Source organism: Benincasa hispida, chromosome 5, assembly GCF_009727055.1.
Source record: "Benincasa hispida cultivar B227 chromosome 5, ASM972705v1, whole genome shotgun sequence".
Taxonomy (NCBI): domain Eukaryota; kingdom Viridiplantae; phylum Streptophyta; class Magnoliopsida; order Cucurbitales; family Cucurbitaceae; genus Benincasa; species Benincasa hispida.
In genome coordinates this window covers 38,245,771-38,317,859 of record NC_052353.1, presented here as the reverse complement: position 1 = coordinate 38,317,859, position 72,089 = coordinate 38,245,771, and the positions used below count along the sequence as shown (strand labels likewise).

General features: G+C 29.6%; 1 protein-coding gene across 1 annotated transcript; it reads left to right on the top strand.

Moving 5' to 3' along the window:
• The first annotated feature begins 41,410 nt into the window (after window positions 1–41,410).
• On the top strand, window positions 41,411–46,233 carry LOC120077498 (abscisic acid 8'-hydroxylase 4). The gene is made up of 9 exons (XM_039031405.1): window positions 41,411–41,824; window positions 41,946–42,270; window positions 42,954–43,103; window positions 43,209–43,457; window positions 43,782–43,871; window positions 44,584–44,662; window positions 44,818–44,924; window positions 45,070–45,188; window positions 45,779–46,233. Exons 1-9 carry the CDS (start codon window positions 41,601–41,603, stop codon window positions 45,882–45,884), a joined length of 1,449 nt encoding a protein of 482 aa, XP_038887333.1. The 5' UTR covers window positions 41,411–41,600; the 3' UTR covers window positions 45,885–46,233.
• Window positions 46,234–72,089: the final 25,856 nt, after the last annotated feature.

Genomic DNA, 72,089 nt, shown 5'->3' with positions numbered 1-72,089 from the left:
CTAAAATATCATATATTTCATAGACAAAGTGAATAAAATATCATATATTATAAATCACTTACAAGTTTTTTCGTATAAGGTTTACAAACTATAGAACCTTACGAGATTTAGGGTATCAACCCCAACACACTACACCAAGACCAACTCATCCTCTGGCTTAAAGAAAATGCCTAAACACCAAACTAACGTTCGCAACTACTGACGTCTAACAAACCAACCAACAGAGCAAGCAAGAAAAACAACTGAATAAACATTAGACCAAGATCAGCTCACCCTCTAGCTTAAAGAAAATATCAAGAAGAAGGCCCAACTTGATTAGGATCATTAGCAACCTGTCTCATCACGGCCAACAACATAGTAAGCTCATGCTTCCGGTCGTGCCTGAGAACCGACGTGCTTCTGTAGCTAGCAAATGACAAAAGCCCCATAGTCAAAAGTAGCACCTTTTCCAATTTGATATAAGAAAGTAGCTAGAGCAGTAGATAGACCAGAGTGGTGAGAAGAAGGGCAACAATTTGCAATCCTAATGCAAAATAACACAGCATATTTAGCACTTAGCTTAGTAGAAAAAGTTGCCCAGTCTTAGGCCAAACATTCTTCATACCTCTAGTCAATTTAGAAACCAAATCTTTCATAGAAAGACATTGTTCACGAGTGTTAGGAGAAATATTTCTATCAAGAAAAGAATTAATCACACCAGTAGTAAAAACAAAGTTGTGGCATCTGACATGAACCTTTCGAAAGTTAGGAGAATTGATATCATTAAAAGAAAACGAAAAATTCACAATAAATTCTCCGACAAGTTTGAGATAATAAGGATTAAGGTTCAAAATAGTCTTCATCATATCAGGTTTAACAATCAGTTCCATAATATCAAGTCATTCTTGTGCCTTTTTTGACAACTATTTTTCAGCAAAAATCTTCCTCTTGATCACAAAGTTCTGAAAGAAGACACTTTCCTCATAGTGAAAGAAGACACCATCAAAAGGCACATGAGGAACAGAGGAAGGTTTTGTCCTTTTCTTTTGACCTCGTGTACATGCACAAGCGACTAACCTATGGACCTTTTCAGACTCATCATCAGAACTCCTGATCACCTTCAGTCTCTAGAAGACTTAGATACGTCTTCAACATTTTCTTCGTCATATTTTTCTTTTGAAGACTCAGAACAAATCTTTGCATCTTCTGTAACTTTTGCCTAAGATGAATATCATCTTACCTGAGGGTTTTGTAGAACTCTCCCCTTTTTTTAAATTGGTCACGATCAATATTAACTCATTCAAGATTAACACTCCTATCTTGCACTTTGTCAACATTATCACTCGTAGACAACAAATTAACAGACTCATCACGCACTTGATTATATAAAACTTCAATTTTATCAAACCCACCATCAACAACATGAACAAAAACGAATTCAATAGACTTTTCAACAACACTTTGATTCTCACACACATGCAATACCACAACGGGCTCATTAGGAGCAGAACCAGAAACATTACCACTAAAAATCAACTTAGACTCATGCACAACCTGATCAATCAATTCAGTTGGACTAACAACAACCGAAGAACGTCAGAGCTAGTTGTAGAGACATGAACATTCTCGGTAACAGGACTAATTTCAATTGTAGAGGGAACATTCGATCTATAAAAAATAGACGGTTCAGAAACCCTAATTTCTTTACTATAAGGTTCACCATGATTAAAAGAACATTTTGCTCAGAAATACAACTCACAACTCGGTAATCTTGTTCAGATTTAGAGGAACTACTAAAAGATGATTTGTTAGAGTCAGCTAAAAGTGTCTTACCCGATCCCATAAGATCAGTCATAGTCAAGGTGGTTATGGTCAACAAGTTAAACTTCCTTTTAATAGAGACTAGAGAACCAACATTCGATCTCTTCTTCTTGATGGAACGAGAAGCAACAAGATTATTATTTGAAGAAGAGTGTAACCCTTGCATTCGAACACCATAAGTGTTGGTAGTAGTCGTAGGGGCATTTACTTCAGCAATCTTCTTTCGATTAGCTTTCTCTTTGTAACGAACTATATTTTTCTTAGGAACATAAGTCTTCTTCCTAGTATTCACCATCATGTAAGTACACTACACAAATCAGAGCACTCGAGCAGTTGGAGCAACATAGGGAAGAAGATGTACAACCACATTGGAATGGATTAGCGCCTTAATTAATAACTACCATCTACTTAAATTCAAATTTAAACTAATCACATCATTAAGTTGAGCATGGGTCATCAATAGAGTACAATTAATAGGCTTGCTTACAATAAAGGCCAAAACCTGCCAAAAACAACACCTATTAATTAATTGTTATAAAATAATTTTGCAAAGGCCCAAACTTGCCTTTAAGGCTTCAAACTGAGTTGCATCCAAGGCTTTAGTAAATGTATTGACTAGTTGATCTTTAGTACAAACGTGTTCAACAAAAATTTACTTATTTTCAACAAGATCATGAAAGAAGTGATGTTGTATATCAATGTGTTTGGTTCGATTGTGTTGAACAAGATTTTTTAATATATTGATAGCACTAAGGTTGTCACGGTAAAAAGTCATGGCTTCCTGTGGAACATCATATTCCTTCAGCATCTGTTTCATCCACATCAGTTGAGTACAACTATTGTCTGCAGCAATGTATACAGCTTCTGCAGTAGATAGAAAAACATAAATTTGTTTCTTGCTAAACCATGATATAAGATTGCTTCCAAGGAAGAAACAACCTTCTGAACTACTCTTTCTTTACGCAGAACACCCTGCCCAGTCAGCATCACAATAGCCTACAGGAGAGCTATTTGTGTCAAAGGTATAAAATAAACCATAGTCACATATCCCATTGATATACTTTGTTTTTCTCTTGGCACGAAAGTGATGATCAAATTTCGGGCAAGATTGATATCTAGTACAGACTCCACAAAAACAATGTTTGATCTACTAGCAGTGAGATATAACAATCTACCAATGATGCTTCTATATAAGTTTTCATCAACACACTCTCCATTTACACCTTTAGTAAGCTTAGAGTGTGTGGGTGCAAGCCCAAATTTCTTCATAATGCTTTTAGCATACTTACTTTGTGAAATAAATATGCCCTCTCTAGTTGTTTGATTTGGAACCCAAGCAAGTAGGTCAGTTCACCTACCACACTCATTTCAAACTCTTTCTTCATTTGTTTCACAAAAAGATCAACTATCTTCTGAGGCATCCCATAAAAAACGATATCACCGACATAGATTTGAACAACAATAAAATTTTTATTAGATTTTTTTTCACAAATATAGTTTTATCAATTTGTCCTTTACAATAACCATTCTCAACAAGAAACTGGGTCAACTATTCGTACCGGGCTCTATGAGCTTGCTTAAGGCCATAAAGAGCCTTTTTTAGATTATACACATGATTAGGGTGAGAGGGATCAATAAACCCTTTAGGTTGCTCAACATACACTTCTTTAATCAAGTACCCATTAAGAAGACACTTTTCACATCCATCTGAAACAATTTAAATTTCAGTAAGTACGAGATACCTAAAAGTAATCTTATAGCTATGAGTCGAGCCACGGGAGCAAAAGTTTTATCAAAGTATACTCCTTCAATCTGAGTATACTCTTGAGCAACTAAGCAAGCTTTATTCCTAGTCATATTTCCACTTTCATCAGATATTTTTTTAAAGATCCATTTTGTCCTTATAGCATTCACATTATCACCAAGGATTTCCTTGACATTCTTTGACATTTTAAAGATCCATTTTCATCATATATTTTTTAAAAAAGTCTAGACATCATTCCTCACAAACTGACCGAGTTCCTTCTGCATTGCATTCACCCAACATTCATTAACAAGGGCTTTCTTGACATTCTTTGGCTCAAATGATGAGGTAAAGCATATGTCACTTATCATCTCAAGATAGTTAACTTTTTGTTTTCTTTTAGTGGAGACACCTTCTTCTAAGCTTTCGATTATGTTAGAAACATGACAATTTTTACAAACCTTACTCGAGGGTTATTTCTCACTAACTTCACATTCTTGAGTCATATCCTTGCTATTCTCATTCTAGCTTTCAGGACACTTGCTAGATAACCTGTCCTAGACATTGGAGCTAACAACAGGCAACATGCTACTTTCTTCTTCCCTAGAGACAATATTTGAACCATTCACAACATCATCAATTACAACATTTATAGATTCCATAACACATCATGTACGTTTGTTATACACATGTATGCCTATTATTTTTGGAATAACCCAAAAATAAATACCTTCGTCAGATTTGGAATCCCATTTTCTTCTAATGATTTTGTCTACTAAGATATAACACTTGCTACCGAATATATGAAAATATTTGACACTAGGTTTCCTCCTGATCCATATTTCATAATTCTTGTTGGAAGAACCTGGACATAGAGCAACACAGTTGTGGATGTGACATGTAATATTCAAAGCTTCAACCAGAAGTGGAAAGACAAATTTTTGGCATGGAGCATGGCTCGGACCATCTCTTTGAGAGTCTGATTCTTTCGTTCAACAACCCTGTTTTGTTGAGGAGTAAGAGAGGCAGAGTAATCATGATGGATACTAGCAAAAGAGAAAAATTCATGAAGCTAAGAATTGTCAAATTCATGACCATGATCACTGCTAATATGAATGACAAACAGTTTCTTTTCTCTTTGAACTTGTAGACATAAAACTTGAAAAGTAATAACCACTTCTGATTTATTGTGAAGAAAATGCACCCAATTGTATATGGAGTAATCATCAGCACATATAAGAACATACCTTTCTCTTTCAAGACTTTCTGTTTGCATAGGACTCATAAGGTCCAAATAAAGAAATTCCATAATGTGATTTGAAATAGTATGAGGTACCTATTTATGAGGTATATGAATCTGTTTACCAGCTTGGCAGTCACCATACATAGTTCCATTGACAACTTGCAAAGGGAGAAGGGCAACAATAGCTTTTTTAGATACAACATTCTAAATAGACTTCATACTTATGTGACAAAGCGTTTATGCCACAAATTTGTCTCTTCTTGGTAGGATAAGTGATAAACTCGAGAAGAATCATTAGGAGACCATAGTAATAGTTATCAGGAGAATGTGTACTTGTCATGACAAGTGCTTTGAGTAAAACCGACATTCAGCGCTTGGTCACGTAATTGACTGATACTAATAAGATTAGCAGTAAACCCTTCAACCAACATCACATCACTGAAAGAAGGAAGACCAAGAAAGTTCAATTTGCCCTTTCCAACAATTTCTCCTATAGCTCCATCCCCAAAGGTAACACGACTAAAACTCACAGACTTTAGATTAGAAATATAGCACATTTCTCCTGTCATGTGTCTGGAGCTGCTATTGTCAAAGAACCAGTCTTCCTTGATAGGTGACCTGAGGGAAGTTGAGACAACATTATATTTATGTCGTACATCTTTCACTCTTCACATCCGTTTCATTCAAGGAGACTTATTTCTGGTAGGAGGAGACATGTGAGGCATGTTTAAAGACCTATATGGTGTTTCAAACAGCTGAAAACAAAAAGGCCTTTTATGACCCTTTTTTCCTCAATGGTGCCATATCCATGTTTGCTTGAACTAACGATGTTGTCTTTTATTTATATCTCTTGAAGATGTCTTTGGCAACCTTATGATTTAGGGAGTTGAGCTCTTACAATCTCAATATTCTATTTTTCTTTTGAGTTTGGATGACTGATTATCCCTAATTCCCCCTTTTGAGAACCTTAACACTGCATTGTTACTAGCAGCTTTTTTTTTTTTTTTGACAAAATTTTGTCTAAAGTTCCAAACCTTGAGTTTAGCATTCTCACTGACTTGCATAGGGTGTCTTTCTCTCCCTTGAGAAGATTTAGTTCACGTTTTAAATATACAATTGTAGAAATAAGTCTATGATTATCGGCCATTAAAGATTCAATCCTTTATTTTTTAACATAAAGAACCTTCAAGTCGTCTTATCATTTGTTGAATAGTGCTCTATGGGAGGGGTTAAAAGACACAAAATTATTCTCGCTACTTTCAGTCAGCAAATACATAAAATTTAGGATTTATCATAGGAAAAAGTATCTGGAGAGATGTTACTACCAAGAGCTTTGACATCAATGATAGCTGGTAGAAATACAAGCTATTGTAGCATTTTATTTAGAATTATGAGGGCTAACAAGCAGAATATGTGTTGATAATACTAAGAATTCATGTAAAAAGTGAGCTTGCGTCGATCAGTACTGAAAATCTTTGCTAACCCAATATTATGCGTTATTCTACGTCAAAATATCTATTTTTGTAGCTATCGCAGGAATCGATCGCATGTGTTGAATCCCAGACCATCGAAAAGTTGATCGCATGGAAGTTGCGACTACAGAGTAATAACCATGATAGAAGGGGGGGTCGCAAGGTGGGTGGAATACGTTGGTGATTCGGGAAAGAAAGCATGAGCGCATACCCTGGGAGTATTAAAAGGATAAGACGATGTTGACATTTCACCTACTGCGTCAGAAGTGGCAGTGATTCAGAGCGGGACCACAACTGCTGTCGGCATTTGAGCTCTATAAATAGGGCCTTAGAGCCCAAATTCGAGGAATCCGAGCTTCTGTCTTAAGGCAGATCCTTGTGATCACAGAGAAGAGCATGAGCAGACACTCTTTGAGGATTCTTCACCTCCACAGCCCATTCCGAGTGACGACCGGAGTTTCGCCAGAGATAGAGCTAGAGAGAGACTACTCCATGACCTACCCATGGCACCACCGGCAACCTTGACGGACATCTGAAGGAAGCAAGAGATTGCCTACATCTAGCCCTCCATCTTTCTTTTTATCTCTGTATTGTATTATATTTTGGCTTAAGACATTAATACATTTTGTAATCAACACATTTCTTTAGTTTCTTCAATACCATATTCATCATCTTCTTCTTCTTTATCATCTTTTACTTTCATTGCAGTGAGTTAAGTATGGATTGCGATAGTTATCGCATACTCAATCATGCGACATAGAGATATGACGCATGTAGCAATCCACCGAGAGGTGTACGTTGTGTAAGTATAGTGAGTCAATTCTCTTTTCTTAGTGCGAGGCTATCGCAATGCTTGTCTATGAGCTGGTAGCTATAACTACTGCCTGAGGAGGTAAGTAGTGGAACTCACTAAGCAAAGTAAGCAGTGTTCCTAGAGATAAGAATAATCTTATGCTCAACACAACTATGCGTTATAGAGATATAAGCATGAGGCAGACCACTGAAAGGTTTGCGATGCGTTAGTGTGGCGAGCTGGGATTACCCTTGCAACCAAACTAAATGCTGCGGTGAATTTATCCCCTCGAAAATTGTATTTTTTCATGCATCTTGTTATGCGTTAACGATTGTCATATCTCTACCAATTCTCATAGTTAAACTTCCATTGCTCAATCTGTTTAGTTAGGAGTAGGAGTAGTGCATTATCCATTAACTTCTGTCTTTTTATTTTTATTCACTGCCTCAAATGCATCACTTCACAAATTTTATTGAGTTACATGTCCCTGTGTTCGACCCCGGATCACCCCGAGAAACTTGCATTCTCGTTATACTTGGCGAAAAAGCGAAAAAAGTTGTAACAGGAGTGCATGGTCAATGCATACATGCTTAAACGCATATTGTACATTTTCTTCAAATTCATGACCATCGACGCATGGAGATCAACACATACATAAGATGCATACTTATTTTCCTCTCCTTTGCCTAACGCATCAATCAACTTCAAAGTCACGGCTCCTGTCAGAGTCATCATCAGACAATGTCAATACATAGCTTTTATTTTCCCTTTTTAAAAAATTTGGACATTTAGCTTGAAAGTGACCAAAACCTTTACATTCTCTACATTTGAACGATTTCTCCTTGTTTTGGTAGCTGGTAAAGCCAACTTGTTAGGTTCCCTTCGAAAATTTTGGGATTTAGACTGTCTAGGAGAAAGATTTCCTTCTGATCTAATACTTAGGGTGCTTGGATTTCCTGACTTCTTTTCAAATTGTTTGAGAACACGATTGAATTGTTTAGACATGAATGAAATAGAGTCAGCAAGAGGCTCATCATTCTCCTTATTCAAATCATCGTGCTTCTTTTTAATTGAGGACTGTAAAGTCACTTCTTTATTTCGTTTCTCCGATTTTCCTTCCATAGACATTTCAAAGGTTAAAAGAGAGTCAAATAGTTCATCAATTTTCATTTTGGAGATGTTATGCCGCTTCCTCAATGGTTATTACTTCCATATCAAATTTCTTAGGTAAAAACCTAAGCACTTTCTAACCAGCTTTTCTTTATAAATTTTCTCTCTTGGGACAAATGACTTAATGGCAATGTCTAGTAACTAAACATTAAATTTGGTAATCGATTCATTATCCTGCATTTTGAGATTTTCAAACTTTGAAGTTAGAAGTTGCAGTCTGGTCAACTTGACTTTCAAAGTTCCCTCATGAACAACTGACAAGATGCCCAAAGCTTCTTTAGCTGACATGCAAGTAATGATTAGACGAAATATGTTGTGATTCACTCCATTAAATATAGCATTTAAGGCTCCAGAATTTCTGAATGAGGCTTCGTCTTCAGCTTTAGACCATTGGATCTTGGATTTCAAAACTTCTTTGTCATCAGCATTCTTCATAGTGGGAGAAGACCATCCTATCACAATAGCCTTATAGGTTTTGTTGTCAATCGACCGATTTAGCCATTCTATGCTTCGTGCTTCGATCGTTTCTCGTGCTCTGTTCGACCGGTCTAACCACTCTTTGCTTCGTGCTTTGATCGCGCCGTCTGGTAAGCCTTATTTTATTTTAATTGCATCTGCAATTTATTTTCATGTACCTTGTTTCAAGTTTATCTGTTCATTTTTGTAATTATTATCGTTCTTTGACTACAAATTAGACATCATTTAGAATTGTCTTCTCACATGTTTGGCCGTTATATTGAAAACAATGTATAAAGAAAAGTGTCCTTCAACCATAAATTAGCACATCATTTAGAATTTGAAAGCATTTGATTCCATTTGAAATCATCGGTCTCTACTTTAGTATAATACAAAAGTGGTTGTAGTTGCTCTTTACACCATTTAATTTTTAAGATTTTGAATTTAGTAAACCATCTATTCATTACAACATCAGCACACATTTGAAATTTTTGAGAGGTCAAGTTCTTAAGTTCTCTATAAATATCAATTTCATACAAATTTTATAAGTTGTATGAGTTATCTAATTTGAATTATTGTAATATTTTTTTGTAGTTCCAAGATTAGCTTATTATAAGTATGGATAAATCATGGATGACAAAGGGTAGATTATCTAAAGAATTTGAGTTGGGTATGGAAAACTTCATCAAATTTAGATTTTTCAATACAAATAATACTACTATATGTTGTCCTTGTTTGAAATATGGAAATTGTCAAAGACATAATAGCAATGATATTAGAGATCATTTATATTTTAATGGGATTGATGAAAGTTATAAGATTTGGTTTTGGCATGGTGAGGAACTTCCTAGTTCATCCTTGCATGGAAAATCCCCTAAGTGTAGGTATGAAGAGAATGATGTTGGAAATATAAAAGAAATGGTTGAAATTGCTCATGAGCAATATTCAAAAGATCCCAATGGATTCGAAAAGTTGTTTAATGATGCTGAGAAACCATTGTATGAAGGATGCAAAAAGTTCAACAAGTTGTCTACATTAGTGAAATTGTATAACTTAAAAGTTAGACATGGATGGAGTGACATTAGTTTCTCAGAACTACTAAAAGCATTAAAGGATATCTTACCTTCTACTAATGACCTCTGTACATCAATGTATGAAGCAAAGAAAATATTAGGTGCACTAGGAATGAAATATGAAAAGATTCATGCATGCCATAATGATTGTTGCTTGTATCGAAAGGAATATGTCAATGCAATTGTGTGTCTTGAATGCGGTGAGTCAAGGTCGAAATATGGTAAAGCCACAAATAAAAAGAAGAAAATCCAAGTATTTTATGTTAGTTGACTTAAATAGAATAGGCCACAAGAATGATTTTTTCATACTGGCATCCCAAGCAAGACAAGTATTTTATATTGAGGATCTAAACTCTATTCTATTTTTCAGGATAATTCTTACACCATGGAGATAGCAAGTGATGAGGACTTGCAACTTGGTTTGGATAATGTCAATAAAAATATGAAACTGAAGCAAGATGAAATACCAAACAAAAAGAAAAGGCAAACGCGAGGACCGACTATTATGCATGAGGTAACAAAAATTAGGAGTGTAAGGGAGAAAAAGTTGATTGAATATAATGATGATGGAGTACCGATTGGAAACAATGGATATAAGTTAAAATCTTTCATTGGATCTACTGTGCATTTCATATCCCGATTACATATACATCTTGGAAGTGTGTACCGACTGACTTCAAGAAAAAATTGTTTAATATTGTTGAGGTATGTATATTTTCCTTTGTTGATGTATTATATTAATATTATACTTGAAAAGTAATAATCAAGTTTTTTAAATGTTTAGGGTGTTTTCATAATTGATGGTAGAAGTAAGAAGGCTATTCTCAGAACTGCAGGCATTGCATTTTGTCAATTCAAGTCTTGGTTAACGACACAATATATTATCCCTTTTTAGGATGAACCCCAACTTTTGTTACATCCACCTTCGATGTACTCCCACATAATTGAAACACATCATTGGCAAGAGTTTGTCAAATTGAGATTATCTACAGAGTTCGAGGTATTAAACTTTTCATTAAGAACATCAATATTTGTCACTTTCTTGTCATTTTTATTTTGAACTATTAAACTTAAATAGAATGTGGGAAATCAACAACAAGCACGAAGAAAGAAGAACAAGTATAATCATCGAATGTCCAGAAGAGGTTATGTGAATCTTGTCGAGGAAATGGTAAGAATATTCTTAAGTTTAACTATTTTCTTATATTTAACAATATGTTTATTATGCAGAAAAAATTACCTTCGTTCAGAAAATGTGATTTTGGACGAGCTAATATGTGGAAAAAAGCTCGAACAAACAAAAAAGGAGAGTATGACAATGGGGATGTCCAACAAGTCTCCAACCGAATAGTAAGATTACCAATGTTACGTTTGCATGAAATCATTATAATATTTTAAATGTGTTATTGAATATATATAATTTCCATTTAGGATGAGATCATAAAGAATGAAAATCCACTTTCCAAAAGAATGATTCACCGAATGACGTTTTGACTCAAGCCTTGGGTACTCCGGAATATGGTGGACGCGTATGTGGGATGGGTGGTTTCATTACACATACCGTTTACTTCCATACAGCGAAAAGAAAGGATACACACAAAAAAATTGTTGATGAAAATGAAGCACTTCATAAGCACATTAAGGAGTTGGAAGATCAAATTCAAAACATGCCAAAATCTGAGCATGGTAGTTTCTCCAAGAATAAAATCCGAAAGAAGAAAAATTCAAATGTTGGGGTCACAGTTAGTCTCATGTTCTATCTTATTCAATTTATGCATTAAGGTTACAACTATTAGTTATGATAATTTTTAATTTGTTTAATTTGTACTATTATATTTATATCATAAGAGAAGGAAGTTGTTAGTGTATCAACTACACATGAAGAAGGGAAGAAGGTGAAGGAGATGGAAGCTATTAGTGTTCAACCGATCTTGAAGGTGAATTGTATTATGAGGTAAATTTACTATTAGTTAATTATAAAATTATAACGTTGTGGTTTTAGGAGAAAGTTTTAGAGAATGCGGGAAAGGATGAGAAAGTGATTGCTATTAGTGTACCACCGATCTTGAAGATGAATTGTATAAGTCTCATGTTATTCTATCTTATTTAGGAATGAATATTTTACTCATGTTCTATCTTCATTGTGTTAGGAAAAAGCTTCAAAGACGATGTCAAAAGAGAATGAAGTTACTAGTGCACCATCCAATTTATCAACATCCTTGAAGTCTATTCTTAGGTATGCTAAAAAGGTAATGGTTGAGGGACTAGTATTTCCTTCCAACTACCTGTTGAGCTCTTTGGTTTTGGCCGAAAGAGTTATGTTCTGCGAGAAAATGTGATCGAGTTTTGAAGCATGCAAAAAGTGAAGACTTTATTAATGGTGGCTTATATCACGTAAGTAAATGTTATTTATTTATGATATATTATCATTTTATTAATTAGTAGTAAGTTAATGTGTTTGATCTATTATTATAGGTACCTACACTCGTTCATTGTCAATTCAAATAAAGGGTCGAAGTGTATTTTTGTAGATCCATCTCTTATATCCACGGGCCAAAATACTCGAGAAGTTAGAGCTCGAAACCTTTGTAGTAGATTAATAGCTTCTGAACATGGTCAATTAGTTATTGCTCCTTATAATCTCGGGTAAGTATAATTAGTTATACTCATGTTCAGAACCTTATACTCATGTTCTACCTTTTCCTATTTTGTTCCAATGTAGAATTTTGTTGGGATCATTGTACTTGAAAGCTCCTTGTACTCATGTTCTACCTTTTCCTATTTTTTTCCAATGTAGAATTGTGTTGGGATCATTGTACTTGAAAGCTCCTTATCCTCATATTCTACCTTAATGTGATGAGCTACCTTCATGTTCCATACTAATTAGTTGTGTATTTTATTTAGTGATCATTGGTCATTAATTGTTATCAATATGTATGATGATGTGGTGTACTATCTTGACTCATTGAGAACAATTTCATGAGAAGATATCAAATACATAACAAATATGTAAGCTAACTTTGCTTGATTTTTTTTTTTTTTTGGTGTAAAGTTTATTTCATTCTAAATATTATACTATACTCTTTGACGAATGTAGGGCAATGACCATTTTTCAGTCTAAAAAAAATTGCAAAAGACGCGAAAAACCACATTCTGGAAAACAGTAAAGGTAAGTATAAGAGCATTGAAAAAAATTAATAGAATGATGTTTATTTAATGCATCTGTATGATATGTATTAATTATTGGTTTTGTATTGTAGTGTTCTTTACAAGTGGGAACTGTCGAATGTGGGTACTATGTTATGAGATATATGAGAGAAATCATGACTAAAGAGAAGAATATTATCACATATATCTTTAAACTACTTATATATATTATAACATTATAGATAGTATAAATAGTAAATAAATATATATATTTCACTTTCTATATTTTATAGATTAATACGAGGATCTCGTACTTGCAACTTGAATTGGATGAAGTATGCGTGGAATAGGCTGAATATTTAGGTCGCTATATCTGATAGACTTCCTATAAATTTTGTGTATGTAGCTACATGGGAATGCCCAAAACTTTTTTTTTTGTGTGTGTAAATGTTTTGTTAAGTCATTATAGGTTATATACTTTAAATAAATGTGTGGTGGAGGATTGAATTTTAGTCTTGTGATATTTGGAATACATAGCACATATAGATTGGTCTTACAATTTTGGAATTATCATATATTGGTGTGGGTTGATAGAGTATATACTGTTGTATGATTGGTCTTGTAAATTTTGGAATCGTTTACATACATGGAAGGTAATAGAAGAATAGAATTTTTTATTTTAGTATTCTGAGTTGTTAGGTTGGATATATTGGGCTGATATGTAGACCTGAAATATGTGCAATTGTTTATTGTAGTTGATGAAATTGTCTTATTGGAACAAATGTAATGCAGAAAATGAGAAATGGAAATTAAATTCGAATATTTAATTTGGAAAAAAAAAAGCATAGATGACATTGGAAATGTGTCAAGAATTAGATTACTTGACCATTATTCTATGTCGAGATAAAAATATATTTGACAAATAAAAAATGTCAAGAGTAATCACAATAAAAACTATCAAGAATTAATACACTTGACATGTCATCAACATCAAGTGTATTATATTTATTGACACGGAAATTATATCAAGAAATATTTCTCTTGCCATTTTTACAGTATCAAGTTATGACTTTATACTTCACAGTCGAATACTCAACACTTTTATTAGCGTCAAGTATACCCTCTACTTGACATTGGAAAAACGTTAAGTAATCCAATTTCTATAGTAGTGCTAGCATGAGAACTTCTTAAGCTTAAATAGCATAGCGGAATGATGGAAAATATTCCCACACAAAATCGTCAGCACACCAGAAAGGAAAATATTCCAAATAAAATATTTTGTAGAATATGATAAATAAGGAAAGAAATATTTTGATGATTTGGCAACTGAAAATGCAACCTCTGAGACAAGAGCAGAGACAACTCCAGAAAGCCTAAAAAAATAATGCCAGAAATTCTGAACAAATATACTTAGTCAATATCATTATTTCTAAAAAAAAAGTTTAGAATGTCATTAGATATAATTTTTAAAATTATATTTAATTAGGTTATTTATTTTTCAAAGTTTTTAAATCTATAAGGAAAATTATACAAATTAAAAGTTTAGCGACCTTTTAGATATGAAATTAAAAGTTTAACTACGTACTAAACAAAGATTTAGAGATGAAATAAAATACATACTTTAAAGTTGAGGACTAAACTATTAGCTTCCCATATCTTTTAGCTCCCAAAATCCTTTGATCTGATTAAAAGAGAAAACAGATAAAACGGAGAAAAAAGGCAAATCCTCTATAGCTTAGCTCATCACATGGGAGTAGCTAATGATTATGTAGCTAAGATTAGAATGACAAATAAATAAGAACTTCATTTTTGTTGGGTTTATATTATTATATGATTAGTTCTTTACACATCATCCCAAGTTGTGTGGCAAACACATAAATATAGGGTCTGAATCTAAAGGGGCACAAATTTTAATGAGTACATAAGATAAGAATCCATTCCCATAAAAGAAAAATAAAAGTTGAGAGGCAAATTGGTTTTTTCTTTTTCCATTCTCTCAAACAAAAATGTTGCTTTCAAGCATGTTAAATTTCCCACTTAGCACTAATAATAATGAGAAGAAGAGGATAGGCATAAATATATATATATATATATATATATATATATATATATAGCTTATTGGAGATAAACAATGAAGCACTATATCCTATCATGCATGCCTTCACTTCAGCTGTTTTCTGAAAGGGAAATTTTGAAAAATCACAAGAGGGATCTTAACATACACAAAGTTCAAATGGAATATTACTTAGAAAAGTTTATAAAAAGGAAAAAAAAAAACAAAACATTAGAATCTATTCTCCTCAAATAGTATTGAATATGGGGATGAAATGATCTCCACATCTTATTCAACCATATGCTTTTTTTTCCATCAAATGAATGATTGTTGTAAGGACAATAGTATTATTTTTAGTACATTTGACGATATTTGATTGGATTTGATTTTATAGTCTCAATCTTCCTCTCTCCTCTTTTCTTCTTTAAGATGAATTGAATCCATATCTAAAGATGTGAATATTCAAGATTCGTGATAAACACTTTATAAACAATTTTGTTTTTTTTTATTTTTTGTAGTAAGAGAATGAATGGTTAGTTATTTATAAATAGTGACAAATAGTGTATATATTTTAATTAAAATAAGAAATAAGAAACATCATGATTTATAAAATCATCCAATGCTTTGTGAATTTTTAAAGGAACATATACAAAATTCCATTTGATTTTTTTTCCTTAAATTGTACTTGTTTTGGTACAAACTTTTGTACCATGATTTTCATCTATCTTAACTAAATAATTATATTTTTAATTAAATTTCAAAAATATAAATTTTTAAAATTATATATATAATTTTTAAATTTGGTTTAATTTTCTAAAACGTTCTTCAAAAATAGACAATAAGAAAATAAAGAAATCAATAGGTATAAGAAGTATTTATAAAATTAATGTTTAAAAAACTACTAAAAACAAATAAATAAGACTTAACTCTTTCATTCTTAAAACTTTGCCTTGAATTATGTCTTAAAAAATAATAACGAAACAAAAGAATTCAACAAAAAAATAGGTAGTAATGGAGTCTAAACAGGTCATATATACTATTAAATGGCATGTATTGTCTCTTGATTTTAGTCAAACACCTTTTTGACATTTTTTTTATCACTTTATTTTTTAATTGAGTATTTAATCTCGCTCTCTTCTTTTAATCATTTTTTAATGACTTGTAAAATCTATAATACTTGCACCAAAAAAAAAAAAAAAAAAAAATCTAACTCAACCTAAGTATGCATGTTTTTAAATAAAAAAAATCATTTTGTTTAATAGCCATTAACCATCATAGAGTTGGAGGAATACCTATGAAGCACAGATACTTCATGTGAAGCAAAGAATCAGTATCAGACACGTATCAGATATCAATACTTTCAGATACTTTCTAGATATGTATCTGACAGCTATTTGACGTATCTATTTCTACGTGTACTTTTTTTTTAGAAAAAAGACAAGCAACTCATTTAATCTTTCCCAATATAAAATGAAGCAACCTATTTAAAAAGCTCACTATTGGAGTCCAAAACTAAAAGAAAAAAATAAATAACGGACCAAACCCTAGACTAAAATCATTAATCTTCATCTTCATATTTGAGTCCCTACAAAGTCCTCCAAAATATAAACCATTTGGATATCTTCAACAATTCAATGAAGAATTTTGTTTGTTTATCTTCATACTTCTCCCTCTAGTCTTCTTCTTGTTTGCAACATGAGTCATTTTTTTACTGCATTTTATTAACTATTGTACGTCAACATCTTAGATGTTGCTGTTTTTATATTCTATTTTAGTGTTTGTATTCTATTTTGTGCTATTGTTATTGACTTGTATGCTAAATTTATCTATATCCTAGATTTTTTTTTAAAGAAAAAGAAAATGTATTTTCAATGTATCAATATTCTCATTTTATATATATATATATATATTAAAAATATATATAAAAAAAATGACGCATCCTTAGACGTATCCGTCTCTTAGTTGTTTAGAAATTGACGAATCGCCGTATCCGATCGTATTCGTATCGTGTAGTCGTATCTGTGTCTGTGCTTCATAGAGGAATACTAAATAAATAGTGCGAGAGAAAAATACTTTTTATTTTATATTATTCAACCGAAGGATTGATAATTCTAAGGAGGAAATATGAATATGGAAAAAAAAAAATGAAAAATGAAAAATGAAAAGGTTTCATATACGTAAATTAACCATTTTGGTCATTGAGTTGGTGTAATTATATAAATTGTTAAAATAAATATCATCTTAAAAATAAAAAAAATAATTTAAATTTAAAAATGTAGGTTTTTACCATGAAAGAGTGGGAATAAAGTGATTGGCTATTGTGAGATGAAGGTGAATGTCACTTTAGTTGATTAAGAGAATCTTGCATCCAGTGTGATGCTCAAGAGTCTCAGACAAGCTCGAGATACTATTGAAGTGAACTATACAAAGTATAATGAAGGGTATATGTTTTCCCTTTTACAGGGGACATGCCTAAGAATTTCTCTTCTATACCTGGTGGTCAATAATTCTTCATCGATGTTGTCTCCAAATTAAAATCGACTTGTTTGTTGAACATGTATGTCTAATTAAAATTATTCTTCACATGCTTCAAATTCAGCCATACAAGGCAATTAAAATTGAAGAAAATAATATGACTACAAACAAAACACTTTGTGGGTTTCATTTGTAACTAATTAATTATTTCTATTATTAAAGCAACACAAAGTAGTTGCATGAACGATGGCTATTTCCATACAAAACCAAACATATACCAATTTTTCCTATTAATCTTTGGTGTGTTGAGAATAGTGCACTTAAAAGCTCATATACTAATAATCTTGATAATAGGATAACTATTTTAAATAATAAAATTGTTGAAAGTATTTTCAAATATAGCAAAATATCACTGTCTATCAGTAATAAATCACGATAGACCATAATAGACATCTATCACTGGCATCGATAGTTAACTATTATAGTATATCGTGGTTTATCACTGATAGATAGTGATATTTTGCTATATTTGTAAATAAGTTTGCTCATTTTCCTTTATTTAAAAATAATCCTATAAAAAAACTCTTTTAATCATTAATTTATATTTATTTTATATGGATTCATCCCCTCATTAATATTACCTTACACACCACATGCAATATATGAAGGCCCCATTACACAATTCATTACATATATGATAGGACATAGGCTTAAAAAGATATTTCTTCATTCAACACAACATAACACAAGACACACATTAAATTATCCTATAATTATTGCATACAAAATCTCTCTCAAATTAAAGCCACTTAAGAAAAACATAGAATAAAAGGAAAACTGAGCTAGGGGGAGAAAAAAAAAACTAACTTGAAGAGGAAATAACAAAAATAATATGCATCATAATGTTGGGGGAATTGAAAAAGGGAATAAAAAAAGCAATCTTTGATTCCAAAGATTTTGAAAATTATTGGTGTTTGACATCCTCTTGGCCCTACCAAAATCTCTTATTGTTCCAAATATTATTGTTGGTTATAATAGTAATTCTTCAAATCAGCAATGATGGGTAAAGTGATTGTGGTTTGGTATCTTATTTTATGGGCAGTCTACACCCAACCCTACCCTTAGACCTTAAGGCTACACCTTTAAACTCCCAATTAGGGGATCATTCAAATCGTAAAAACTGAATCGTTTCTAAAAATTGAACCGAACCGAATCGAAAATTCAGTGAAATCGAAATAATCGACTTCAAGCTCTGATCACTTTGTTCGAAATTTTCAAATTTGAAACCGAATCGAACCATTTTTTAAACTACAATATATATATATTAATATATGATATATATCCTATATATATATATATTATATATTATATATATTTATATATTTTTAAAACGAGGTAAACGCACGAATTTAAAACTGAACCCGAACCGAACCGAACCGTTTTAATTAAAAAAGAATATAATTTGCATGATTTTTTAAAAAATGTCAAACCGAATTTGTGTTAAATCGTCATCGCATTATTGTTGGTTCGGTTTTGAACCAATAAACGGTTCGGTTCGGTTTGACCACCAAACCGAACCGTTTCCACCCTTCTCCCAACAACTTCTTTTAGAACTTGTTTTTTTACTTTAAAAATGTTTTTCATATGAGACTTCTCATTCAAAAAACAACATTTTGTCCAAATTAAATTGTAATCATATGGGCTCATTTGATAATTATTTAATTTTTTGGTTTTATATTTTTTTTTAAATCTTAAACTCTACTCCACATTTTTTACCTCTAAATTCCGTTCTTTCGTCATCAATTTTTTTTTTTTCAATGATTTAATAAAGACCACAACTAATTATTGAAAACTTAAAAAAACGTTGCTTTTTCACAAACTTATTTTTATTTGATATTGACTAAGATATACATAATTACTCCTCTTAAGAAAGAATGCAATAAATCATTGTAAGAAATGAATAGAAAATTAATAGGTTAATTTCAAAACTTAAAAACAAAACAAAATGATTATTAAACAAGGCCTCAATTCTTAAGTTTTAATTGTATAACAATTAGTTTAGATTTTAAACTTGTGTATTCTAATCTTTACTATTGATTAAATCTGATGAAATTAAGTAAACACACATAGAAATTTAGCTCTAATGTTTAAAAAGTTTAGTCTCTTACATTTTCTTATTTTCAATTAAATTCTCAATGTTAGAAAGACGTGTTAAAATTAGTACATAATAGTCTATATGACATGATATTCTTAATGAATCGACTGAAATATAAATGATGAATTGGTCACCTAATAAAGGAAAATGTTATATATATATATATATACTATATTATATATATATATTAATATATATCTTTAAAAATTTACTATATATAAAAAGGGTTACGAGGGCAAAGTGTATTAATACGGAATGACTTGATCCCAAAAATAAATGAAAACTAACCTTCTAAAGATGTTACAAAGTACTCTACAGCCTGGAACTCCTTCTCGCAACAAGAACACCTCACCCCATCACGAAATAGTCAAAGTCTTAACGAGATTTCGTGTTAAGTGCAATATTTTAATTTTTTTTAACATTATATGTATTTATGTTTTTCAAGACTTCTATAAAAAATGTTTTTTTTTTCAAAATTGGGACAGCACTCCTGCCATAAGAATGTGGTGGGAGAGCACTCCCGATCTTGATTGGATGATTGCTGTTAAAAAAAAATCATTGTGGTTGAAATGGATATCATGTTAGGGTTTTGACTACTTCGTGATAAGAAGGAAGTCATGCTAGAATGCTATGTGACGTTGATAAAAGGTTAGTTTTCATTGGTTTTCTTAGAATTGGGTCATTTAGCATTAGCGCCTCAAGGATTGTATCACTTGTACAAAATTTCTTTCTTTTTTGTACTACTTTATTAGTAAATGTCTATTTTGTCTTTTGTTGATGGATCACAACTATTTGAATTTAAGTGTTTTTTTAATCTATATTACCCTTCATAGATAGGACACAACATTTCAAATGTAAGTATCTTTTAAGTCTAATAGGTATAACTAATGACGGGATGTGATGTTTAAAGAGAGATAATTATACATGCCCAACTTCATGGTGCATCCATGTGCATATGGGTATGATTATAGAAGGAAAAAAAAAATTAAAATGTGTCAATACATACCCGATTCCAACTAAAAAAATTGTAAGAGTTATATGGAAATTGAAAATGTCATAAAATTTGAAAACGCAACTGAAAAGTGCCTACATATAAAGAATTTAAGAAAAATGCATATTAAATCACTTAGAATGATTGATTCAATTGATGCATTAATTTTTGTATTTTTTTTCTCGACCTTTATATTTTTGATGTCTAACTTCATTTTTGCCTAATTATTTGTTGTGTAAGAATTATAATACATGCTCTCGAATTTTTTTATGGTATTATATATGATTCATTTCGATAGCATTTTCTAAAATGGTTCGAGGTTCTACATAATTATGATGGATTTTAACATATCATCAAAATATTTAAAGAGAAAGCATTTAAGAAAAATGTCAAGAGAGTAAAAAAAAAAAAAAAAAGAAGATAAAAAATATAAGTAAATTTTATAGAGAGAAAAGTTAGAGACGTGAGTAGATATAGACTCATAAGATCCACTATATTTTAAAAGTTATTTAACTACTTTTAAATGTTTATGATGATAAAAATTAAGTTTAAATATTATTTATTGATTACATACATAAATTTTATATAAAATTAAATATTATGTTTAAACTTTAAATTAAAATTTCAACGCCCCACACGTATACATTTCTAGTTATAAGAAATGGGCAGAAACATTGAATAGCACCCGAACATTATTGACAAAAATATATTTTTTTCGTCCAACTAAGTTTAGTTCATTAATGATAATTGGTCTGACTTTCTTCTTTACCTCATCCTAACAGTTATTATACTACGATTTAGTCGCAACATTTTTACGTTAGATGTGTAATTGACTTTAAAAGCTCAGTCCCCAACTTTTTAATTTTATACCAATAAATTCCTAATATATTTCTAATTTTAAAAATTGATTGACCTATTTAATATATATAGTTAAATTTTGTGTTTAGTATGACGTTGAGTCTCCAACCTTCAATTTTGTGTTTGATAAATTCTAACATTTTTCTAATTTCAAAAAATTAATTGATTTATTCGATAGATAATTGAATTCTAGGTTATGACTCTAAACTTTCAATTTTTGTCTAGTAGGTCTATTAGTTTTTCTAAAAGAAATACCCAATAGGTTAAGGATCTATATTAAACACAAAATTATAAACTCAATGATCTATTTGACACAAAATTGAAAATTTAAGAAACTATTAGATACTTTTATAGTTGAAGGGATGTAGTAGGCACTATTTAAATTGAAAGTTTGAAGACTAAATTTGTAATTTCGAGATGTAAATTAGTGGAAAAAAAAAAGATTTTAAGGGGAAAAAAGAGAAAATATCTTTTTAATTCTTAGATTTTGGGTCTAACTTCTATTTGGTCTTTAGATTTCAAAATATTACACTTTAATTTTAGTCTTTTAAGTTTTATGTTTGATTTCAATTTAGTTTCTAAGTTTCAAAATGTTATAATTTTATCTTTGAGGTTTGAGTTTTGTTTCAATTTAATTCCTAAGTTTCAAAATTTACACTTTTAAACTCAATTTTTTTTTTAAATACTCACTTTCAATCTTTTATGTTGATATCTATTAATTAATTTAAAAGAATTATAATGAATTAAATTTCAATTATTTTTATTATTAGTTAAAATTAATTTAATTTTATTTTATAATATAAATTAATAAAAGAATTAACGCACAAGACTAAAAAAATGCATATTTAGTTAAAATTTGAGGTGAATGTTAAATTTCTTGAAATCTAGGAAACTTGAATTGATACAAAATTCAAAACTCACGGATAAAATTATAAGAACCGAAAATACCTATTTTTTATTTTTATTTTTATTTTTATTTTTTGAAAAATAAAAGTTTGAAATGGAACAGAAAAAGAGATTGGGAAGTTTGAGAAGGGAAAGCCAGCCCAACCCATCCATCTCATTTCATTCATTTTGAAAAATGCTTTTTTTTTTTTTTTTTTTTTTTTTTGCTATTATTGTGTGTGTGGGGAATGGGCTCAAAACATCTCCATGTGCCACCCCCTTGGCCGACCTTTTTGGGTTTTCTATCTGTATTTTACATAATTAAAAAGAAAAAAAAATTAAATAAGGGTTTTTAGGTCAATTCACGTGGTGAGGTTCGAACTTCTGAATCTTAGTTTTAGAGCTTTGAACTTTCATAATAGTCTATTTAGTTTATATACTTTTAAATCATTTATTGACCTAAATGCTTAAGCTCATCATTGATAGTAAATTTCATAGTATATCATGTAATACTCTTTTTCACTTATGGGTTTGAGACATATAGAAGACCCAACAAGTGAAAATCAATTTTAATCGGAGAGGGAATAACATTGCAGGAGTTTAAATATATGAACCTCCTCTTTACTTTGATACCATCTTCAATTGTCGATTAATCCAAAAGTTTAAGCTGATAAATGAAGGTAAATTCAATATTATATTATGTAACCTATACTTCAAAAGTATTATAATAAACTTGTGCATTTTGATCTTGTGTATAATAATTTTCAATTGTTTATTTTATAATTTTCACATTTTGTGCCACCAAAGGTTAAAAAGAATTGTTGAAAACACTTTTTAAAAGTAAAAAAACTAGATAGATTTTTACTTTTGAAATTATTTTGAGTTATTATCAAACACTTCATTCTTTGTTTAAAAAATAACTTATTTTTAAAATTAAATATTTAGAAAGTTAATCCAAATACATGATTAATTGAGGCTTCGGGGGATGCAACTTTGTTCTTTTTGGTGACCAACAAAAAGAAGGGTGGTAGTTGTTGATATACGACGCCGTTTTCAAGGTAGATTAAGCTCACAAAGCTACAAAAATGGAAGCCATATTTCAGTTCTTAGAATGTGCGAGTTGTTGGGATTTGCAGATTACTCCTTCAACTTGAGTTGGACGGTTTGTCTTCTAGATGACAACAATCAACAACCAAAAAAAAAAAAACAAAAACAAAAACAAACAAAAAAGAACATCCATATTTTGTTAACAAACAACAATCCAAGTGTCCAATTTGTATAATTGCAAGTTGAAGGTCGAGCCACGTTTAAATTAGGGTAAATATCAATTTATATCTTTGAACTTTAGAGGTTGTATCAAACTTTGGGATTGTATCTATTTAAATTCCAAACTAATAACTGTATTAATTTAAATCTCAAACTAATAATTATATCAATTTAAATCCTGAACTTTCATAATTGTATCAACTTAAACCCTCTAATATATTTTATCTGAATACACTTATGAATGTTCAGGGTTTAAATTGATACACTTATGGAAGTTCAAGGTTTAAATTGATACACTTATAGAAGTTCAAGATTTAAATTAGTATAATTATTAGTTTGGGGTTTAAATTAATACAAATCCCAAAGTTCATGGATTAAATTGATACACCCCTAAAGTTTAAGGTTTAAATTGATCCAATTATTAGTTTAAAGTCAATCCCTAAAGTTTAGGAGTATAAATTGATATTTGCCCTTTAAATTATAATTATAGTCTTTAAAGTTTAAAATGTATCGAATAAGTAGATAAACTTTCAATTTCATATTTAATTGAACTAAGAAATTGTTTAGTAAATTTATATATTAAAGTTTATTTTTGTCCTAGATGTATTCCTATTTTGTTCGATATTATAGAATGTTTAAGGTTACTACAGGCAAGGCCCAAACTCCATGGATGAACTCAAGTCTAAGGAAAATTGAGATGCGGCATGGGGAATGCCCCACGTCCCAAAAGGAGAAGGTCAGACCATATGGTTCTAGGTCAACCAACCAAGCTGAATGATTTCTACTAATTGGAAAATATCTGGGCCAGGCTCGACCTTGGTGCCCTTCAACTTTGAAGGTCGTAACCACCCGAACATAGTCAATGTTATACATAACTATAGAGGGGTGTTAGAGGAAGGATCTTATAAATAGCCTCATTTGACAACCCCGAGGAGAAAAATCTATGTAAACTCCAAAGGATAACTCTTACCTTATTCGACTATGTGTTTAGCTGAACTATACATTACTTGTACTAAACTTACGCATCGGAGCGTGGTAGGCTCATCATACCGGTGCGAGTACTCTCACACATGTTAGCTAGAAAAAAATGAGGCCATACCAGAGGAGTGGCTCGATAAATAGCACATTGAGGCCCACGACATGCGAGTTTTTTGTGTGAACATAGGAAATTTAAATTTGTGTTTAATAAGTTGGTGATTTTTTCAAACAAGTGCTGGATATGATCGGAAACATTTAGATCCAAAGTGTTTTAGGACCTACTTGATATTTTTAAACTTCAGTTGACTTGTACACGAAATTAAAAGTTAAAAGAACTATAAAAGAAGAAAAGAAAAAAAACTTGTAGGTTAGAGACTAACTTGTAGTTTTTTTAATAATGGCTACTAATATGATTTTGGTTAAATTACAAATATAGTTATCGGATTTTGAACTTTAAAGATTTGTATCTATGTAGTTTTTTTTTTTTTTTTTTTTAGTATAAATAAGAGTAAGGAGATTTGAGTCATGAATTTTTTAGTCTTCAAACATATACTGACTAGAATGAAAAGTAGAGAGAAAGATAAAATAATAATAATAATAATAATAATAATAAAAACCAAAAGAACTCAGACAACCCTTATAAGAACCCAAAAGAAAACATTTCAATATTTTGAACTAAAAACATAAAATGTTTCAAATCTAAATTAAATAAAGAAAAACATTTCCAAATCTAAATTAAGTACATAAAACATTTCTATCTAAATTTAAATAAAGAAAAATGTTTTTCATATTTAAATCAAACACTTATAAATCTTTAAATGGGGAACAAAAGCAAGAAGGTTTTATGACAACTCATTCCAATAATTGACTAATCATTTCCAATACTTACTTTACCAATCATACAAGTTTAGAGTTATTTGACTTATGTGTGAACGCCTATTAATTCAAGATAAAAGAACACTTTTGGTTCTATAAAATTTAAGAAAAATAATTTGGTCCCTAAAATTTAAAGATGGTAATAATATAATTCTTACATCGAAAAATTCCATCAAAATTAGGATTAAATGTTATAATTAACGACTTAGCTTTCATTGTTTATAAATAAATTTGATCTATAACTCTTTTATCTATCAACATAGGTAAGAAATCTCATTAAATATTATCAAAATTTTCATGGTAGAAACTAAATTATTACAAATTTAAAGTACAATAAATTAGCAAAATTATTACAAACTAAAATTCATATAAAGCTTAAGGACTGAATTACTACTTAAAGAAAAATCAATGTCCTAAAGTGTTTCTGAACTTGAGGGCATTTGGGACATATAGTGTAGTTATTTAGTCGTGAATTCTACGATGTAATGAGTTTTTTTTAGAAAAAAAAAATGTAAGTTAATAAATCAAAGAATTGATGTTAATAAATCGTGACATCTAAACAATAAGTGGAGTTAATAACTCTACTCCATTCCACTCAACTCTTCTCCCACACTCCTCCCCTTAATATAGCTCGGAAGAAGTAAAGAAGAAGAGAAATTTTTTTTAAAAAAGAAAACCCTAATTTTGTGTCCCACAATATAACACAAATCAAGACAATTTTATTGCACATCGTTTTATATATGTGTGTGTTGCATTTAACTACAACAATCACACATCATCTCTTGTTCTTTAGATTGATTGAAATAAGCCCAATTTTATGTATATTTTGTTATGCTTTTGTAATCTTAAAACACATTGAAGCTCAAGGTGATAAACTTTTATCTAATAAAAGGTAAGTTTTATTTTTACTTTTAAAAAAAACTATTGATATTCTCACCTACTTTTTAATCAAGCTTTAAGACTATCTATGCACTCTTGTGTAATGTTGTTATATTAGCAATTATTATTGAACAATATAGGTGTAAAAAAAGATTGCATAATAAATTATTTCTCTTTCTTTTCAATCTTACATTTGTGTATTAATTATGAAATGAAATTGATATTAAATCATGGATGTGAGAAATTACATGGATGAAAGAGAAGAGAATAAATTCATGGGTATCATGTAGGTCATTTTGAGTAAATTTGGACGAAAATGATTCATGTGGTCAATTTGTAAAGTACAAAACAAAAGAAGCAACTGAAAATATAAAATCAAGTCAAGATAAAACAATCCTTTTCTTAAAACAAAATTGATGTAATTTTGAAAACTCTTTTAATTTTAGTTTTTGCTTGTAAAAAATGCTATTGGCTAGTTATTTCTTTATATATAGTCCATAAAAAAATGATTTTTTAGAAGAACAAATAATCGAATAATTACAAAGATAAATATGTCAAATCTACCCCCACTAAAATGCATAGCCAACAAAAAAAAAATCATTCCTCAAAACATGAGATTGAGACTCATCCATTGTCCAATAAACTAAACCATCAACAACCACATTTTGGATTGTCGAATATGTCTAAATCGAACCATCTGTTGAGCTCTTATGCCAAAATATTTTTCGTCACCAATTTCACTTGGGTTAATACTTCATCCTCTCTATTCAGCAACCAAATTGTTGACGAACTATCCGACTCTACCACCAATGGCAAATGACCCAAGGAAAAAAAAATTGAAACTTACAATACTAAGTTTTGAAATAAAAGATAATTTTTGTAAATTACAAAATATATTATCAATCATTTTGAACACTTTACTATTTGTTCTGACTCAATTATGTTGATCAATATGATCCATAAGGTTGGTGTTCCTGAGGTATTTATTTTCTTAGCATCACAAACGACTAAATTTCGGGGGGCTGTTCAATTCATTCACGTCATATATGAGTTGTATAGGACACAATTCATACTTTTACTCGTTGAGGTTTTCGTAAAATTTCATTTGTTTTGGAAGAAATTGTCAAAAATAACACCTTCTAAGTTTCACTTTCCAAAACAAACATGCATTTTTAAAACTCGTTACGATAGTTTTTCTCAGTTATTCTCGACTTAGATCAACCATCGAGATTTATATACAAAGTTAATTTTTTTTATCTTATATCTAGACTATCGATTCTTCTGAGTTTTCTCGATGAAATCTCGTCTAGATGAGGATCGAGACTCACATTATTTTCACAAATCTTACCTATTTTTTTTTAATCTTTCCATAATTTAAAAATTAGGTTACCAAAGATTACATAAATTGGAGAAATTTAAAAAGATGATTAATAAATTTATTTAGATAATTGTAAATCAAATTGAAAATTTGTGTAAACATAAATTGGGCCTAAAATTTGCAAAAGATAATATAAGATTTGTAAAATATTACATGAAAAAAAAGTTGATAAGAGGTAAGAGTTGTATAAGATTTGAAAGATTGCATAATATTTGAAAAAATTAGGTGGATCTGGATGTTCATCTCGGGCATAAAATAACACCGAGATTCTATTTATTTGGGTAAAATCCCAGACATGATTAATCTCAAGCTTTTATATATTTGGACTTTCTTGAAGAAATCTTGTGTAGATTAACATTGAGATTATATATATTTACAAAACCATACTTAATTTTTCGCAAAATTTATTCTTTCCCAAATTTAAAAATAATTAAGATAATTGTGGAAACAAAATTATGCGAAAGATTTGAAAATTTACATAAGATTTGATAAAGATAAGAGAAAATTTGAAAAGTAAAGATAATTTGAAAAGAGAAAATTATGTGATTAAGTAATATTTGAAAAGGTTAGTAGAATTTTGGTTTAAATATTGCGCAAGATTTTATCGAGAAAGTCCAAAACTTAAGAGAAAAATGTTAATTTTTTAACTAAATTTCGATGGTCAATCCCGATCAAAATGAACCGATAAAAACTTAGAAGGAGTATTTCTAACAAATTTCGTTTGATTGGTTCTCTGATTTTCTAGATGGGTTGTTATGTAGTTCTAGAATGAATTGTCAATAAATTTGTAGCGGAGTTGACTTATTTTGCTACTTAATATAAAAGTTACTCTATTCCTAAAAAAATTTACCAGATTCAATTATCACATGACAGTAACTCTCTTATTTTCACTAATTTATATATAACTTTAGTGGATAAGATAATACCATTTCAAAAGCCAATAAATGATTTCCACCAACCATTACTGATTTTTTTTAAAAAAATAATAATAATAAAATAAAATAAACTCCTTATTTTCTGAATCACAAGATAAATAATATATAACATATTTTGTATTTTTTAATAAAAAAGTAAAAAGACAAAAGACAAATAAATTTTGTTTATAAAATAAAACAAAAGTTTAAAAAATTCAAGAAAAAAAAGAGAAAAAAATCTAGAGGTTGTTTGGTTTAAGGTTTTCTAGATGCCTAAAGATTAAGAATGACTGTTTGGTTGTACATACAAATGTTATCTGAATTTTATGATAACAAATTATCTTTGTATTTAAAATTAATTGTGACAACTCTATAAAATTTTATAAATTAGTTGATAAACAATAAATTCAATTCAAAATTTTGAGAAAATAATTATTTAATAATCAAATAATAATACTAATTAAATTATTAATTACAAGTATTTGCAAAATGAGTAATTTATAATTAAAGTTACTAGAATAATGAGCAATTATAAAATATTAAATTAAACCAAATTTATCTTTCAATAATTAATTTATATCATAATGATTTTAAACAAAATAATTTATTCAATATTTATTCATTGAATGGAAAAGCATAAAAATAAAATGATAAAAATGATTGGAAATAAAATAATAAAATAAAAAGATAAATAAAGATAGGAAAAGATAAATAATAAAATAGAATGGAGAAGGGAAAAATAAATATACTAAAGAAAAAAATAGAAAAGAAAAACATGTAGATAAAGCCGAAAAAATATTAAAAAATTGAAATAATAAAAAAGAGAAATATAATGAATGAAAAAGAGAAAACACAGATGGAAAAGCTAAGGAAAAAAAAAAAAAGCAAAAGTGGGGGTTTATTAAAACCCACCAATTATGGTGAGAATAAAAAGCATGCAAAGGGAAAATGTTCTTCGAAACAAATAGCTCAAATTCTTCGACCAAATAAAAATTTTATATATCCATATCCGTTCTCACCCTATATTCCCTAGAACCAAACAGTCCATAAAAAATTAGAGAAAAGGCTACACAGGAACACACGGTAGAGTACAATGAAATAACATAAACATATAGTGATGGCCCCACAGATGTTTTTATTCAATAGTGACTATTGGTTGGTTTCTAGTGTGCTGTCCCACAGAGTACCAACCCCTTCATCAACCATCTAGATTATGGCACGTGGCTCTTCTAGCTACGAGTGATAACGACGGACGGAGAGGTGACGAGAAATATTAATATTAAAAAAGAAGTGGGGTCCAGCGTCGAGAAGGTTCCACGTGGTGGTTTCTCCGTACGTTGGGCACGGACGTGGACCCACAAAAGAAGGAGCTGACGTTGGCGGTCAAATTGGAATTATATCGTAGTTTTTAGAAATATTTACGAAAATGTAGTGCTTTTAAAAATATTTAGAAAAATATTGTAGTTTTGCAATAATTACGTTATCTCTCTTCTCTTCTCTTCTCTCCCAATTTCCAATAATCTCCTCTTATGACTCACTTTTTTTCTTTTTCTTCTTTCCCTTTCTCTTTCTTAAATCAATAGGTTAAATCAAAAAAATTCAAAGTGAACTATTTCATTTATATATCTTTTCTTAGATAAAGATAACTTATATACCTTCAAATATAATGTAAACACAATTAAAATTTATAGCAAAATCTAAAATTAATCAAATGTTGTAAATAAAGCAAACTTTATGATTTGATGCAATTAGAAATAAAAGCTAATATATAATTCATAATTACTAATTACTAAATTAAATTAGTATCACTTATACACATAAAAGCTCAAATTAGTAATATTACAATTTTACACTTAAGATTTGTATTTTGTTTCAATGTGGTCTCTAGACTAAATGATTTACATTTTTAATCACAATTATGACATAAAATTTTAAATTCAATTTTAAAAGTGATGAAAAATAGTGAAAGTTAATTAATTGTAATTCATTTAATTAATTTAATTAATTTAAATTTATTAACATACATTACACTAAAGACGAAAAATGAGTATTCAATGGAAACGTTAAAAATATAAATTTTGAAATCTAGGAACCAAATTGAAAGAAAACTCAAATGTTAAAGGTAAAATTGTAATATTTTGAAACCTATAAACTTATTTATTTATTTTGATTTTAATAAATTTTCAAACTTTAATTTTAACCAAAATATCATTATTTACTTTCAATGATAAAACAAAGTATTTAGTATGGTATTTTTTTTAAAAAAAAAATCATTTAATAGTTTAAATTTAAATTATTTACAATTTCCCTATATCCACCGTCAACTAAAAGGGGTAAGAGGGGAAATCAAATGAATGGTAACCCTATAATCAATCACTAAAATAGGCTACAAGGGAAACCAAATGTTTCTTTTCCATAATCCCTTTTAGATAGCATAGATAGATAAAATAGATTATTATTATTATTTCCTATAGAATTAGAAAATAAATACAATGTTAATAAAAATATATTATCAATAGAGTAACTTAATGTTTCCCATTGGTTCAGGTTAGTTTGGGTTATTTGAACTAAACCCATAAAGTTTTCATCTAATTTAATTAATAATTTCATCTAAATCATATTTAGATGAACATCTCTCACATAACTTATAGTTTTAATTCAATTCAATTCACTTAAAGTAATAATTAATTAATCTTTCAATTAATTAATTACTAAATTAAATATAACAATTTAATTTAACCTACATGTGAGTCATATTCAATTGGATTTGTTATATAGTTATTTTAGTATATAAAACATTGAGTCTCTAATTTGTTCATCAATTTATTTATGCAAAAAAATCCCATTAAATCTTTATACTAATTTCTACTATAGGTACAAAATTTAATATACAACAAACTAAATTGTTACATAGTAAAGTTTAAGACCTAAATCGTTAAAAATCAAAGTCCACGGACTAAATTATTACTTTTACAAGAGTTTATAGACTAAAAGTGATTTTTAATCCTATATAAAATTTGGAAATCTATTAAATATAAATTTAACTGCTTTATATATTTATTTGATACAAATATAAAAGTTGAGAGTGTAATATATATTACTTGAAACAAAAAATTAAATAAAGTTTTTGATTGTTGAAATTAAGTTAAAATATAGTTATCATAAACGACCTATGAAGCACAGACACAGATACGGCTACACGATCCAGATACGATCGGATATGGCGATTCATCAATTTCTAAAACTAAGATATGGATACGTCTAAGGATACGTCATTTTTTTATATATATATTTCTAAAAAAAAATAAGGATATTGATATGTTGAAGATACATTATTTTTCTTTAAAAAAAGTATATTATATAGATAAATTTAGCATACAATTTAATAACAATAGCACAAAATAGAATACAAACACTAAAATACAATACAAAAAAAGCAACATCTAAAATGTTGAAGTACAATAGTTAATAAAATGCAATAGAAAAGTGAGTCATATTGTAAAGAAGAAGAAGAAGAAAGAAGATTAGAGAGAGAAGTATGAAGATAAACGAAGAACTTATTGTTGAAGATATCCAAAATGGTTTATATTTTGGTGGATTTTGTGGGGATTCAAATGTGAAGATAGAGATTAAATGATTCTGGTCTAGGGTTTGGTCCGTTATTTATTTATTTTTCTTTTAGTTTTGGACTCGAGTAGTAAACTTTTTAAATAGGTTGTCTAATGTTAGATTGGAAAAGATTAGATGAGTTACTTGTCTTTTTTTCTTTTTAAAAAAAGTATGCATAGAAATAGATATGTCAAATCGTGTGTCGGATACGTATCTAGAAAGTATAGATATGTCAAATCGCGTGTCAGATACATATCTGAGAAATATCTGGAAATATCGGTATTTGATATGTGTCTGATACTGATTCTTTGTCTCACATGAAGTATCGGTGTTTCATAGTAAACGACAAAGAAAATTCAAACAAAGAAAATAAGGGTATTTGGGTCATTTCGTTCATCAAGGTTGCCTCACATGAACTTCATCCAAAAATCCAAATAGAAAAAAGAAAAATAAAAAGAAAAAAAAGGTAGGTGGCAAGTTCAACTTGCGACCTATTTTACCGCGTGCCACAACCTATCTTTACCAACTGCCACAAAATCGGCAGGTGTGACAGCAGCAACCCTTTTTTTTTTTCCCTCTCTTCAGATCACTCTTATCAAGAAAAACAACCATATTTTCATTAATATTTTGTAAACAACTATATTTTTCTAAATATTTTTTTGAAGTACTATATTTTTAAAAAAGATCGACGTTGGCTTTACCACTGGACCTTTTAAATTAGGAAATCACAACGGAGCATCCAGATTAGAACTTTGTGAGCCCTAATGCACTGCCGCTCTAATTTTGGGTCCCATTCCACGTGATGTCTCTCATTGCCCCTCTTCCCGCCTTTTTTCAAACTATGTTTGCCTCAACTTTTTTTAGTCTTATCACATGCGAGTTGAAGATCTCACATTGAAAAGATGAAAGGATTTTACAATCTTAAATAGGATCTTATATATATATATATTTGTTATGGTATCAAAGTTCGTGACACATAAACGGATATTCAGTTTGAAAAAATTGGGATCCAAATTTACAATGGTAAACCTAGAGTAGGACCATCTTAAGGGGTATGTTGAGATTGCCACGTTGAAAAAATAGAGAAAACTCACAAATTTTGAAGGATATATGGTGAAATTTTAAGGTGATCCATCACACAGAATACTGATGTTAAATAGGATACCCTAACAATCACGGAGACAATAAGTATATAACAAACAACAAAACAAGAGAAGAACACTTAGAGTTTGGTAATCTAGTTCGGTGATATACTACCTACGTTTGGGGGGCAGTGTGCTCGTGAAAGATAATTCACTAATATGAAAGTGTCAAACATTTACAAAGTTATACTTATCTGTAAAATAATGACGATTATAGAGACACACGTAGAACCTAACTTATTTGATCACCTAGGCTCCCACTAGATATGAGACTCCTTCTCAATAGAACTTAAGCTCTCCCTAAGTACGTGAATATTAGTTAAGAAATACTTAGACTCCTCCTATGTGTGTGAGACTCCCTCTCACAACAAAGTTATCTTTCCTCCTTCTTGTGAATGCTCCTTCACTTGAAGAATTTAGGCTCTCTTAAGTTTGAGAACTCCTTCTCTATGAACATTGCCTTAGGATCTCCTAATGGTGAAAATCTCTTCTCAATCAATACTACCTTAGGGTTTCCTTAGGGATTAAGAATGCTTCTCCAGAGTGAATCACAACTAGAACCAGCTGCCAAGAACTAAGGATATTTCTTGCCTTTTTGGAACAATGAATAATACAAAGAGTTTTTATTCTTTTCTCAACACAATAAACATTCACACACATAAACAAATGCCACAACTCTAGCAAGAATACTCCTTAACTTTAAAAAGAAAAGTGGAAAGGTGGGAAATATCAACATTTAATTTCGACAGATCATCAGCAAGGAAAGAGGCACAGAGAAAAATAAAACATAGAATATTTCACATAAGGAAAGAAATATTTTGCAAGAATAGCATCTTGTGAGACAACCTTTAAGACATTCTCCGAGACATAATTGAAATGGCCCATGGAATACAAACCAGAAACCTTAAACAAATATATAGGCAGTTACGTACACATCTCTAACATATAGATTACTCATTTCATAGTTAATTGGTTTTGAGATCGGATTTTGTGTTTATCATGTTTAATAGATTCTTTAATAAGCCTCTCAGATTTGGTTTGATAACTATTTCATTTCTAAAAATTTAATATATAAACACTACATTTAACTATGAGTTCCTTTCTGCTTTTTATGCTCCTTGATTTGTCTTGTCATTCCTTTCGTTTTTCTATCATATCTTACTAAAACACAATAAATAAATAAATGAGTTCTTTGTTTTTGTTATCTACTAGCTAACAATGCTTTCAAAACTCATGTCAAGTTTTTATTTTTGAAATCCGACTATTAATTCAATTGTTTTGTTAAGAACAATGAAAATCATTGTAAAGAAATTATGAAAAAACTAAAAATTATATTAAAGAAAACTAAGACCTCGTTTGATAACTATTTTGTTGTTTGTTTGTTTGTTTTTTTTTTTTTTTAAATTAAGCCTATGGAAACTACTTCTACCTCCAAATTTCTTACTTTGTAATTTTCACCAATGGTTTAAAAAACCAATCCAAAATTTGAAACTAAAAAAAGTAGCTTTTGTTTTTGGAATTTGGATAAGAATTCAACTATTATACTTTAGAAATATGCAAATCATTGTAAGAAATATGAATGAAATAAGCTTAATTTTTCCAAAAAAAAAAAAATAATAAAATAAAACGATTACTAAACGGGATCTAAATAAATATCAAATGTGATCCAAAACATATATCACGTTTGTTTAATAGAAATTCTGTGTATGAGACCTTTAAGAAAAGAGAGTTCAAAGATTTATGTAACATAGAATTAAACATTCATAAATCTATTGGATTGGATCCTCTTTTAAAGTTTATAGGCATATTAGAGAACATTGAAAGTTGAGATTTATTAAACATTTTTTAAAAGTTAAGAGATTTTTTTTTTAGAACAAAAAGTTTAGATCTTTATGAAATATAACTCTCAAATTAAACGATCACAAAACTTAATCTTTTTGGCAATGATGGTCATTTTATTTTATTAATAACAAAAAAAAAAAGTTACTAAAGAAAAATAATTTATGGTGCTCAACAAGTAACTTTTAATTTCATATCAATCTTTTTTTTTTAAGTTCAATAACTATATAAGTGGGAGATTAATTATCGACCAATTATTAACAAATTTAAGTAATAGAACACTTAAGAATTAAAGTAGTAAAAAAGGACTATCCACAACAAAAATACAAATAGTATTACCTAAATTAGAAATAATGACCACATTTGATAAGAAATCTCTAGAAACAACTCAACTAAATGACATGGATATCAATTTTATCGTTTGCCTTTACAAAAAGTTAGGGTATAATTTGAAAAAAAAGGTAAAGACTTTAAACATAAATTAGAGTTACCCATCTAATACAAGTTGAGGAAGAATTACAAAGAATAGCCTATTAAGCTATACTTACTTACATTACTAACTCATTAGTTAAAATATACAAAAAATAACTAAAAGAGGAATACAACTTAATTTTTTAATACAGTACGGGTGGAGGATTCAAACCTCATATCCCTCTTGATCACTAGCATATGCTAGTTGAACTATACTTGCGTTTGATAATTAAATATAATTAAATTTATAGTGGATAGTAGTTCCACAAACTTCATCTCTATTTAAATGCAAATATCATGTTGTCAGATAACATAGGATTAAGATATATATATTTTTGCAATCGTAACATATCTAAGTAAGTGTGATGAATCAGTAAAATAGTGATAAAAATGGATAGAAGATGAAAAATTTCCAAAATAAAAAAAAGGAATAGTCTTCCAAGATTATAATAAAGGGGTAGGTTTTGAAATATTTACATGTCATCTCACAAAGTTCTAGAATTAACCAAAGAAAATGACGTTATCCAAAGATGGAAAAACAGTAAAAATGAATAGGAAAGAAAGCATTTAGTGTGAAAAAAGAAAATGATGTAGACATGAACCTACCTTTTGAGCAATAAATGCAAGGGTGGAATGTATAGGTTGTCTCCTTATATTCATTTCCTTCCTCCTTTGGGCAAAGGACATGAAAAAAAGGTCCCATTTTTCTTTTAATTTCTTCACCCATTGTTTTCCTTTTTTCCATGTGCAAATTACTCACTCCTTTCCTTTTCTCTCCCCTACCCTAACCACTCTCATGTAATTTGTTATGTTTTAATCTCCTTATTCGATTCCACGTGTAACATTTTACTCTTGTTATATTCTTATAATGGTTAAATGTTCAACCCATTTCTCTGAGCTACGTCGTTTTTCTTTTCCTCTATTTGTTTTTCTTTTTCTTTTTTTTGGTAAATTGTGTATTAGTTAAATCTACTTTCTCTATACTGTCATTTTCATGTGCACGATCATACACCCAATAGTCTAACAATGGTAACTATTTTCAATACTGATTTCTTTTCTCTCAAAATTATGAATATTTACAGCATTTTTTTTAATATATATTCAAAGAATAGGTATAAGGGATTTGAACGTACAACCTTTCATCATATTCAATATGATCAATTTGAATACTTCTTTTTTCTATCACAATTGTGTAAATTTTATAACCCGACATTATTATTATTGTCGTCAAAAATAAGAATTCTATTCTCAAATTTGTGAAAGAGGAAGAAAAATGAGGAGTAAATTTGGGTTTATAACGTCTAAGGGAAAAAAAGTAACTTAATAAATTACGATATTTAATAATAAAGAAGAAAGATTTATTATATACAATGAAGGGAAGTATATCATTAGTAATTTATGGATAGGTAACTAGTCAATGTATATCTCTAAACTTTAGAATGAATTTGGAATAGGTTTCATCTTTAGATGTTGAAAAGTTTTTTAAAATATAATCGTTACTAGTTATTTTATCATCGTTAAAATACATTATATAATCAATAGTTTATACATTAGTTATCATGTCAACTTATCTGAATGCCGTCGTAAATAATATCATGTATGAATTTCAATTTTCATACTCAACCATCTCATATCGATTTTATTTTTATCGAAAATATTCTAACAAAGACAATTATTAAAAAAAATTTATAATTCAAAAAATAAAATAAAACTTTTAAAAGTTTAGAAACATCGAGATATTTTTTCTAATTTAATAAACAAACAAGGTTGTCATGTACTAAATTAGTAGTCCACGCATATGAGATGTTTTGGAGAGACTAATCATCAAGCATTTTTAAAAAACAAGTCATCCTCTGATTCAAAAATAATTGCTAGCTTTTCTATTTTTAGTATTATATGAGCTAAATTAGAATATTTAATTAATCCTATGTCTCTCTTTCTTCTCCATTTCTTTCTAGACACACAATGGTTTGTGGGTGAGTTTTAGGTGAGAATCTACTTTATGTTTGAGTTCAAAATGAAATTAGCTAAATTTTGAAAGGGAATGAAAACATGCATGCTAAGCATTTGATGGCTTGCCCTATTGAGAAAGGAGGAATAATATTATTCTCACATTATAACCAAAAAATATTTATACTACTCACATCTGACCTTTTTCCACTTTCAAACTAGAAATTAGATAATGGGAATGTAGAAGAGTTAGTACATTCAAGCTAATTAAAGTGTTTCTAATTAGGACAACTTGAAACCAAAGGTATAGACTCATTTTATAGTGCTTAGAGCCCATGCCTTTTTTGAACTTTTTTGATATGGACGGTTGCACTTCTAAAATATATTTTAAACCAAATTCAACAATTTGGTCCTTTTTCAATTTTACATTGATTATGTCAGTGGCATTTTTACCCTCTAAAAGAAAGGAAAAATAAATTTGAAGTGAAACTACAAGTTTTTTTTAAAAAAAAAAAAAAAAATTAAGAAATAAGGTATGTAGGTTTTAAAATAGAATGTTTAAATACTTATTTTTTTGGTCTCTATATTTGGGGAATTTGTTTCATCTTGACCCCTTTATCGTTCCTTTTTCTCTTTATTTTGGTACTTGTACTTTTAAGGGAAAAAAATTCATTTTTTATTCTAAACTTGATAGATTGTATTCGTTTAAATTCTAATTTTTAATTCATCAATTAAAACTTCAAATTTAGTCAGTTGTATTGATTTTAACACTAAACTCTTCAATTTCATGAATTTAAACCTCCAATCTGTATAATTATACCAATTATATACCATTGATCAAAATTGATATAATTTTCTAAATTTGAGGTTTCATTGATTATGCTAGTAACATTTTTTACTTATAAAATAAAAAGAAATTAAATTTGAAGTGAAACTCGATTTATTTTTAATTAAGAAATAGGGATTATGTACTAAATAAGAATGTTTAAATGTATTTTTGGTCATCTCTATACTTTCGAGATTGATTTCATTTAGTCATTTTTACTGTTTATTTTCTCATCCAATTTGGTACTTATATTTTTTTTATAGAAGAATTTCATTGTTGACCCTAAACTTGACACTTATGATAAATTGTATCAATTTTAACCATGAACTTTTAATTTCATCAATTTAAACTTCAATCTTGACAAATTATATCAATTTTATAACCTTAAATTTTCAATTTCATGAATTTAAACTTCGATCTTAAATAATTGTATCAATTCACACCTTTGATTAAAATTGATATAGTCTGCCAAGTTTGAGGTTAAAATTGAAAGTTTGAGATTAAAATTAATACAATTTACCAAATCTGAGGTTTAAATGGATGAAATTGAAAGATTAGGGTTTAACTTATTACATCTCGTCAAGTTTTAAGGTCAATAATATATATTTTTTTTACTTTTAAAAGTTTATATTATGTATCTTCTTTCCGTTTTATTTTCACTCTGTTTTTAATCAAAATTTTAGCATGACACTTCTTTCTCTGAATTTCTCATAAATGAGTACTTTCGATATGAATTATTTTAGTACATACCTTGATTATTTTCACCCACGATATAATCTTACTCTCCCTTCTTGACCTATAATCAGCATCCACCAAACCACTACCACTACCATCATCATACATCCATTAGCTGTGGTTGCCACCAACTTTTTGGACAGAATGGGATCAAAATCAAAGGAGAAAAGAAGATTTCTCTTTGATATATGGAACCAAATCTTCTCTTTTGAGCTTCAAACCAAATAACACCACCATCTCCATTTTATAAGAAGACAAAATGGATGAGTTGGAGTATATTAAACCTTGTAATTAGTCATATGTATTAATAGTTACATCATTAAATAACGAGTGGTTGGAACGCTTTGAATATACATTATTTGAAATTTCTGTATCTATATTATTTGATATTTCTTTTTAATAATAAATCTACTTTTTCCTTCTGCTTGTAGACATAGTGTACCATGTAATCCTTTGTATTAGATTTTTCTTGTTCTTTATTCTTTGTTAGTCGGTTTTGTTTTTTGTCGTAACACAATTCATATTAAGGTAGGTATAGATTTCATTTGTTTATCCGATGTTTAAAACTCAAAATTTACAAAATTTTATCAGCTTAGTTATTTGAATTTAGTAGAGATTCAATGCATGATATCAAATGCAGAGATCCTATGTGCTTGAATTTCCCTTATTGTTAATATTTAGATTCCAGTTAATATTGATAATCACTTGCTAGGTCTTGTGCAAATTTTCAATCTCACAAGTGAGGATAGTCAAGAGATCAAGGGTGTGTTTGGATTGTATTTTCAAGTATTTAAATTTAAAATAAGTCATTTTGGAAGAAATTATAATATTTGGCAACCACTCAAGATAGCGTTTCAAGTGTATTAAGACATGAAGAAAAGAGTTACAATGACGGATTTTGGGTTGATGTGGGAGGAAGAACACAAAGCCCTTGGGAAAAGTGCTGTGGACACCCATTGAATTTGGGAATTGGATTCTGAATGTTTGGACGGCCATTCATGTTCTTTTTCCACAATCTACATTCATCACTACTGTCTTATATTTTATATTTTATATATATATATATAATAAGGCTTTTATATTTACTACTCTATTTATTTATTGAAATGTATTTTAGTGTATTGAATTTATTATTTTATTAAGTCGGTCCCACGTTGTAGTATAGAAGGGATCTCATATTACTATCCAACCACGAATTTTCTCGAAAAAAAAAAATTTCTCTTTCTCAACTTTGTCAAAATTCCAACATATATCATTTTCTTAGATTGTTATCTTAGATGTTAATCTATACTTATCATTATATATGGGGAACTATTTGCCTTCCTCAAAGCCAAATGTGATCAAATTTAATTCCATCTTAATCACTCAGTTATTATTATTATTATTATTATTATTATTAATAAGAGGTCCCTTTCTAACCTCAAATCATTAATGATCTTTCAATTAATAAAGATGAAATAATATAAGATAGATTAGTTTGCTTTACACATTTAGATTCAAATCCTTCCCTTCCAAAGTTAATTAATTGCATCATATACCTTTGCATCCTTTACTCTCACTAGTTGAATAAAAAAAGTTTCCAAATCTTTTTTTTTAAAAAAAAAATAATGATTTCGGAGTATGTTCATATTTCAAAGAAAGTAGTTATTGTAATAAGATCACATATGGACGATATTGAAAAACTATCATAACTTTTAGGAAATATGAATTTCTATATTTTTCATGCTAAATATGCTATTTTTAAAGGATTTTACGACTTTTTTTCCCTCTCCTTTCTTAATGTGACAAACTCATTTTGTCACAGTGTGTATGGTTAACGATCTAATGAGTCTAGTAATAAAAAATTAAAAATATAAGAAAATTTGAGACTATTTTGATTGTAGCTCCACTATAAGAAATTGTACTTCTCCCGACATTACAATTCACTGAAAAAGTGTGAAAAATGCGTCGGGAGAGGATCTCCCGACGAATAATGGATCCATGCTGACCACTTATTTAAAATATTAAAATCTTACAACCTTCTCGAGAGATAAAGTTGAGTTCGGTCTATGACTACGCCGAGAGGTTGACTATGTGTATGTATGTATTATATTAATGCAAAATCCAACACAAAATATTTGGCAGATTTTGTCATTTAAAAAAACCAAAAAAAAAATTCAAAATTTGTCTCTTCCCATATCCTTCCCCTTCCCCCCACTTCTATTCTTCTATTTAAACCCTCAATCCCTTAACTCATTCCCCTCACTCTCTGCTTCACAAACACAAAGAAAACTCCCAAATTTTCCACAAAAAAGAGAGAGAGGAAAAAAAAAAACATCATTTACACTCAAAATTATCCTTTCTTTTTATTTTCCCCTGCTTGATTTCTCCCTCAAAACCACAAATTCTAAAGAGAGAAACAGAGAGATTGCTGCATTTTCTAATGGAAGCTCTCTCTGTTACTCTTTACATAATAATAATAATCATAATATTCCTTTTTCTTTTTGCTTTCTTTTTTTCCATTTCATTTCTTAAAAGAAATCAAAAGCCTAAATCCCAAAAAGTTCTTAAACTTCCTCCTGGTTCCATGGGATTGCCTTGGATTGGAGAAACTTTGCAACTTTATTCTCAAGACCCCAACATATTTTTCTCACAAAAACAGAGAAGGTTATTCCTTAAACAAAAAAAAAAAAAAAAAAAAAAAAACCAAAAAAAAAAAAAAAAATTTCTTCAATTTTTTTTTTTTAAAAAGTGAAAATTCTAAGTGTGTTTTTGTTTTTCTTGGCAGATATGGAGAAATTTTTAAGACCAACATTTTGGGATGTCCTTGTGTTATGTTGGCAAGCGCCGCCGCAGCTCGGTTTGTTCTTGTGACAAACGCCCATTTATTCCGGCCTACTTACCCGAAAAGCAAAGAGACGATGATCGGACCGGCGGCGCTTTTCTTCCACCAAGGAAATTACCATTCTAACCTCAGGAAACTTGTTCAAAATTCTCTGTCTCTTGAACGTCTCAGAATTCTTGTTCCTCATATTGAAGCCGCCGCCATTTCCGCCACTGATTCCTGGGCCGCCGCCGGCCACGTCATCAACACCTTCCTTGAAATGAAAAAGGTCCGTCCCATTACACAAAAGATTCTATAGAAACAGAAACAGAGAATTTCTTGGAATGATTTTGTTAGTAAGTAGTTAAAAATGTGTTCTTATCTAAAAAAAGTAATGTTTTTTTTATATCAATTTGAATTGAGTTAGAAATTTAAAGTTTCTCTCTCAACATCACATTATGGAACTAAAAATCAAAACTCTATTTGACAACTATTAGCAAAATTTTAAAAAATATTAAATTATTAACAAATATGAAAACTACTTTTTTATTATTATTATTTAGAATTTGTCTAGAAATTTAAATATTTAAAAAAAAATGTAAAAACCATACTAAAGAAATAGTAAGAAAACAAACCTAAATTTAAAAAAAAACATAAAGCATAAAAACAAGCAAATTGACATTTCTTTAAAAATTTATAGACAATCATTCATATTTATCTTGTTAAAGAGAATCTTAAAAATAGTATATATAAAGTATATTTCAAGCTACATCTATCTCCAATCTCAATCACACAGTAGAAAAAACTAAAAAAATATTTTGTTTTTTCAAAAAAAGTAGATAACTTGAATAGATGGGAAAAGAGATGAATGTAACCCAAAATGCACCGAAATCCCCATAATGCACTGAAATCCCCATACTTGAGTAATGAAAAATTTGAACTGATTTTGTGTATGTATGTGTGTGTGAACAGTATTCTTTTGAGGTGGGAATTGTAGCAGTATTTGAAAAGCTAGAAAATGAGTACAAAGAGAAGCTAAAAGAAAAGTATAGCATATTAGACAAAGGCTACAATTGTTTTCCAACAAGACTACCAGGAACAGCATATTCAAAAGCATTATCAGTAAGAAATTCAGTCTTCTGAGTTTCCTATATTGTTTTTTTTTCCTTTTTGTTGACACAAAGTTTCATTAATTCTTTTTTTTATATTATTATTATTAATTTAAAGGCAAGGAAGAAGCTGAGAGAGATTTTGGGAGAGATAATTATGGAGAGAAGAGAAAAAAGAGTAACAGAGAGAGATTTAGTGGGTCATCTTTTGAACTTCAGAGATGAAAATGGAGAAACTTTAAGTGAGGATCAAATCGCCGACAACATCATCGGAGTTCTCTTCGCCGCCCAAGACACCACCGCCACTGCCCTCACTTGGATTCTTAAGTTTCTTCATGACAACTTGAAGCTCTTTGAGGCTGTTAAGGTAAATTAATCGGATAACAATTTTATTTGTAAATTATAGTGGCTAAATTGGTATGCTATAAAAACTGACAGTTAATTTTATGTAATTTTTCATGATAGGGGTTAAGTTGATAAAAATTTGAAAGTATATTATTAACATCGTTAACTAGTTAAAGTTCGAGAACTAAATTAATAATTCTATGAAAGTTTAGATATCAAAAGCGTTTTTTTTTACATAAATTAAATTATTAGTCAATTCAAAAGTTTAAGCAGATGGACTATAGTACAATAGACGGTAACACATGTAGTCGTTTTAATGATGTTTTTTTTTTGGTACAATTTTCAGGCAGAGCAGATGGAAATTTATAGAAGAAATGGAGATGGGAAGATGCCTCTGTCTTGGGCTCAGATTAAGGATATGCCCTTTACTCATAGGGTATGTATGTTTCTTTTTGTGTCCTCCCATAATTTTTTTTTTTTTTTTTTTGTTTATAAAAATTATTCTTGATTTGTCGATAACACTTTTCACTTTTATAAACACATGAATTCTATACCAAATTGAAAAAAAAAACAAAACATGTTTTTGAAATTTTTTTTTTATAGTTTCTAAATTTTGACTTGACTTTTTAAAATGGTGTTAAAAAAGCAAACAGTAATACAAAAAATAGTTATTTTCAAATACAGAAAAATGTCAACTTATTTACGAATATAACAAAATATCACTGTCTGTCAGTGATAGATGTCCTCACTGATAGATAGTGATGTTTTACTATATTTGAAAATATTTCCAATAGTTTTGTCATTTAATGACATTTATTAAAGGCGGTATTTAAACAAATCTCCTCTCTTTTTTCATTTTTCAAGAATTTGTAAACTTTTAAAATCCTAGAGTTGAATAAAAGTTGGCAAATTAAAATGTAGGGATTACTATAACAAAATTTTGTTTCGAGAGTATAACAACTTTAAAAGGTAGAAACTAAAAGTATGTCTTTCTATTTTTTTTTAATTGGTAACAATTTAATCCTTAAATATTTCACTCCTTGTGGATTATTACACATCCTTCTCTCTATAAAATATATATATATATATATTATCAAAAACAGTTTATAAATTAAATATAATGATGATATGCATATGGTTATTTTCAGGTTGTATTAGAGAGCTTGAGGATGGCTAGTATCATATCCTTCACTTTTAGGGAGGCAGTTGTTGATATGGAATATAAAGGTATATTCATTGGTCTTTTTTTTTTTTTTTTTTTTTGGGGGGGGGGGGGTCATTTACACCATTTTTTGTTTTTAATTAATGAAAATATCAACATTGGTGAATAAATAATTAATTAATCATATAACACATATATATATCTTTTAATATATGTTTAGGGTACCTTATCCCAAAGGGTTGGAAGGTCATGCCTTTATTTAGAAATATTCATCACAATCCTGAGTACTTCCCTGATCCTCATATCTTTGATCCCTCTAGATTTGAGGTAAGCTTTTGAATATTTATATTCTCTTATTTTATTTTATTTATTCAAAATATAACCTAATTTTAATTTACTATATAGTTTTTTTTTTTTTTTTTTTTTTTAAATGGGGTTCTATTCTAAGAGAACTTTATTGTGGGTTATGTAGTTGGCTCCAAAGCCCAATACATTCATGCCATTTGGCAATGGAGTACATTCTTGCCCTGGCAATGAACTTGCCAAGCTGGAGATCCTCATTTTGCTTCATCACCTCATTACCAAATTTAGGTAAATCCAAACTCCATTTGTCATAAAAATCAATTTCATTACATAAAATAATTACAAATCTTTCACCTCTTCTTCAATGGTATACATTAAATATTTTAATGTATCTTAGACTATTTTTATCTTTGTACAACCCATTGAAGTGTTCAATCACAAGTTGTCATGTGACAAACTTTTCGTTTTTGAAAAAAGATTTTTTTTTTCTTTATAATGGAAGAGATTGCATGAAACAGATCCAACCGTATATTGCTCTCTCTCTCTTAAATGATATTAGGTTGTAAATAGTAATATTACTATTATAGGGTTAATCTAAACAAAGCTTAATAATAACTACATTAGTTATTATTTAAAGGTTGATGGTTAGATTTTTTATTTTTGTAATAGTTGAACTCAAAAGTAAAATTGTCATCTACACTTAAAATTTGTCAACTCAATATGTCATATCACTTTTCGGTTAGTCAACCAACAATCAAATTTGACTCATAGATCGATTAAAAATATTTTTCAAATTTTAGAGATAGGAAAGTATTTATTTTTAAAAATTATTATTATGGTTAATAATAATATGGGAAATGTGTGTAACACATTTGCAGGTGGGAAGTTGTGGGATCAGAAAGTGGGGTTGAATATGGGCCATTCCCAATGCCTGTCCACGGCCTACCCGCCAGATTTTTCAAGCATACAACAACCAACCAATAGCCTTTCATTTCATTTTCACCTCCCAAAAATATAAAAACAATTTCTATATACTTTTTATTTTAAAATCTTCCAACAATTATTATTATTATATTAATGCCCTTCTTCACCAAAACCCTAATTAAAACCTTCTACTTTTTTTCCCACCTCACATGGGGCCTTCTTCCCTAATCAATGCTTGTATTGGTTTTATTTCGAGTATTGAAAAAGAAAGGGGTTTGTATTTGTTGTCTCTTATCATCGGGAGTCGTTGCTGTTTATTATTGTGTATTATCGATGTATCATTGTAGTGAATGAGACAATAAAATGAAAAAAAAAAAAAAAGGCTTTTTGATCACCTTCGAGTAATGTATTTCATATCTCATCCCTCTCTTCTTTCTTCATTTTTTTTTGTTTAGGATATAATTTCTTAAAATATATATGTAACGTTTGAATTCAAAAGGATACATGAATGAATTGAGATCGCATTTGAATAAGACGAATCATGACTATGATTAAGAAAAATTTGAGAGAATTGAAAATTACTATATATACCAACAAGGTGCATCTTTCGTTTTCAATGACCTAATCATAAATCGGGCCTAAAAATTGCAAGATAATATAAGATTTGTAAAATATTATATGAAAAAAAAAAGTTGATAAGAGGTAAGAGTTCATATAAGATTTGAAAGATTGCATAATATTTGAAAAAATTAGGTGGATCTCAATGTTCATCCGGGGCATAAAATAACACCGAGATTCTATTTATTTGGGTGAAATCCCAAACATGATTAACCTCAAGATTTTATATATTTGGACTTTCTCAATGAAATCTTGTGTAGATTAACATTGAAATTCTATATATTTACAAAATGATACTTAAGTTTTCACAAAATTTATTCTTTCCCAAAATTTAAAAATAATTAAGATAATTGTGGAAACAAAATTATGTGAAAGATTTGAAATTTACATAAAATTTGATAAAGATAAAGAGAAAATTGAAAAGATATAAAATTTGGTATGAGATTTGGAAAGATTAAATAATATTTGAAAAGGTTAGTAGAATATTGGTTTAAATACTACACAAGATTTCATCGAGAAAGCCCAAAACAATTACTAAGAGGAAAATATTAATTTTTTTAACTAAATCTCGGTAGTCGATCCCGACCAAGATGAACCGATAAAAACTTAAAAAACGGTATTCTAACAAATTTCCTTTGATTGGTTCTCTAATTTTCTAGATGGGTTGCTATTTAGTTCTAGAATGATGTCAATCAATTTGTAGCGGAGTTGACTTATTTTGCTACTTAATATAAAAGTTACTCTATTCCTAAAAAAAATTTACCAGATTCAATTATCACATGACAATAGCTCTCTTATTTTCACTAATTTATTATATAACTTTGGTGGATAAGATAACAACACATCAATTACCATTTCAAAAGCGAATCAAAGATTTCCCACCAACCATTACTGAATTTGGAAAAAAAAACTCCTTATTTTCTCAAACTCATGATAAATAATTTTATAACATATTTTGTATTATTTTTAAAAAAAATGTAAAAAGACAAAAGATAAATAATTTTGTTTATAAAATAAAACAAAAGTAAAAAAAAAAAAAAAAATTCAAGTAAAAAAAGAGAAAAAAACCTAGGGACTGTTTAGTTTAAGATTTTCTAGATACTTAAGGATTAAAGATGACTAAGAATTATAAACCTGAGAATAAGATTGATGAGAATTAAGAATAACTGTCATTGGTTGTGCATGAAAATGTTATCTAAATTTTATGATAAAAAATTATCTTTGTATTTAATTTATAAAATTAGTTGTGACAACTCTATAGAATTTTATAAATTAGTTGATAAACAACAAACTCAATTCGAAATTTTGAGAAAAATAATTATTTGACAATCAAATAACAATAATAATTAAATTATTCATTACAAATATTTATAAAATGAGTATTTATAATTAAGTTATTAGAATACCGAGAAATTATAAAATATTAAATTAAACTAAATTTATCTTTCAATAATTAATTTATACCATAATAATTTTAAACAAAATAATTTAATTTAATATTTATTCATAGCAGGAAAAGCATGAGAATAAAATGATAAGAATAAAAGGAAATAAAATAATAAAAGAAAAAGAAAAAAAAAATAGGAAAGGATAAATCATAAAATAGAATGAAGAAGGAAAAAATAAATAGAAAAATAGAAAAAAAACCATGTAGAAATATCACATAAAACAGAAAAATGATTAAAAACTTAAAATAATAAATATATAAAAAAAAGAGAAAAATAATGAATAAAAAAGAATAAAAAATGCAAAAGTGGAGGTTTATTGAAACCCACAAATTACTATGGGAAAAAAAAGAGGCATAAAAAATGTCTGTTCCCAAATAAATATCTGAAATTGTCCAAACAAATAAGAATTTCATATATTCATGTTGATTCTCACCTCCTATTCCTTCAAACCAAACAATCCATAAACAAATTAAAGAAAAAAGATACAGAAGAAGACACAGTAGAGTACAATGAAATAACATAAAACATATAGTGATGACCCCACCATATGTTTTTATTCGACGGTGACTGTTGGTTGGTTTCTGGTGTGCTGTCCCACAGAGTACCAACCCCTTCATCAACCATCTAGATTACGGCATGTGGTTCTTCCAGGTACGAGTGATAACAAAGGACGGAGAGCTGATGTGAAATAGAGAAAATAATATTAATATTAAAAAGGAAGTGGGGTCCAGCGTCGAAAAGGTTCCACGTGGTGGTTTCTCCGTACGTTGGGGCACCGACGTGGACCCACAAAAGAAAGAGCTGACGTTGGCTTTACCATGGGATCTTTTAAATTAGAAGATCACAACGGGGCGTCCAAATTATAACTTTGTGAGCCCTAATGCACCGTCGCTCTAATTTTGGGACCCATTCCACGTGACGTCTCTCATTGCCCCCCTTCCCTCCTTTTCTTTTCAAACTCTGTTTGTCTCAATTTATTTTATTCTCATCATATCTTGAAATTGAACATCTCACGTTGAACAGATGAAACGATTTTACAATCTTAAATACGATCTTATATATTTTTTTGTTTTGGCATCAAAGCTAGTGACACATAAACAGATATTCAATTTCAAAAAATTGCGAGCCAAATTTAGAATGGTAAACCTAAAAAAGAACCATCTTAAGAGGCATGTTGAGATTGCCACATAGAAAAAATGGAGAAAACTCACAAATTTTGAATGGTATATGGTGAAATGTTAAGATGATCCATCACACAGAATATTTATGTTAAATAGGATGCCCTAACAATCACAGAGACAATAAGTAAATAACAAACAACAAAATAAGAGAAGAACACTTAGAGTTTAGTAACCTAGTTCGTGATATATTACTTATGTTTAGGGGACAATGTGCTCGTGAAAGATAATTCACTAATATGAAAAAGTCAAATATCTACAATGTTATACTTATCTGTAAAATAATGATGATTATAGAGACACACGTAGAACCTAACTTATTTGATCACCTAATCTCCCCCTAGATGTAAGGCTCGTTCTCAATAGAACTTAGGCTCTCCCTAAGTATGTGAATATTAGTGAAGAAACACTTAGACTCCTCCCAAGTGTGTGAGACTCCCTCTCACTATGAAGTTATCCTCCCTCCTTCTTGTGAACACTCCTTCACTTGAAGAATTTATGCTCCCTTAAATTTGAGAACTCCTTCTCTATGAACATTGCCTTAGGATCTCCTAATGGTGAAAATCCATTCTCAATCAACACTAAAAAAAAGTAGCTTTTGTTTTTGGAATTTGGATAAGAATTCAACTATTATACTTTAGAAATATGCAAATCATTGTAAGAAATATGAATGAAATAAGCTTAATTTTTCCAAAAAAAAAAAAAAAATAATAAAATAAAACGATTACTAAACGGGATCTAAATAAATATCAAATGTGATCCAAACATTCACGTTTGTTTAATAGAAATCTTGTGTATGAGACCTTTAAGAAAAGAGAGTTCAAAGATTTATGTAACATAGAATTAAACATTCATAAATCTATTGGATTTGATCCTCTTTTTAAAGTTTATAGCATATTAGAGAACATTGAAAGTTGAGATTTATTAAACATTTTTTAAAAGTTAAGAGATTTTTTTTTTAGAACAAAAAGTTTAGATCTTTATGAAATATAACTCTCAAATTAAACGATCACAAAACTTAATCTTCTTTGGCAATGATGGTCATTTTATTTTATTATTAAATAACAAAAAAAAATAAAAAAAAAAAAAAAAGTTACTAAAGAAAAATAATTTATGGTGCTCAACAAGTAACTTTTAATTTCATATCAATCTTTTTTTTTTAAGTTCAATAACTATATAAGTGGGAGATTAAATTATCGACCAATTATTAACAAATTTAAGTAATAGAACACTTAAGAATTAAGTAGTAAAAAAGGACTATCCAACAAAAATACAAATAGTATTACCTAAATTAGAAATAATGACCACATTTGATAAGAAATCTCTAGAAACAACTCAACTAAATGACATGGATATCAATTTTATCGTTTGCCTTTACAAAAAGTTAGGGTATAATTTGAAAAAAAAGGTAAAGACTTTAAACATAAATTAGAGTTACCCATCTAATACAAGTTGAGGAAGAATTACAAAGAATAGCCTATTAAGCTATACTTACTTACATTACTAACTCATTAGTTAAAATATACAAAAATAACTAAAAAGAGGAATACAACTTAATTTTTTAATACAGTACGGGTGGAGGATTCAAACCTCATATCCCTCTTGATCACTAGCATATGCTAGTTGAACTATACTTGCGTTTGATAATTAAATATAATTAAATTTATAGTGGATAGTAGTTCCACAAACATTCATCTCTATTTAAATGCAAATATCATGTTGTCAGATAACATAGGATTTAGATATATATATTTGCAATCGTAACATATCTAAGTAAGTGTGATGAATCAGTAAAATAGTGATAAAAATGGATAGAAGATGAAAAATTTCCAAATAAAAAAAAGGGAATAGTCTTCCAAGATTATAATAAAGGGGTAGGTTTTGAAATATTTACATGTCATCTCACAAAGTTCTAGAATTAACCAAAGAAAATGACGTTATCCAAAGATGGAAAAACAGTAAAAATGAATAGGAAAGAAAGCATTTAGTGTGAAAAAAGAAAATGATGTAGCAATGAACCTAACCTTTTGAGCAATAAATGCAAGGGTGGAATGGTATAGGTTGTCTCCTTATATTCCATTTCCTTCCTCCTTTGGGCAAAGGACATGAAAAAAAGGTCCCATTTTCTTTTAATTTCTTCACCCATTGTTTTCCTTTTTTCCATGTGCAAATTACTCACTCCTTTCCTTTCTCTCTCCCTACCCTAACCACTCTCATGTAATTTGTTATGTTTTAATCTCCTTATTCGATTCCACGTGTAACATTTTACTCTTGTTATATTCTTATAATGGTTAAATGTTCAACCCATTTCTCTGAGCTACGTCGTTTTTCTTTTCCTCTATTTGTTTTTCTTTTTCTTTTTTTGGTAAATTGTGTATTAGTTAAATCTACTTTCTCTATACTGTCATTTTCATGTGCACGATCATACACCCAATAGTCTAACAATGGTAACTATTTTCAATACTGATTTCTTTTCTCTCAAAATTATGAATATTTACAGCATTTTTTTTTAATATATATTCAAAGAATAGGTATAAGGGATTTGAACGTACAACCTTTCATCATATTCAATATGATCAATTTGAATACTTCTTTTTCTATCACAATTGTGTAAATTTTATAACCCGACATTATTATTATTGTCGTCAAAAATAAGAATTCTATTCTCAAATTTGTGAAAGAGGAAGAAAAATGAGGAGTAAATTTGGGTTTATAACGTCTAAGGGAAAAAAAGTAACTTAATAAATTACGATATTTAATAATAAAGAAGAAAGATTTATTATATACAATGAAGGGAAGTATATCATTAGTAATTTATGGATAGGTAACTAGTCAATGTATATCTCTAAACTTTAGAATGAATTTGGAATAGGTTTCATCTTTAGATGTTGAAAAGTTTTTTAAAATATAATCGTTACTAGTTATTTTATCATCGTTAAAATCATTTATATAATCAATGTTTATACATTAGTTATCATGTCAACTTATCTGAATGACGTCGTAAATAATATCATGTATGAATTTCAATTTTCATACATCAACCATCTCATATCGATTTTATTTTATCGAAAATATTCTACAAAGACAATTTATTAAAAAAAAATTTATAATTCAAAAATAAAAATAAAACTTTTAAAAGTTTAGAAACATCGAGATATTTTTTCTAATTTAATAAACAAACAAGGTTGTCATGTACTAAATTAGTAGTCCACGCATATGAGATGTTTTGGAGAGACTAATCATCAAGCCATTTTTAAAAAACAAGTCATCCATGATTCAAAAAATAATTGCTAGCTTTTCTATTTTTAGTATTATATGAGCTAAATTAGAATATTTAATTAATCCTATGTCTCTCTTTCTTCTCCATTTCTTTCTAGACACCAATGGTTTGTGGGTGAGTTTTAGGTGAGAATCTACTTTATGTTTGAGTTCAAAATGAAATTAGCTAAATTTTGAAAGGGAATGAAAACATGCATGCTAAGCATTTGATGGCTTGCCCTATTGAGAAAGGAGGAATAATATTATTCTCACATTATACCTATGCATTTCAAGATTGTTTGTGTTGGGAAAAACCGTCGCACTACTACTATATAAATAAGCAAGAAATTTTTTTTAAAAAAAAGTAACAAAATTGGAAACACAAGAATTAACGTAGAAAAACTCTAAATTGGAGAAAAAACCACGGACCAAAAAATTTCATTATGTGAAAAATTATTACAATCACATAGAATAATTCTCTCTCACAATCTCAATTACAATAACACTCTCTCAAAGCTTTTATACTATCCACACCTGACTTTTTTTCACTCTCAAACTAGAAATTAGATAAAGGGAATTTTTAGAATATCCAAGCGAATTAAAATGTTTCTAACTAGGACAACTTGAAACCAAAAGTATAGACTCATTTTATAGTGCTTGGAGCCCATGACCTTTTTGAACTTTTCTGATATGGGACAGTTGCACTTCTAAATATTTTGCCAAAAACTCAATAATTTGGTCATATTTCAATTTTACATTGATTATGTGAGTGACATTTTTACCTTCTAAAAGAAAAGCACAAATAAATTTGAAGTGAAACTACAAGTTTTTTTTTTAAAAAAATAAAATAAGAAATAAGGTATGTAGGTTTTAAATAAGAATGTTTAAATACTACTTTTGGTCTCTATATTTTGGGGATTTGTTTCATCTTGACCCCTTTATCGTTCCTTTTTCTCTTTATTTTGGTACTTATACTTTTAAGGGAAAAAAATCATTTTTTATTCTAAACTTGAGAGATTGTATTCGTTTAAATTCTAAAATTTTAATTTCATAAATTTAAAACCTCAAATTGTATCGATTTTAACCCTAAACTTTCAAGTTCATGAATTTAAACCTCAAATCTGTATAATTATACCAATTTATACCATTGATCAAAATTGATATAATTTTCTAAATTTGAGGTTTACATTGATTTTGCTAGTAACATTTTTTACCTTATAAAATAAAAAGGAAATTAAATTTGAAGTGAAACTACGATTTGTTTTTAATTAAGAAATAGGGATTATGTACTAAATAAGAATGTTTAAATGCTATTTTTGGTCATCTCTATACTTTCGAGATTGATTTCATTTAGTCATTTTACTGTTTATTTTCTCATCCAATTTGGTACTTATATTTTTTTTATAGAAGAATTTCATTGTTGACCCTAAACTTGACATTTATGATAAATTGTATCAATTTTAACCATGAACTTTTAATTTCATCAATTTAAACTTCAATCTTGACAAATTATATCAATTTTAACCTTAAATTTTCAATTTCATGAATTTAAACTTCGATCTTAAATAATTGTATCAATTCACACCTTTGATTAAAATTGATATAGTCTGCCGAGTTTGAGGTTAAAATTGAAAGTTTGAGATTAAAATTAATACAATTTACCAAATCTGAGGTTTAAATGGATGAAATTGAAAGATTAGGGTTTAACTTATTACATCTCGTCAAGTTTTAAGGTCAATAATATATTTTTTTTACTTTTAAAAGTTGATCATTATGATCTCTTCCGTTTTATTTTCACTCTGTTTTTAATCAAAATTTTAGCATGACACTTCTTTCACTGAATTTCTCATAAATGAGTACTTTCAATGTGAATTATTTTAGTACATACCTTGATTTATTTTCACCCACAATATAATCTTACTCTCCCTTCTTGACCTATAATCAGCATCCACCACACCACTATCACTACCATCATCATATATCCATTAGCTGTGGTTGCCACCAACTTTTTGAGACAGAATGGGATCAAAATCGAAGGAGAAAAGAAGATTTCTCTTTGATATATGGAACCAAATCGTCTCTTTTGAGCTTCAAACCAAATAACACCACCATCTTCATTATTATGTAAAAGACAATGGATGAGTTGGAGTATATTAAACCTTTGTAATTGAGTCATATATATTAATAGTTACACAATTAAATAACGAATAGTTGGAATGCTTTGAAGGTACGTTATTTGAAATTTCTTTTAAATAATAAATCCACTCTCTCCTTCTACTCGTAGACATAGTGTACCATGTAAACGTCTGTATTAGATTTCTTCTTGTTCTTTATTTTTTGCTAGTTGGTTTTATTTTTTGTCGTAGCACAAATCATAAGAAGGTATGTATATGAAGTAATTATCATGCAACGGAAGACTACAGAATCAATAAGCACTTAAACTTCATTTAATTTGAGTTTTAAGCATGTTGATCATATGATATTAAAAAAAGAGGGTTTGAAACACATATTACCTTTGAAGATTCCTCTACGAATTTAGTTGAAAAACACCAAGATAGAGTTTGAATCACCGAGAGGACTACCATCAAGATCTTCTCCATTATGCTTAAGCTGGAATGTGTGGTGGAAACACTTGAACAAGTTGAATTGATGAAGAACGAGAGTAGGGTTTTCATGTTATCAATTCAGAAATTATGTTTCAGCATCCTCTTTGATCTTCGTGCATGGAGCTTCAATATATAGGTAAAAATCATGCAAATGTATAGGATTGCATGATGGGCAGCTCTAGCTTGAAGATCATCACCAAAATCAATTGGAATTTGATGATATTCCATCAAACATGTTAGTGGGTTTTTCCTAAAATTGGAAAAACTCATTAACCTAAAATGATTTCAAAAAATGATTTTATTTTAATTAATTCAAAATAATTAATATATATAAAACCAATTTTAAATAAAATTTTTAATTAAATATCAAAATATTAAATTAATACAATATCACCAATAAATCAATTATTTAAATCATAATTTAAATATTAATTGATTTTCCAATTTCGTTTCATTTCAATTAAATCAAACGTTTATAATTGTATCATATACAATCAATCAAAAACCCTAAAAAAATGAATTTGAACATTTCAAATTCGTAAGCCTAATTTCATACATCAATACTCAATTTGTTTTTCCAATTTAATGAGCTAGTAGAGGAACCTAATGGACCTATAGATCATGAGCTCCAACGATCTGTAATTAATTCTTTAAAACTCTTTAACAGAATCAAATACTATTTGTTAACTATCAAGACACACCACTATAGCTCGATAGTTGCACTCTCATCACTATAGATATATTTCTGTCCATATAAACCATAATCAGTAAGTCGATTCTTCATAAGTTGTTCGTAATTACAGCTGGGTCAAAATCACCGTTTTACCCCTGTTAATACATCTTGTTCCTTAAGTTCCCACTGACCCTCCAACGAATAATTTAATTTAAAATACTACTTGTGAATCATGTCCTTCTCTACCATGAGAAGGCGGTACCCCGATTGTTCAAGGCTTAGAATTAGCACTTAAGAGAACAACCTATCTGCTAACCCTAAAATGGGTAAGAGTGAGTTCGATCTTACAGAGCTATGTCTCCAGCTATCCATCCGGTCTTATCCCCAAAATTGAAGGCTTATTGAGTAGTGCTATTTGACTACTCTCACCCATGCAGATCAAAGGATAATCCCAAATAAATAGGAGTTCATAGCTAGCTCAGGGTTAAGATTGAGTTATCCTAGGTTACTTAAGTATGAAATAGTGAGTTTTAACAGTAAACGGTTGTTATAAAGAAAAGTGACTATTTTCGTGGTCCAATCTATATGCAAACTCATTGCATAGGATGCCCCTACTCACATGTCTCTATATGAATGATTTATTGATCACATCATTTGTATTACCTACACAAAATGGACCGTATCCAATAGTGTTACTAGGATGAGATACCCAATTTCATCCATATACTTATAGACCATTTAGGCCATATACTATTAACTTGATTCTGTTTATGTCACCGCATAAAGTTAAAGTATTCATATTATAGCCATGAATATGTTTATTGGATTTTCATAATAGAATGGAAAATCAACAACTTTATTGAATAAAATACTCAATAATATTTTATTGACAAATTAAATGTTTAACATGAACTGCGAGTTCTAGGATATTCTTAACAATCTCCCATTTGGACTAAAACTCCAGTGCGAACAAATATATACAATATAATGTTGAGAAACATAAAGGGAAAATGCAATAAAGTAGTGCATCACAAATACCATAGATATTCTCCCACTTGCCCTAGATTACATTGCTCGAAGTTCTAGTCCAACCAGGTGACTCTCGAACACTTTAGCCGAGAGGGCCTTCGTAAATAGATTAGCAAGGTTGTCTTCAGAGGCTATCTCTGTGATGATCACGTCTCTTCCATGCACCATCTCTTTGATGAGATGGTACTTTCTTTCAATATGTTTTCCATGTTTGTGACTCCTTGGTTCTTTCTAGTTGGCAACAACACCACTGTTGTCACAATACAGTGTGATAGGTAGATGCATATCTAGAACTATTTCCAAGTTAGCCAAGAATTTGCGTAGCCATACTGCTTCTTTAGCAGCTTCACATGTGGCTACATATTCGGTTTCTATTGTGGAGTCAATGATACAACTTTGTTTAATGCTTCTCCAAACTATAGTTCCTCCATTGAGAGTGAAAACTGACCCTGAAGTAGATTTCCTTGAATCTACATTAGTCTGGAAATCAGAATCAGTGTATCCGGCAAGGATCAAATTCTTAGGTCCATACACAAGCATATAGTCCCTCGTTCTTAGACACTTAAGGATGTTTTTTACAGCAGTCCAATGACTGTGTCCTATATTAGATTGGAACCTGCTAACTATTCCAACTGTAAAGCATATGTCAGGGCGTGTACATAACATTGTGTACATCAAACTTCCAACTGTAGATGCGTATGGAATTCTTGTCATTTCCTTAATATCTTGAGGTGTCTTAGGACACTGTTCCTTTGATAAATGAATTCCATGTCTAAAAGCTAACATACCACTTTTGGAATTTTACATATTATATCTTGACAACATCTTGTCAATTTAAGATGCCTGAGATAGTGCCAGAGTTCTATTCTTTCGATTTCGAAAGATATGTATTCCTAGAACGTATTGAGCATCACCCAAATCTTTCATTTGGAATTGTATTGCTAACCATCTCGTTACGTCAGCAAGGAAGCTTGTCTCATTTCCAATGAGCAAGATATCATTGACATAAAGAATTAAGAATGCTATAGTTTTATTGACTATTTTCTTGTATATACAAGGTTTATCAACATTCTGCTCAAAGCCATAAGATTTAATCGCTGTATCAAACCTTATAGTCTAGGATCTTGAAGCTTGTTTTAACCCATAAATGGATCGGTTGAGCTTACAGACTTTCTGCTCCTGTCTTTGTTCGATGTACCCTTTTGGGTGAGACATAAAAATACTTTCATTAAGATAACCGTTCAGAAAAGCTATCTTGGCATCCATTTTCCATATTTCATAGTCATAATATGTGGCAATGGATAGAAGTATTCTAATTGATTTTATCATGGCAATAAGAAAAAAAAGGTTTCTTCATAATCAACCCCTTCTCTTTGGATAAAACTTTTTGCCACGAGTCTGGCTTTGTAGGTTTGCACCTTGCCAGTTTGGTCTCGTTTTCTCTTGTAGATCCATTTGCAACCTATAGATTTAACCCTCTGTGGTTGACTACAATTTCCCAGACAAAGTTAAAGTACATGGACTCTATTTCAACATCCATGGCTTTTATCCACTGTTCCCTGTCAATATCTTCCGTTGCTTTTTAAAGGTTAATGGATCTTTTAATCCATCATCATGTATGATGTTTTGAGTTTCTGTTAAACCCATATAGCGTTTGGGTTGTTGAATAACCCTCCCACTATGTCGAGGTATACTCAACTCTTGAGATGGACGTGACGGGACAACAACAGTTGTTGATGAACCAGCTTGATCAACAACTTTTGTTGATTTTTCTGTATCATCTTTGGTCATTTCTTGCAATATTAGTTTACTGCGAGGTTGATGATTTATTGTATGATCTTCTTCCAAGAATGTAGCATTTTTTGATACAAATACTTTGTCTTCGTGGGGATCATAGAATAGTCCTCCTTTTTGTTTCTTTAGGGTATTTTACAAAGATGCATAACTTTGAATGTGTTTCCATTTTCTTATGGTTTTGTACCAACACATGTGCTGGACAACCATATATACAAAAATGACGTAAGCTAGGTTTAAATTCCATGATCTAACTCATCATTGATCGAACCATGTCTAACAAGGTTCAATTTCTCATTTCTGCAATACCGTTTTGTTGTGGTGTTCCAGGTGTCGTGAGCTGGGATTAAATTTCATGATCTACTAGATAGTTTTGGATTTCTAAATCCATATACTCACCACCTCAATCAGATCGAAGTGTTTTAATTCTTTTACTAAACAAATTTTCTGTTTCGGTCTTAAATTCTTTGAACTTTTCAAGAATTTCAGACTTATGACTGATTAAGTAAATGTAGCCATTCTCGAGTAATCATCAATAAAACTAGCGAAATGCTGATAGCCTCTTCGTGCTTTTACACTCACCGAACCACATAGTTCTAAATGTATAAGTTTGAGAGGCTCTTTGGCACGAAGATCTTTGTTAGAAAAAGATCTTTTTGTCATTTTTCCCTCAGGACATGATTCGCATGGAGGTAAAGAAGTATCTTCTGACTAACTTAGATGACCGTTTTTTACTAATCTCTCAATCTCGTTGAGATTAATATGACCAAGTCTGAAGTGCCAAAGATAGAAATTAGGAGAAATTTTCCATTTTTTATTTTGAATCTTAGTCGTTTTAAACATCTCTATATTTAGAATGGCCTTTGCTTCAGTTGTTTTTAAAATGTACAAGTTATTTTCGAGTCTTGCAGAACAAATTTGAATACCTCTTGAAAAAACAAACACTTCATTAGATTCAAAGGATATTCTGTACATATTTTCTAGCATATATGAAATAGAGATTAAGTTTCTTTTCATCTTAGATACATAATATACATTCCTAAGTAAGATGAAAGACTCACCAAAAAATAGCTTGACATCTCCAACTGCATAAGCTGAAATGACTTCACCAGTTCCCACCTTGAAAGTCATTTCCTGTTTAGAAAATTCTTTCCAAGAACTAATTTCTTGTAGAAAAGTGCAAATATGATTAGTGACACTTGAATCTAATATCCAAGTTAGGTGAGTATTTTCCACTAGACATATTTCAACTAATTGTAAATCTGATTTACCTTGTTTTGCCTTTTCCACTTTCTTTTTAGCCAAATATTTTGGGCAGTTACACTTCTAGTGCCCATCCTCTCCATAACTCCACAATAGAAACACTTTCGTTTGAGAGTTTTGATTTTGTTTTTGTTTTTCTTAGCAGTGGTTTTCTTATTCCCTTTACCTTTCTTTTTCATTTGTACAATTTTATCTTTTGAAGAAGAAGGAACAAACTTTCTGTTATCAGTGGGTCTTGTATCAGACGATGACCCCTTAAAAAACTTCTTAGGTTTAGAAATAACATTTACTTCTTTTCCCTTAAGTTTCATCATAGACTGATATATCTGTAATTCGTTCAACAACGTGGTCAGATTATAAGTAATTTTGTTCATAACAGCATTGGTTTTGAAAGGCAGATAACTCTCCGGGAGAGATTCCAATATCATACTTACTTGACTTATCTCATCTATCATTGCCCCATGAGCCTCAACAACATTAAAATGGACCATCATATCGAGAACATGTTCTCTAACATTGGTTCTATCTTTCATGCGAGTAATGTAGACATACTTAATGGCTTCATGTCGAACAAATGATGACGGTTGTCCAAACATCTCCTGAAACGTAGCCATTATCTCACTGGCGGTGGGCATTACCTCATGTTTCTTATTAAGTACATCAGATATACTTGCTAAGATGTAGGCCCGAGCTTTTTCATTAGCCTTAACCCACCGATCATAGATGTCATAAACATTTCAGTTCATTGTTGTACTGGGAACCGGAGGACATTACTCCGTTAACACAAACCTCAAATCATCCACAACTAATATCGTATTGATGTTAGTTTTCCAGTTTAAATATCCTTCACCATTAAACTTATCGGAAGCTAGTAGTTGTGTAATTGAATTTGACATTGCTGAAAAAATTTAAACAAATTATATTAAACTTTATGCATCTAAATCAAATTTTAGCAAAATTAATAAAGTACCCAATAAATCTTTATTTATTTGCAATGATATTTTAGTGATTTAGAACCGTTGCTATCGTGGGGCAGTCAACAATTCCTTCACTAAAGCAAGACAATTCTTGACCAAATACTATATCAGAATAACTCTTTACTCCTATAGTTCTTTTGTTTATCGTTTTCGGTCAAGATTTTTACTAACAATTAGTAATTCTTGTAAATGTGACCCGCCATTTTTCAGATCTTATAGAACGGTATGAATATACCCCCAAGATGGAAGACAATAACCAAGACGGAACTATAAAACCTTATTCATTACTGAAGCTTGGGTTGTTCCGAATCCTATGTTACAACCCTCCGTGGAGATCGTCGTGGTTAACGACTAGATAGTGCCGCCTAAAAACGACAGCAGGCGCACCATAGGAATCACATGGTTCAAACTAATGGAGGAGACCGTTGGACAGTGTTGACATATTTCCTTCACCCCACTTACTATGAACTACTTTCCCCATTCACCTTGTTATTAACCCATGCAAATACTTTTCGAATGGAGTAGTCGCGGTAAAATCGACACGAAGCCAAGCATGAATCTCATGGTGTGAACTCTTGAGGACTTGAGAGCTAATAACTATATATCGAATATATTGTTAATCTCCCACCGAAGTGTTCTAAATATTTAGGTATTTATTTACTTAGGTTAAAAATGGCTAACTTTTAAATAACCTAAGTCTATGTTATTTTTATCTAAATATAACATTTATATTTGGGTATAACCCTACGATGTCTAAGCGTTTTAAACCAGTTTTAAACTTCACACCGCTCATGCAAGCTAACAAAATCAGTTAACAACGCTCAATCTTTCGGTCATAATCTCCAAGTAGAAGGTGTTACGTAAACCGTCAACTTAAGTACCCCCAGCCTTAGACAGGTTTATGAACCGATTTGAGTTTGTAACTAAATTTTATAAGGTAACAATCTATTTTAACAGTTAAAACTAGTTGTTTAACCTAGGTGAGCATGCTGTGTCTCTTTGTTATGGATTTTAAAGTCTAATTCAAATTTATAACAACTTATAAAAATTAGACATGCTAAATATCCACAACATTCATCATAGGCATTTCATATAACATTTATATTAAAAGAAACCCTATACATGCATACTATATATTGTAACAATTTATAACATATTTTTAATGCATGTAACATGCTTCCTATAATGGTATTTTAAATCTACATGGTATATTGTATGCATATACAAGATTTATTTAATTATAACATACAATACATGTATAAACAACTAAACACATACTGATACAGTTTTTAGTTTTGGCATTTTTAAGTAAACAAAAGCCTATGAATTAAAGAAAAAACATTTGACAGCTCAAAACCGCTTCTTGATCGCTTCGAACAACTCCAAACTGGACCCAAAATTTCTTAAACTAAATGTGAACCACCTAAATCGAGCCAATCAAAATAATTTTGAAAATGAACCGAGCCAAGTTTGAAGAAAACCGGTCAAACCAGTCAATCTTTTTCAACCAGATCAAGAATCTCGCTTGGATTGAAATTCAAACTTGATCTCTCATTGTTAGATGAGATCTCGTTCAAAACTTGATCTCTCGCTAGCTCATTGAAATCTCACTCAAACCGTCAGAATCTCGCTCGAATTTGATTCAAAATCTCGCTCGAAGTTGAAATTTCGCTTGGAATTCCATTTGAATCTCGCTCGAACAAGAAATCTCGCTCAAACTCAATTCAAAATCTTACTTGAACTCGAAATTTCGCTTGAAATTCCAATAGAATCTTGCTCGAACTAGAAATATCGCTCGAACTCGAAATCTCGCTCAAACTAGGTCCAATCTCGTTTGGAATTCAAACAGTAGCCGAAGAACTAGAAATCTGCAGCTCGACCTTCTTCACTCCTTTCTTCAATTACATCCTAATTTCAACTTCTAATGACTCCATATGAATTACAGACTCTTAAACACATATTAAGACCCATTAAATAAGAGCCAATTACAAGAGAAACAACATAATTGAAAGGATTAAAATGATAAAACACTTGGAAAAACCATATCAACATTTTTTTCATGCAGTTCATGAATAAACACCCACCAAACTCAAATTAACAATAGTTAAGCACTTATATCATGCTCTGATACCAATTCAAGGAATGAAATATCATGCAACGGAAGACTACAGAATCAATAAGCACTTAAACTACATGTTGATCATATGATATTAAAAAAAAGGGTTTGAAACACATATTACCTTTGCAGATTCCTCCATGAATTCAGCTATAAAACACCAAGATAGAGTTTGAATCACCGAGAGGACTACCACTGAGATCTTCTCTATTATGCTCAAGCTGGAATGTGTGGTGGAAGTACTTGAACAAGTTGAATTAATGAAGAACGAGAGTAAGGTTTTCAGGTTATCAATTCAAAAATTATATTTTAGCATCTCTTTGATCTTCGTGCATGGAACTTCAATATATAGGTAAAAATCATGTAAATGTATAGGGTTGCATGGTGGACAGCTCCAGCTTGAAGATTATCACTAAAATCAATTGGAATTTGATGATATTCCATCAAACATGTTAGTGGGTTTTTCCTAAAATTGGAAAACCCCATTAACCTAAAATGATTTCAAAAAATAATTTTATTTAAATTAATTTTATAAAAGTAATTCAAAATAATTAATTTATATAAAAACAAAATTTTAATTGATTTTTAATTAAAAATAATTTTACTTTAATATCTAAATATTAAATTAATACAATATCACCTATAAATCAATTATTTAAATCATAATTTAAATATTAATTGATTTTTCAATTTCGTTTAATTTTAATTAAATCAAATATTTATAATTGTATTATATACAATCCATCGAAAACCCTAAAAAATGAATTTGAACCTTTCAAATTCATAACCCTAATTTTATACATCAATACTCAATTTGTTATTCTAATTTAATGAGCTAGTAGAGGAACCTAATGGAACTACAGATCATGAGCTCCAACGATCTGTAATTAATTCGTTAAAACTATTTAACAGAATCAAATACTATTCGTTAACTATCAAGACACACCACTATAGCTCGATAGTTGCACTCTCATCACTGTAGATATATTTCTGTCCATATAAACCATAATCAGTAAGTCAATCCTTCACAAGTTGTTCGTAATTACAGCTGGGTCAAAATCACCGTTTTACCTCTGTAAATACATCTTGTTCCTTATGTTCTCACTGACCCTCCAACGAACAATTTAATTCAAAATACTACTTGTGAATCATGTCCTTCTCTACCATGAGAAGGTGGTGCCCCGATTGTTCAAGACCTAGAATTAGCACTTAAGAGAACAACCTATTTGCTAACCCTAAAATGGGTAGAAGTGAATTCAATCTTGTAGAGCTATGTACCCAGCTATCCATCCAGTCTTATCCTCAAAATGGAAGACTTATTGAGCAGTGCTGTTAGACTACTCTCACCCATGCAGATCAAAAGATAATCCCAAATAAACAGGAGTTCAGCTAGCTTAAGATAATCCAAAATAAACAGGAGTTTAGGTAGCTCAGGATTAAGATTGAGTTATCCTAGGTTACTTAAGTATGAAATAGACAGTTTTAAAAGTAAATGGTCGTTATAAAGAAAAATGACTATTTTCGTGGTTCAGTCTATATGCAAACTTATTGCATAGTATGCCCCATTCATATATCTCTACATGAATGATCTGTGGATCACATCATTTGTATTACCTATACAAAATGGACCACACCCAATAGTGTTACCAGGATGAGATACCCAATTTCATCCATATACTTATAGACCATTTAGTCTATATACTATTAACTTGATCCTGTTTATATCACCATATAAAATTAAAGTATTCATACTATAACCATAGATATGTTTATTAGATTTTCATAATATAATGTAAAATCAACAACTTTATTGAATAAAATACTCAATAATATTTTATTGATAAATAGAATGTTTAATACGAACTGCGAGTTCTAGGACATTTCCAATAGTATAGATTTCATTTGTTTATCTGATGTTTAAAAATCAAAATTTACAAAATTTTATCAGCTTAGTTATTTGAATTTAGTAGAGATTCAATGTATGATATCAAATGCAGAGATTCCTATATGCTTGAATTTCCCTTATTGTTAATATTTAGATTCCAGTTAATATTGATAATCACTTGCTAGGTCTTGTGCAAATTTTCAATCTCACAAGTGAGGATAGTCAAGAGACCAATGGTGTGTTTGAATTGTATTTTCAAGTATTTAAATTTAAAAATATGTCATTTTGGAAGAAATTAGAGTGTTTGGCAACCACTCAAAATAGGGTTTCAAATGTATTTTAATTAGATTTTATCAAAAGTGTTTAAATAAAAAATGAGTTTTTTGAAAAACACTTTTTTCTTAAGTCAATCCAAATGGACCCTAAATTTATCATGAACTATTTAAAACTTTTTTGAGGTTTAAATACTACTTTTGCCCTTGTACTTTTGGCTTTAACTCATTTTGGTCATTGTAATTTCAAAATGTTCATTTTGATCTTATATTTAAAATTCGATTCATTTTGTTTTCAATGCTTCCAATTTTGATTCATTTTGGTCTTCGTACTTTCAAAATCTTCAAATTGTTCATTTTGGTTACTGAACTTTAAAAACGTGACTATTTTGGTCCCTTACAAATGAAGTGAAAATGGAATGATCTCTTTTTCAAAATACAAATATCAAAAGGAATATTTTCAAAATACAGGGATGAAGATTAACATTTTTAAAGAATAGAAACTAAAGTAATATTTAAACCATTCATTAATTCAACAAATATAAGATGTAGAATAAAATAACCTTAAATTACAAGAAACGTAATAACTATATATCTTATCATCCACCCAACCATACTTGAATTAACCTTTGAGATGACGGGTGTGGGTAATTAAGACATGAAGAAAAGAGTTACAATGACGGATTTTGGGTTGATGTGGGAGGAAGAACACAAAGCCCTTGGGAAAAGTGCTGTGGACACCCATTGAATTTGGGAATTGGATTCTGAATGTTTGGACGGCATTCATGTTTCTTTTCCACAATCTACATTCATCCACTACTGTCTTATATTTTATAGTATCATATATATATATATAATAAGGGCTTTTATATTTACTACTCTATTTATTTATGAAATTATTTTAGTGTATTGAATTTATTATTTTATTAAGTCGGTCCCACGTTGTAGTATAGAAGGGATCTCATATTACTATCCAACCACGAATTTTCTCGAAAAAAAAAATATTCTCTTTTTTCAACTTTGTCAAAATTCCAACATATATCATTTTCTTGATTTTTCTAGATTATATATCTATACTTATCATTATATAAGGGAACTATTTGCCTTCCTCAAAGCCAAATGTGATCAAATTTAATTCCATCCTAATCCTCAAGTATTATTATTATTATTATTAAGAGGTCCTTTTCTAACCTCAAATCATTAATGATCTTTCAATTAATAAAGATGAAATAATATAAGGTATAACAACAAGTAAACTAAATAAAGATTAGTTTGTTTTACCCATTTAGATTCAAATCCTTTCCTTCCAAAGTTAATTAGTTGCACCATATATCTTTACATCCTTCACTCTCACTAGTTGATAAAAAAGTCTTCAATTTTTTTTAAAAAAATTAATCTTTCACCTCTTGTTCGATGTATACATTCTTAACACCGAAATATTTAATGCATCTCAAACTATATTTATCTTCGTGCGACTTATTCAAGTGTCCAATCACAAGTTTTTGTGTGACAAACTTTTCATTAAAAAAAGATTTTTTAAAAAAATATTTCTTTTTTCTTTACCACGGAAAAGTTGCATGAAACGGGGCCAACCATGTATTGTTCTCTTCTTTTAAATGATACTAGCGATAAGAACTATAATAAGAATATACACCCAAAGTATGTAAATAGTAATATACATATAGGGTTAATCTAAACAAAGCTTAATAATAACTACATTAGTTATTATTTAAAGGTTGATGGTTAGATTTTTTATTTTTGTAATAGTTGAACTCAAAAGTAAAATTGTCATCTACACTTAAAATTTGTCAACTCAATATGTCATATCACTTTTCGGTTAGTCAACCAACAATCAAATTTGACTCATAGATCGATTAAAAATATTTTTCAAATTTTAGAGATAGGAAAGTATTTATTTTTAAAAATTATTATTATGGTTAATAATAATATGGGAAATGTGTGTAACACATTTGCAGGTGGGAAGTTGTGGGATCAGAAAGTGGGGTTGAATATGGGCCATTCCCAATGCCTGTCCACGGCCTACCCGCCAGATTTTTCAAGCATACAACAACCAACCAATAGCCTTTCATTTCATTTCACCTCCCAAAATATATAAAACAATTTTCTATATACTTTTATTTTAAAATCTTCCAACAATTATTATTATTATATTAATGCCCTTCTTCACCAAAACCCTAATTAAAACCTTCTACTTTTTTTTCCACCTCACATGGGCCTTCTTCCCTAATCAATGCTTGTATTGTTTTATTTCGAGTATTGAAAAAGAAAGGGGTTTGTATTTGTTGTCTCTTACATCGGGAGTCGTTGCTGTTATTATTGTGTATTATCGATGTATCATTGTAGTGAATGAGACAATAAAAATGAAAAAAAAAAAAAAAGGCTTTTTGATCACCTTCGAGTAATGTATTTCATATCTCTATCCCTCGTAAAAGGGGTACATGAATGAATTGAGATCGCATTTGAATGAGACGAATCATGACTATGATTAAGAAAAGTTTAAGAGAATTGAAAATTACTATATATTCCAACAAGGTGCATTTTTCTTTTTCAATGACTTAATCATAGGAACTTTAGAAAATAAGAATGCTTATTTAAAGTAATTCTATGTTGAGTGACCTCCTAGAAAATTTTCTAGAAATCATTTAAGGATGATGAAAATAAAAGGTCGATAAAGTTTCCACTTTTTATTACAAAAATGTTTAGCCATGAAAAAAATCGTTGCACAAAATGTTGTTTAAACCTAGTTGGTGAAAGGTTGCGAGGATTATATGTATCCAAATAAATGATTTAATATTTTATTTTGATAGAAAAATATAAAAAGCTTAAAAAAATGATTTTTTTAGATGGAATTTTGGTCAAATTATAGTCTTGGTATACAGTTAAAATTATAAATGATTTGAAATGTGCTAATATAACAAGAACTATAAAAGTTTGAGTAATGATTAGGTTTGAGCATTCTCATACTCTCTTTTTTCCTACATAAAAAAAACAAATTTATAATTTTTTTAAAAATTAAAAAATATCACATGGTAATTTTTCATTGGATGCAATAAGGGTTGAACAAAGCTATACCTAAGTGTTTTTCAAGTTTATTCATATAATATTTAAGAAATTTAGAAACTTTAGGGAAAAAAGTAAAAATTAATACAATGGTGTAAATAACAATGGAAAAAGCGTATAATCAATTTTTTTCAAAAGAAAACACACACAAAAAAAAAAAAAAATACAAATACAAATACAAATATGAGAATAATGGAACTAAAAAAAGTGAGATAGTGAGAATTAAGACAATTTAACTCATTAATTAGATTATTAATGATTTGACCATTGAATTGTAATTACTCAAAAAAGGAATATGTTTTTTTGTCAACTTGAGCATGGTTAAGCTTATATGACATATTTCTCAAAAAAAAAAAAAAAAAAAAAAAAAATTGCAGGTTAAAATCACATACATTGTTGAATTAAATAGAAACTACCTAATTCAAAGGGGGAAAATTACAATTTAATACTAATCTATTCAATTTCAAACTAAACTTCTTGTTCTAACTCCAAAGTATTGACTTTTTTATTTTCATAAAATTTATTTAATTTAAAGTTGTCATTTTTTTTATTGCTTAAGGGCATTTGAGCCTCTAATTTACCTAGATAAAGTATATTTAAGTCTTCTATAATAATAGTTGAAGTTTCCAATTATTACAACTCATACTTAGTTACAGTAGAATTATTTGAAAACTCTCATCGTTCACAATATTTACTATTTTGTAAACTATTCTCTCTTCTCATTTGTAGTCCAGACTAAAATAATCTACATCTAACACAGACGGTTGTAACTTTAACTAAAATAGTTTGTACTCCATGCACAATTGTTATAATCCTCTTATCATAATAATCAACTCAATGCCCCAAACAAATTCTCAAACTTTCAATTTAGTACTTAATAGATTCATGTATTCATATAATCAATTTTGACAATTTAACATCTTATTATAAAAGGTTTAATGATGTAACATCAAATTCTTTAATTGTTAATGTTGAAGTAGATATTTTTCTTCACATCTTATTGGGATTGGCTTTGGACTCCAAGGCAGACCGATCACCCATTTTCCATAAGGACTTTGAGCAAAAATAAAGCACATCCCTTTCTGACGTGGATCTCTCTCTGTTGATATCTTCATGCGGGTTCCACCAATTGTGGTCATCGAAGTGCCACGTGGTAGTACGTCATTTGCTGAATTACTTCACTAAGGAGACACACTCATTTTCACAAAATTTACATGTCGGTATTCATGTCCATGATAAAGGTATAAGGAATCAAATTAAAAATTCGAACATGGTCGGATGGTTTGGTTTTTATTATCATACATATGGATTTAAACCAAATGTAACCATTAGATTTCAATTTACCTTTCCATTTTAACCAAATCGTTTTATGGGTGTCTAACACGTGTTCCTTTAGAAAATTATTTTAGTTGCATTTTAGGACGTTGTTATAATTGTCACATCCTCGAACAATTATCAAGTATGGATTCCCAAATGTCAACAAAACTTAATTTTCAATATATAAATAAAATTTAATGTCTCAAATTTCTAAAAACTTCATTATGTACATTTAGGGGTACAAAACATTTTGTAATGCCTACATGTATCAAATTGAGATTTAGTGATGGTAGTAAATATTTACCTCAAATTATCCTCAATTATTTTCACTCCATAACATATAAGAATTGCAATCATTACGATTAAAATTACTGGTGGGTATTAAGACACGATGCTAGATGTGACATAGCACTAGTCGATAAGTTGTATCTACTACCAAACTATTAATAGTACTTGGTCTAATTTAGGTGGCCTAGTGTTTTACCAATTATATGAATATTCATGTATCAGTGTAATGTGCTAGGTTGGCAAGTTTGACATATTGTTATTGAATTGGCTAGGAGTTGACTAATGTGGTTAAGCTTGGTCCCATGCCTTATAATTGGGACCTCTTAAGCTGGTCTTTCTCTTTGCTTTGAGTGTCATGTTTGGTGGACTACTTGTGGGTTTGCTCCTCTAGCTCGTTGCTTGGAGACTCATGTTTTGATTGACTTCTAATGGACTAGCCCTCCTCAATTGGGCTTTCTCTCTTGTATCAAGTTTGAGTTCGACTCCTAGTGGGCTTGCTTTACTCAAGTGCTTATATAGGTCTTGATCTCAATGTGGGTGTCCTTTCTTTCTAATGTTTTGTTTACGTGTGAAAATGACTTGTCAAAAAAGTATCTTTAGTTTTATTTTTAATTCAACATTAGGAGTTTTACAAATGATCATTCTATAGAACGACAATAATTCTGATCGATATTTGGTTCTAACAATTTGAAAGCAATTGTAGCATGACTTCGGTGCTAATCGTCTCATGTTAGTGCTCCTCAAGGTTAACTCAATGTTCCTCGTAAAAAAAGAGATGAAGTAAATTTTAAAAAAACCTTGTTCGGATAGAAGATCCAAGGAAGAGAAAGCTATTGATGTTTTTTTTAAGAACTCATTTAACCTTTTTTTGTAAAGAAAGAAACGTTTCAGATCCACAAAATCAATTTTAGATCCCCTAAATCAAGATAAATAAAATGGATTAGTGTAATTAAAATAATGTAAAATGATTCCAATAAAATAAGAGAAAATTAAAAGGATATTGTCCTTTTAGAAACTATTTAGGAAAATATTGTTGTTTTCAAACTATTTGTAAAAATATTGTTGTTTTCAAACTATTTGTAAAAATATTGTTGTTGTTTTTTTTAAATAAGTCGAGGGTTGAAAATTCAACCTAGATAGGTCGAATTTTGAACCCTCGACCTTCCTTTTATTTGTACGTCGAACTTTGAACCCTCGACCTTGCCCTTTCTAACATTATTATTGAGTCGGTTTAATTATCATTCCGGAGACCTTCCTCTATCAAAAGATCGTATTTCTAAATTTTCATAAGGTCCCCCTGGAATTCCTTCCAAAGCTTGTTGAATAATTTTTACNCTTGTTGAATAATTTTTACGGATTCTGTCATCCCAGCAAGTCTGACTAAATAACGAGCTAATGAATCTCCTTCTTTTTGCCACTGAACTTCCCAATCAAATTCGAGAGCGAGATTATGAGAGAGAGCGAGAGTTTGAGAGAGCGAGAGCGAGAGCGAGATTTTGAGGGTGAGTGTGAGCGAGAGCGAAATAGCGAGATTTTGATAGAAAGCGAGAATACCGTACAAATTTCCTTTTTTTTCCTTTTTAGTTATTACACATTCCACCTTATTCTTTCTAATCCTTTTTTTTTAATTTTTCATTTTATAAAAACAATTTTTAAAAAATATTTTATTATTTTTTTAAACTCTAAAAAGAATAAATTAAAAAAAATAATAACTCATAAAAATAAAAAAATGTAAATTAAATATCTCATTTATATAAAAATAATTACAAAAATCAATGTGTCCCATAAGGCAGATGTCGTCGATTTCGAGCTGGTTGTCGTCGTTGACTTCGAACTTGAGGTTGCTCGGGTTCTTCTTGATGTTGCTCTGGTACCTCCGCAGGTGCTTCATAATATAAATATTCATTATGCTCTCCACGACCCCGACCATGTCCATGCACGTATGAAGACGAAGGACCAGCCTCTGAGTCATAATGTCCTGAAACAAATGCTGGCATCATCATCATTGGACTAACATAATCAGTTTGACTCTGTGTCTGCGTCATAGGGGACAACTCTTCCACATTATGTGCAACCTCATAACTCATCCTCTTCCCAAATAGGTCCTCTACATCTAGGAGCTGGTGGAGGAACAATAGGTATATCGTACATATAATGAATTTCCTCCATATAGCTTTGGTTGTCACTACATATAGCAAGAACCTGGTTCGGATCATTCGTAACCTCACGGAGTCTACTGTTGTTTGATCTCTGTGAATTATAAAACAATTAGACAAAATTTAAAATAAATTTAAATTAAAAAAATTAGATAATATTCATTCATTTACCAGATGACCCACAACTGCTCCCGGACGAGTGATGTAGTGCTTTGTGATATTATTATACCAATAAATATATTATGGAGTGACATTTGTGTCAAACTGTTCAAGAGAAACCCCCACAGCAATAAACCTTGCACGATA

Coding starts and splice junctions, on each gene's coding strand:
- LOC120077498 (XM_039031405.1), top strand. CDS start 41,601: ATGGAAGCTCTCTCTGTTACTCTTTACATAATAATAATAATCATAATA. Junction 41,825..41,945: donor TTCTCACAAAAACAGAGAAG/GTTATTCCTTAA, acceptor TTTTCTTGGCAG/ATATGGAGAAATTTTTAAGA. Junction 44,925..45,069: donor TTGATCCCTCTAGATTTGAG/GTAAGCTTTTGA, acceptor TGGGTTATGTAG/TTGGCTCCAAAGCCCAATAC.